The sequence below is a fragment of the Chenopodium album genome, chromosome 17 (genome assembly GCF_948465745.1).
Source record: "Chenopodium album chromosome 17, dcCheAlbu1.1, whole genome shotgun sequence".
Taxonomy (NCBI): domain Eukaryota; kingdom Viridiplantae; phylum Streptophyta; class Magnoliopsida; order Caryophyllales; family Amaranthaceae; genus Chenopodium; species Chenopodium album.
In genome coordinates, this window is record NC_137850.1 from 11,118,310 (window position 1) to 11,190,398 (window position 72,089).

General features: G+C 33.9%; 3 protein-coding genes and 1 long non-coding RNA gene across 9 annotated transcripts in view; 1 reads left to right on the plus strand and 3 right to left on the minus strand.

The window, feature by feature from the left end:
* Positions 1-25,716: 25,716 nt before the first annotated feature.
* LOC145587593 (uncharacterized) lies at positions 25,717-34,726 on the minus strand. Of its 5 annotated transcripts, none has more exons than XR_014101317.1 (5): positions 34,572-34,726; positions 31,226-31,266; positions 30,070-30,150; positions 29,275-29,324; positions 25,717-26,021 (listed from the first exon to the last, which is right to left on the minus strand). It is a non-coding gene; the product is annotated as an uncharacterized LOC145587593 (long non-coding RNA). The 5 variants fall into 5 exon arrangements; XR_014101315.1 differs by having other exon boundaries at positions 25,717-26,024; XR_014101318.1 differs by lacking the exon at positions 25,717-26,021 and adding an exon at positions 26,032-26,803.
* Positions 34,727-40,932: 6,206 nt separating this feature from the next.
* Positions 40,933-42,136, minus strand: LOC145588652 (uncharacterized). Its single transcript, XM_081645267.1, has 4 exons — positions 42,053-42,136; positions 41,804-41,935; positions 41,292-41,729; positions 40,933-41,190 (listed from the first exon to the last, which is right to left on the minus strand). The coding sequence occupies exons 1-4, from the start codon at positions 42,134-42,136 to the stop codon at positions 40,933-40,935; spliced, it is 912 nt and encodes a 303-aa protein (XP_081501393.1).
* Positions 42,137-42,994: 858 nt separating this feature from the next.
* LOC145589492 (uncharacterized) lies at positions 42,995-56,057 on the plus strand. Of its 2 annotated transcripts, none has more exons than XM_081646082.1 (6): positions 42,995-43,404; positions 44,280-45,501; positions 46,607-46,681; positions 52,210-52,424; positions 53,902-54,125; positions 55,081-56,057. In XM_081646082.1, the coding sequence occupies exons 2-6, from the start codon at positions 44,385-44,387 to the stop codon at positions 55,736-55,738; spliced, it is 2,289 nt and encodes a 762-aa protein (XP_081502208.1). In that variant the 5' UTR covers positions 42,995-43,404; positions 44,280-44,384; the 3' UTR covers positions 55,739-56,057. The 2 variants fall into 2 exon arrangements, with proteins under 2 accessions (XP_081502208.1, XP_081502209.1); XM_081646083.1 differs by having other exon boundaries at positions 44,323-45,501.
* Positions 56,058-71,898: 15,841 nt separating this feature from the next.
* Positions 71,899-72,089, minus strand: part of LOC145587594 (NDR1/HIN1-like protein 13) — a 2,845-nt gene continuing 2,654 nt past the window's right edge. Inside the window, exon 2 of the mRNA XM_081644324.1 lies at positions 71,899-72,089. This exon is cut by the window's right edge and continues 1,082 nt beyond it. The gene's annotated coding sequence lies outside the window, so the exon portion shown is untranslated.

The window sequence follows — 72,089 nt, forward strand, 5'->3', positions numbered from 1 at the left end:
GCTCTAAAGAACGGGGCCTAACTTGTGTTCATTTGAAAAAATTACATCTTTCAATATGAAGACTAATAAAATTTCAATCACAAGTTTGAACCTTTATGACTTTAATCAACTTGGAAAAATGATTAAATCAAGAAAGTTCAATAAACAGTCGTGGAATCTAGTAAGATAAAATTCCAACCAACTAAAATAACTAAAGGTTAGATCTTTAATACTTAAGGACTTCAAAAACACAAATTTTTCACACTTGAAGCAATTGATTTGCAATATTGTGAAAAATGAGCCAACCATTTAAGCACCTATTATAACTTTATAATCATGCTCAAAAAATCTTATAAGTGTAGTAGATTAATTATAATAACCATATACATAATCAACAATTAGTATGCCATTAAAAAATCAAGTTTTAAAGATTTAAAAATTTTCGACAAAACGAAAAATGCCTCGAAAATAGCATTTTCGAGCAGAATTTGGCTTCTGGACAATCCTAGAAAGTTCAAAACTGTTCCAGAATAATGATTCCACCCAAAATTCACTAGTCTTGGGTCGAAATCTAGGTTATGGAGCCAAACTTCGATTAAAATCGAGATTAAAAATAATGAAAACGAACTTCTAATCTAATTAGCAAGCATAACCAGAATTTTAAAGCCATTTAAATCACCTTGAAAAATATTTACAATAATTAAATAAGCACGGCTATGATACCGCTGTTGGGTTTTGTGATGTCCGATACCACGCGGAACTAAAACCCATCCCATGACCCGCACATAAATTAAAGCAACTAAAACATGCATATTAATTAACAACATAATCAATAACATAATTAATTAACAAGAAAAAGAAAGATGAAATTACCCTTGTTGCGTGCTTCGCTCACTAAGAGCTCTTACTTGAAAGCTAGTCGAGCTTCGCACTTGCGAGAGCCTCCGACGACTTACACCCTCAAGACCGACCCAAACGGCCCCTACCCCGGAGCTTAGTCTGGGCTAGTCCAATAAAACTTAGTGTATTAAGAGCGAAAGTGTTCACGCTTTTGGTGATCCTTTCAAGCTCACAACTCAAAGTGGATTTCCCAATTCCCAATACTTGGGTATTTATAAGGAAATCCCCTTGAACATTCCTCTCTCCCATCAATGTGGGAGAGTTGGTAAAATCCCCCCTTTTCAATTTAATTTAAATCAAAAATCAAATGAAAAAGGCAAAACAATCAACAAGTGTCACAACGTGACTAAGGGAGTAGGTGAGGACCACAAGAAGGACCACAAGGCCTCCTTGCTCCCCAAGCCTTCCCTCACAAAATTGGCTTCCAAAGGCATCTCCCATGGGCTGTCAGCTAACGCTCGGCCTTGAGCACCAAGGCATGCCTTGCTGGCAGCCCGGTGCTCGGCTGACGGGTGTGCGAGCAAGCCTAGCAAGTGTTGCTTGCTTTGCGAGCTGCTGGGCGTGTAGCGCTAGAAGTAGCTAGCAAGGCCTAGCGAGCTACTAGCTGCTGGCCTTACTGGCATTGCTAGCATGCGAGCTGCTAGCTGCTGGCCTTACTGGCACTGCTAGCATGCAATGCTAGCATGCGCACTACTAACAGCCTTGGCTTGGTGCGGTTGTTATGCCTAGCTGCAATGCCCCTAGCACTTAGTTTGCTCGGGGCTATCCGATGCTAGGGGTATTTGTGACTTTGTTGATTGCTTGATTTTTTCGTCTCGTCTATTCCTAAATTCGACTCGACTTGAGACGCTCGGTTTTGACACTCCTAGATCAATATCCGACGTCTTTGCTTATAATACTCTAACGACTCATTGATTCCTTCGGATTAATTTATCATCCTGGATCGGTTACTTGATTGGGTGTGACTCGAAGGGTTCAATCAAGATTAAGCTGTAACATTAATTATACATTAATATTACTGATCGGAAGTGGCCTTCAGCTATGCATTTCGATCACTTGACCTTACTGAATAATTAGCTTTCTAATAATTCCGAACCCTCTATCGGAATAATACACTTGTTCGAAAGACACCATTCCTATCAAAAAAAACCTTGATAGAATGCCCGAAAGCGGCAGTGAACAGCACTTGCCCGGACAGCCTCAAGGACTCCAACGATCAAGCCCTAAGAGCGAAGATCGACCCACAAAATACAAATTTATGTCAAAAATAAAACAACCAAAGAAAGACATGTGTTGTTAAAACCATACTCATCGATGCACGAGTCGCCGAAAGAATCCTCTGGCAGAAGTTGCCGGCTATAGTAGCTTGCTTCCTCTATATTACAGCCAAACGATGGCCAATAGGAAAGCGAGTCGGCTCAAGTGTCCTGGAGGCTAAGAAAGGCAGGTACGAGTACCCCTAGGCTTAATGAAAAAAGCCAGGGATAAAACGTGATCAAAAGAACCATAAAAGTAATATACATAATAAAGAAAAGAACAAGTACCTCAAGGATATGGCCATGCCATGAAATAGAGATCTGGGGCACCTTAGTAACTACCACGGGATCCATCACCCGGTTTGCCTTGCCCATATCAGTAAGCATACGGGCATACGACACCTCTTCCCAACTCAAGTTACTTACTTTCCCTAAATCGCTGAGGCAAATAAGTAACCCAATGGCGAAACTCTCTCCCCGATCACTAAAAATAGTGACGGAAAGAACATGAGCAATGTATATCCGAGCCATCTTCTCAGGAGTGCACTGCCGATCAATCTCATCAGCCGACAACTTATTGGCAAGAACCGAGTACGGACAATACTGCACATTCACATGGAAGGTCGCCGCAAGACGATCCCCCACGAGATCACGCAGTCTCTCGTCTGACCCCTTCACGTTCTCCATAACCACAAGCTCACCTCTAAAAGGAAAGCCCGTAATCATAGAGAGGTCATAAGGGGTAATCATCATCTCTCCCCATGGGAAGTGAAAAGTGTTAGTGGAATACCACTAAAACTCTAACAATCTGCGGAGGAAAGCCAACGACATAGACTGACTCGATAGATCCCGAAGGGCTGCCAACTGGGAACCGATCCCCGAAAGCTCTACCACTTCCTTCACCACCTCGAGCAAGCTCTCAAAACGACCTCTTAAATCACCCAAGCCATACAGGCGCATGCTAAGCTCACTCTAAAAAATAAAAGTTCGATTATGACAGTTTAGAAAAGAAACGCGAAGAAGCTCACTATGTCGCGCAACCTCAAGCCGAAACGTGGTGCTCTAGGTCCCATTTAAGGACCTGTGGATCCCAGTTGGGAGGATCCTCCCAAACCACCACTTCGTGATGTCATCACTCAGCACCGACGCGCCGTTCCCAACCTTCTTTGCGAGGATGTGTCACCCTCTTTCAAGGGAGGACCACCCCGTCTGGAACCAATCCTCTTAAGTCCTCCTCGGCATCAACAAATAGGGGGGATTCCATGCTATAATTGTTGGACTTAATGATTTTGATGATGACACAACCTCACTTACTTACAAACTAATAAGTGCTTGATTGTTTAAGTGTGTACTCAGTTGCAAAGACTAAGAGAATTAAGTGTCTTGTAAAGATACCATGAGGAACAAGAAGGCTTGGAGCAGAAGCTTCACCAGAGAAGAGAAGTTCCCCTTGAGGAACAGAAGCCTCGGAGTAGAAGCTTCATCAGAGGACATGAAGACTAAATATATTTTTATATTTTAGGATTTATGTAAGTATAAGAAATTAGTTACACTCGAAAAAGCTGTGTGGAAGTGGTCTAAGTTGATAAAATTGTGCATGCTAGTTTTTAGGAAAACTGTTATCTTCTAACGGTTATCTTTTTTTTCTAACTAAAAGATTTTATTTATTCTGATTTTTGAAAATATCTTTTGCAAATAAAATCTTCCACGTTTTCTAAAAACTTGCGGCCTACTCCTCCATGATCTTCTTCAAGTCATGGTCTTGCACATTGAGGAGTTCATGTTTCCTTAATTTTAGGAACATGATCTTCTTAGTGGGTAAGAGTAGTGGCGTAGTGGATTTGCTGCATAAAGAAGTTTTTCCTAAACAAATTTTAGTCTATAAATAGCTGTTGATTTCAGATGGAAAAACTCACCCTTGCTCACATAAGTTTTCTAACTTTTAATTCGAGTCAAGTGTCAATTCCACACAAGTTAATTACAGTGTTCTTAATGTTCATATACTAGAGTTTATTTTTCTTTCGAGTTGTAATTTGGGGAATGGGGAAGTTTGAGTGAATTTATGTATGTGAGAAAGAGAAGTGAGAAAGAGAAGAGAAAGAAAAGAGAAAAAGAAGAGAAAGAGAAAAGAAAAGGAAGAGAAGAGAGATAGAGAAGAGAAGAGTAACAAGTTGGGTGACTTGTTCCTCGGGGTTTCAAGTTTGTTGAGGAACTTGAAGTTTGAGTCTTTAGTTTGTAATAGGACCATTTGCCATATTCTAGTGAAGATTCTTTTCCCAAAATCCCAAGTGGTTGTGGTTTTTCTCCTTGTTAGGGCCAAGGAGTTTTCCATGTAAAAATCTCTCTTGCATCTTTTAGTTCCTTCAGTTTATCTTTCTGTTCCTTTAGCTTACTTAGTTTTAATTCCGCAAAAAGTTTGACTAAACTCTCACACTACAATTCAACCCCCCCTTCATGTAGTATTCATTGAAACAACAATTGGTATCAGAGCCTAACTTCTAGGAAAATCAGGAAACCCTGAAGAAGAAAGGTCTTGGAGAAAATGAATACTCATGAAAAACTCGAGGAAAGATACCCAACTCATAGGCCTCCTATGTTCAATGGCAAGTTCTATACCTACTAGAAGAATCGCATGGAAATATTTATCAAAGCAGAGAACTACCAAGTCTGGAGGGTCATCGAGGTTGGTGATTTCGATGTCACCAAAACAAATGCTCAAAATGAGGTAATCCCTAAGCCTATGTCTGAATTTGAGAAAGAGGATTTTGATAAAATGGAAATCAATGCTATGGCTGTGAAATTGCTCCATTGTGGACTTGGACCTCACGAACACAATCGTGTTATGGGGTGCAAGAACGCTAAGGAAATTTGGGATTTGCTGCAGATTACTCATGAAGGAACAAATGAGGTTAAACACTCAAAAATCGATCTGCTTATGTCAAAGTATGAAAGATTTGAGATGCAACCTAAGGAAACCATCCAAGAGATGCTAACCCGTTTTACTAACATCATAAATGAGTTGGTTTCCCTTGGTAGACAGATTCCTTCAGATGAGCAAGTTAGGAAGGTTCTTAGAAGTCTTCCGCAAGATGAGAAATAGAGAGCTAAGGTGACAGCCCTTCAGGAAACTAAGGACTTTACCAAGTTCAACATTGAACAACTAGCAGGTTCTCTCATGACTCATGAGCTGCACCTTGGAGTCAACAACGAATCCATGAGGAATAAGGGATTGGCTCTAAAGGCTGATGAGGAGGAAGACTCAGAAGTAAACGAGGATGAGGCTGCCCTAATTGTGCGAAGATTCAAGAAGATGTTCAAGAAAGGCCGCACCTCAAGGAACTTCGGGAAAAAGACCTCAAATCCAAAACCTGACTACAGCTGCCACAAGTGTGGATCCCCAGATCACTTTATTAGAGACTGTCCCCTCTGGGAAAATGATAAAGGAAAAGGAAAGGCTAAGGAACAAGGAAGAGAAAAATTCAGCAAAGCAAACTACCAAAAGTCAGACATGAGGAAGGCCATGATAGCAGCCTGGGGAGACTCAGACAGTGAAGAAGAAGAGGATGACCAACCAGAAGAGGAGACGGCTAATCTTTGTCTGATGGCTAAATCAGATGATGAAAAGGCCTACCTTGAGGAACTCCAGAAAGAGGTATTTCTTGATCCTAAACAGCTTAAGACTCTCTCTAAAGATGTCCTAATAGATATATGTCTAGAAGAAGAAGAATTCTTTAAAGATACTTGTGTGAAACTGAACAAATGTGAAAAAGCTCTTAAGGTTTGCAAAGAACATGGTGCTTGGTTGGAAACAGCCTATGCAAAGTCTCAAAGCAAATTAAGAGAGCTTGATTTTAAATATAAACACATAATAGAGATAGCTGATAGAATCAAGAATGAAAGTATTCTTCTGAATGTTGAATTAACTCAGTATAAGCCCATGAATTCTGATATCAGTTCTAGCAATTCCTCAAGCGATCAGTTGCTTAAATTCAATGTTGATTTTGAAAATTTGAAAAATGAACTTTCTACTTTAAAAACTCAAAAGGATCAACTTGAATCGGAACTGAATGCTAGAAAGGATAGAAGTATTGACCCAAAGGTCATACCTAAGTGGATAGCTGAAGCTCAAGGAAAACGAACTGAAGGCCATGGTTACATGACCAAGAGAAAAGGTAAGCAAAAGAAATATGTTGAGCTTCCTAGCATGAAGGTATGCACTTTTTGTGGTAAGACTAGACATCTCTATGATCAATGTAGAATAAGAGAAGAAGCTGATAAAAGAAATGTAAAACAAGTGTGGGTCAAGAAAACTGATATTGCATCCACGTCTAGGGAACCCAAGGAAACCTGGGTTCCTGATCCTAATGCTTAGTTTTCTTGCAGGTCCTAGTGAGGGGGAACAACTCGTGGTATCTCGACAGCGGGTGTTCAAAGCATATGACATGTGATAAATCAAAATTCCTCTCACTAGAAGACTACCCTAGAGGAACAGTAACCTTTGGGGATAATAAGAAGGGCGAGATCATTAGAAAATGCAAAATTGGAAGATCAAAATCTCATTCCATTGATAATGTGTTCCTGGTCGAGGGCTTAATGCACAATTTGCTTAGCATATCACAGTTTTGTGATAAAGGAAACTCTGTAAATTTTACTTCTGACTCTTGCAACATCATCAACAACAAGTCAGGAAAGGTTGTTCTAGAAGGAACAAGAAGAGGGAATACTTATACAGTTAACCTCAACTTAATCCCAAGGAACAACCTTACATGTCTGAGTGTTGTTGAATATGATCCCCTGCTATGGCATAAACGTTTTGGACATGCTAGCTTTTCATTACTGGACAAGCTAAGGTCAAGGAACCTGGTTGTGGGACTTCCTATAATCAAGTTCCTACAGAACAAAGTTTGTGATGCATGTGTGAAAGGAAAGCATGTTCATTCATCTTTTAAATTGAAGAAAATGGTGAGCACTACAAAGCCTCTGGAATTAATCCATATGGATTTGTGTGGTCCCATGAGGATTCAAAGCAGGAGTGGCAAGAAATATGTTTTGGTTATTGTTGATGATTATTCCAGATTCACTTGGGTTATTTTTCTTGCTAGTAAAGATAAAACTTTTAACGAGTTTGTTGTTTTTTTCAAGAAAATACAGAAAATCAGTGGTCACTCCATAGTCCATCTCAGATCAGATCACAGAACTGAATTTGAGAACTCAAGATTCGATGAGTTTTGCAGGGAAAATGGCATGAATCATAATTTCTCAGCTCCAAGGACTCCCCAACAAAATGGAGTTGTAGAAAGGAAGAATCGAACCCTTGAGGAAATGGCTAGAACAATGCTGATTGCAAGTGGATTGCCAAGGAACTTCTGGGCTGAAGCCGTGAATACAGCATGTTACATCCTTAACGGGGTAACAATCAGAAGTATCATCAACAAGACTCCCTATGAACTATTCAAGGGAAGGAAGCCAAGCATATCTCATCTTAGAGCCTTTGGTTGTAAGTGCTTTGTACATAACAATGTAAGAAAAACCTAGGGAAATTTGATGAAAGAAGTGAAGAGGTCATATTTCTTGGATATGCCTCTGATAGCAAAGCTTATAGAGTTTACAATAAAAGTTCAATGTGTGTTGAGGAAAGCATTCACATAATCTTTGATGAAGTTAACCAGTTTGTGAGTGTGCAGGAACAAGAAGATGATAATGATTTTGAAATTGGATTGATAAGAGACAGGGATGAAGAAGAGACTCAGAAGCAAACCAAAGAAAAGCAGCCTGCTCCAGAAGAGGATCATCAAGAGAATGAGGAAGTTCCTCAACCAGATGAACAGGCGAATGAGGAACTAGCAGAAGAAGCAGAAGGAACAGATCCAGAAGCTCCTCAAATTGGAGTTCCTGCTAGGGAATTTCAACCCAGGACATTCAAATATAAAAGTTCCCATCCAATTGATCTCATAATCAGTGACATAAGAAAAGGAACTCAAACAAGATCGCAGATGAGAAACTTCTGTGCGTTCCATGCATTTTTGTCCATCCTAGAGCCTCGAAATCATCAAGAAGCCTTGGGAGATGCTGACTGGATAGTGGCCATGCAAGAGGAACTAAATGAGTTTGAGAGGAACAAAGTTTGGCACCTTGAGCCAAAGCCTAAGGATAAGAAAGTCATTGGGCTCAAATGGGTGTTCAGGAACAAGCTTGATGAACATGGCACTATAGTAAGGAACAAGGCCAGATTGGTTGTGAAGGGCTACAACCAACAGGAAGGTATTGATTTCGATGAAACCTTTGCTCCTGTAGCTAGATTAGAAGCTATTAGAATCCTAGTAGCTTTTTCCTCTTTTATAGGTTTCAAACTCTATCGAATGGATGTAAAATGTGCTTTTCTTAATGGTTTCTTAAATGAGGAGGTATTTGTTGAACAACCTCCTGGTTTCGAAAATCCTAAATTTCCAAATCATGTTTTTAAGCTTGATAAAGCTCTTTATGGGATTAAACAAGCTCCAAGAGCCTGGTATGAAAGGCTTTCAAAGTTCCTACTGAAAAATGATTTTAAAAGAGGAAAAGTAGATAAAACTCTTTTTCTTAAATCTCGAGGAACTGATTTGTTAGTTGTACAGATCTATGTAGATGATATTATATTTGGTGCTACTAACAATGGTTTGTGCAAGTACTTTGCTGAGCTAATGGGTGGTGAGTTTGAAATGAGTATGATGGGTGAATTAAATTTCTTCCTTGGACTTCAAATAAAGCAAACAATAGAAGGAATTATGATTCACCAACAGAAGTACGTCAAAGAACTTCTGAAGAAATACAACATGGAGAATTCCAAGACAAATCACACACCTATGGGAACAGCAACAAGACTTGATGAGGATCCATAAGGAACAAGTGTGGATCAAACCACTTACAGAGGTATGATTGGTTCCTTGCTATATCTAACAGCCAGTAGGCCTGACATTTCTTTTAGTGTTGGATTGTGTGCTAGATTTCAGTCTAATCCTAAAGAATCACATCTAACGGCTGTTAAGAGAATTTTGAGATACCTCAAAGGAACAGATGTTCTGTGTCTGTTCTACCCTAGAAGTGATGACTTTATGCTTAGAGGATTTACAAATGTTGACTATGCTGGTGACTTAGTCAACAGGAAAAGTACCTCAGGTATGGTTCAGTTCCTTGGCTCTTGTCTAGTTTCTTGGGGTTCCAAGAAACAAAATACTATTGCATTGTCGACTGCAGAGGCTGAGTATGTAGCAGCAGCTGCTTGTTGCTCTCAAATCCTTTGGATCAAACAACAGTTGCGTGACTTTGGTATTAAACTTAATTACATTACTATCTATTGTGATAACACTAGTGCAATTTGCATATCTAAAGATCCAGTCCATCATTCAAGAGTCAAGCATATTCATATAAGGCATCATTTCCTTAAGGATAATGTTGATAAGGGTTTGATTAAATTAGATTTCTGCCAAACTGACAATCAAATTGCAGATATTTTAACAAAACCCTTGAATAGAGAAAGGCATGAGAAGATGAGAATGGAACTTGGGATGATTAAGTTATACTAAGAAAAATGCATCAAGTTCCCTCAGGTATGAAACTCAAACTGACGTGCTTAATCATGATATACTGTGCACAAGTGTTATATGTTTAATTACATAGTTAAGACAGGTTGTGAGCAGGAGTAATATTCACTAAGGGCATATAAATTTAAAAGACATAGAATGTGAAAGTCCAAAATTGGTTGCATGAGCCTTGTTGAATTGTTTTGTGTATCAAGTTGCATTTGTAAGTGATTTTTAACCGATTAAATTCAAGAGATAAAATCATTGTGTTTATCTATTTTTCAAAATTCCAAATTCTTTTTATCTAAACACAAAATTCGGATGAATGCATCAAATATTCATCATTATCTTTTGTTCAAAAGTAGCCCACTCACATTACTCTCTTAAAGCACGGTTTGCGTTTCCCTAAGCAATAAATATGAGTATCAAATCAACTTAATTCACTTCACCTTCCAAGCGACACCTCACTTCATCAATTTACCTCCACCATAAAAGAAATGCCAGCCTCACAAAAATTTACACCACACAAAAATTACCTTCTCTCTCATCACTCCGATCAAAATTACTCTCCAATGTCTACCTCTCCAAAACCCCAAGCTGAAACAGAAGCAAACCCTATCCCAGACATCACCATGGAAAATCTTCCGGAAAACTCAACCAAAGAGATCTCTGAACCTCCAAAGAATGAATCAACCACCGAATCTCAGTCCTCTCGCAAAAGGAAAGCCAATGACATGCAAGAGGAAGAGGAAAGTGTTCCGGAACTGGGTGTGAATTATCGAGACAAACCTGCCGCCATGAAAAAGCAAGAGAAGATGGGCAAACACTTTGTGACAGGTTTGGCACTCAATTTACCTGGTGTAGATCTGTAAAATTGTATGAATTGCTTGATTTGCTTGAGTTTCAAAATTGGGTAAACTTGCTGAGTGAATGTTTTAATCGGAGTATGTATGTTGATGCTATGAAAGATTTTTGCAAAAATTTTAAGTACTCTAAGGGTATTATTCGTAGCATGGTGTATGGGAAGGAAATTGAATTTGATGCTGTGTATTTGGCTGAGTTGTTTAATGTGCCGAATGCTGGGTATGATTTGTATTTCAAAACCAATGTCATTAGAAACCCTATTTCTGAAGCTAACATTGATGAAATTGTTGAGCATTTAGGAGGTGACCCTGAGGAACCCTACATAAACCATAATGACCTAACCCCTCTTGAAAAAATTCTGCTAAAATTTGTGTTCAATGACATAATCCCTCGTTCTCAAATGAGAGACAGTGCCAACAAGCTTGACTCTGTCCTAATCTACTGCCTAGCCAGAAAAATACCTATCAATTTTCCCTCAATCATGATCCAACACCTTACCCACTGTGTTCCAAAAGGATGGAAGGTTGGATATGGAAACTTACTCACCTTTGTCTTCGAAAGCTTTGGCATTTCCTTTGCCAAGAAAGAACCCCTGCCTCTCAAAAACATCGAATTCATACAGCCCATATTTCTTGAAAACCATAAGCTAAAGATTGTGAATGGATGTTTTAAAGTGGTGGTAGAAGAAAAAGATAAAAGGCCAAAGGAAGTGAGTGCAGTAGTTGAGGGGGAAGAAAAGAAAGCAGTAGGGGCTATTGAGAAGGTTGATGAAGATATTCAGAATGAGGGAGAGAAGGAGGAAGAGGAAAGAGAAGATGTAGGGGAGATACTGGAAACAGGGGGAAGGAAAAAGAGAAAAAGTTTGAGGTTGTTGAAAAAGAAGGGGAATCCATCTCCAGTGTGCATTGATCTTTCTGGTGCCCAGGAGGAATTGCAGAAGCTCCCTAGTAGTCCTACTTCTAATAGGCATGCATCTGCAGGTTTTGCAGCTGAAGAGAGCTTTAAAGAGGTGAAGGAACTACTCCAGAAAGTGCTCAAGGAACAGGAGAAGTTCCAAGTAGAGATGAAGGATTTGAAGAAGAGTGTGATCACTCTTAATGCTAATGTGAAGAAGCTGGTCACAAGCACTAATAAAGGGAGACAGTCCATTGTCAAGGACATTGTGTCTCAAATCAGCAAGAAACTGGAGGATCTTGCTGTTGATGATGACCAGAGCATTGCTTCTTAACCTATCTTTCCTTGTAGCCTCTTTATGTTGATAAAACTTATATTTTATCTGCTTTTGGGAACAATTTTATTTTGGTCTATAATATTTTGGGCACTTTTAATTTTCTTTTGGTGAACTTGCAAATTTGGTACATTTGACCGATGTTTTAAATCGGTTTTGGATGATTAATACCTATGTTTATTCTGCCTATATGCTTTGTGAATGTTTTCTCTCTATGCATGCTTCTTGTCTTAACACCAAACCACTTAGATGGTGCTGTGTTATGGTATACTATTGCTTGTGTGTTGGTTTTTTATAATGCCAAAAGGGGGAAGAGATGCAAACTATCAAGGAAACTTAATCATTCTATGGTCTCTGTTCGAAATCTTCACAAGCTGCCTACTCTCTAAACAGGTATAATGTATATACAAGTTTTTTTTTTCTTAGTTTTTCATTTCAGCATTGCTTTCATTTCTTAGTATTAGTTCCCTTTCTGCATTGTACTTTGTTTTTGCATTTTCTTTTCTTTAAGAATAAGTTGGATTATCTATGTTTCCTTGTAAGTAATTTTGGTTTGTTTGTCATCATCAAAAAGGGGGAATATTGTTGGACTCAATGATTTTAATGATGACACAACCTCACTTACTTACAAACTAATAATTTCTTAATTGTTTAAGTGTGTACTCAGTTGCAAAGACCAGGAGAATTAAGTGTCTTGTAAAGATACCATGAGGAATAAGAAGGCCAGGAGCAGAAGCTTCACCAGAGAAGAGAAGTTCCCCTTGAGGAACAGAAGCCTCGGAGTAGAAGCTTCATCAGAGGACATGAAGACTAATTATATTTTTATATTTTAGGATTTATGTAAGTATAAGAAATTAGTTACACTCGAAAAAGCTGTGTGGAATTGGTCTAAGTTGATAAAATTGTGCATGCTAGTTTTTAGGAAAATTGTTATCTTCTAACGGTTATCTTTTTTTTTCTAACTAAAAGATTTTATTTATTCTGATTTTTGAAAATATCTTTTGCAAATAAAATCTTCCACGTTTTCTAAAAACTTGCGGCCTATTCCTCCATGATCTTCTTCAAGTCATGGTCTTGCACATTGAGGAGTTCATGTTTCCTTAATTTTAGGAACATGATCTTCTTAGTGGGTTGGAGTAGTGGCGTAGTGGATTTGCTGCACAAAGAAGTTTTTCCTAAACGAATTTTAGTCTATAAATAGCTGTTGATTTCAGATGGAAAAACTCACCCTTGCTCACATAAGTTTTCTAACTTTTAATTCGAGTCAAGTGTCAATTCCACACAAGTTAATTAGAGTGTTCTTAATGTTCATATACTAGAGTTTATTTTTCTTTCAAGTTGTAATTTGGGGAATAGGGAAGTTTGAGTGAATTTATGTATGTGAGAAAGAGAAGTGAGAAAGAGAAGAGAAAGAAAAGAGAAAGAGAAGAGAAAGAGAAGAGAAGAGGAAGAGAAGAGAGATAGAGAAGAGTAACAAGTTGGGTGACTTGTTCCTCGGGGTTTCAAGTTCGTTGAGGAACTTGAAGTTTGAGTCTTTAGTTTGTAATAGGACCATTTGCCCTATTCTAGTGAAGATTCTTTTCCCAAAATCCCAAGTGGTCGTGGTTTTTCTCCTTGTTATGGCCAAGGAGTTTTCCACGTAAAAAATCTCTCTTGCATCTTTAAGTTCCTTCAGTTTATCTTTCTGTTCCTTTAGCTTACTTAGTTTTAATTCCGTAAAAAGTTTGACTGAACTCTCATACTACAATTCAACCCCCCTTCTTATAGTATTCATTGAAACAACAATAATCGATGGAATTTCAAAAAAATTACATGATTAAATACCTTTTCTAAGTCCTAAAAAGTATATATCTAAAGAAAATTCTTAAGCCCATTTCAGCAACATAACAGCTGTCAAAAGGGAAAAACACTAAGTTGAATGCAATCCATACTTGGGGGCTATGACACCTGCAATTGAACTCGGTACATGGGAGCTCAAATACCCACAAAGCTAACCGATACTAGTTCATCTAACTTTTCTAAAGATTATTTCCATAAATCTTGGGAAATCAATAATTCATAGATGAATAACAATCATACAAGTACAGTTATCGTCTACCAAACAATTTTGAAGTTTAAATATGGCAAAAATAAAAGAAAACATGAACTTCACGCCATTTCTCGAAATCAAAATTTTCTGAAACATGATTCATGAAATTAATTGTAGGCATAACACTATAATTTACTTCATAATCAACAAGTATAACCAAGTTAGCAAGCTAGAAACAACAAATTCGAACTAAAAATCGAAGAAAAGTACGAAGAACGAACTCGAACAAAAACATGCTCATACAAGGTTCAATAACCATTTTTCATGAAATTTGTTACAAATCACTCCTTAAACATGGCATACAAACATATTACAAACAATTTCAAGAATAATGTACCGAATCAAAAACCCCCAAATTCGAAATTTAGGGTTCTTTGGTTCGATTTTCCCCAAAATCAGCCAAGAAACAAGAAAAAACAACGAAAAAACTTACATTGGATTTTGGAAAATTTGAATAGGGGACGAGATCTCCTTACTTTAGCTTCGAAAAGTGGCAAAAACTGAGCTTTATGGAGAGAGAAAGAGTCAAAAATGGCGAAGGAAGAAGAAGAAAGGGCGAAATGAAAATTGCGCCCAACGATTCCTTTTTCGCTGACTTAAGTATCGCTCGGAACATAATCTGTTGCGTGTGACAGCCCAGAGCAACTCAAAACCTTGCGTGCATTTGGCCACCGCGACCCACTGAGTTGCACGCAAATACTGGCCACTTAAAAAGATCGGTTCTCAAGTTTTGATCCATTTTGAATTTTTTCTAACGGTTTTGTGCGTTGTTAGACTTAATAACGCGCGAATCATCAAAATCTTTTAATTGCTTTGTATTTTGTAGTTTATTTTCTTCTTTAATAGTTTTTTGCATTATCCCACATGCACACCGTGCTTTGTGCCTGCCCTAAGCATACGTTTTGAATGTTTTTCGTGAGAGCGTCTTAAAATATTTCGTAGTGGTGCTTTACGTAAAAGCTCCCAAAGGCAGCTTTGGCATTTTTTTGTACTGACCTTTATAAATGACACGTTTTTGTCTTTTTTGGCGTGCAGAACAAAAAATACGGCGTTATTGTATAGCGTAAAATTGTATGGCGTATGTGCTGCGTAAAATTACATTTAGCAACGTGATCTACCTCCTGTAACAAAAACGGTAGAAATTCTTTTACAAACTTTAGGCGTTAGTGAACGAGTCGACAGGCGTGCCAAACCATCGAGAGTAGATGCCTCCCAAGTGGAAATAATACGGTTAGCTAGTAAGCATTCTAGCTTGACCGGATAATTAGGGTGCCCGTCCACAACCTAGTATAAAGAGCGGCCCCAACTGAAGTCGCACCTATTTAGACACGTGCCCCCAATTTTGAGACACGTGTTTTCATCTTGTTGACAAAACTGCTGAGAGAGTTGCCAATTTTCTTCTCTCTCACTGGATTTCTATATGTGCCTCCAGTCGTGAGACATGTATTTCTATCTTGTGGACATCGAGTATTTGTTTTGGCAGCGTATGTTAATATTTTATTCAAGTACTAGGCTACGAATGCCGAAACACACCCCTTGTATCATCTTTTACCTTGTTAAAATCATGGACTAAAGTTTCAATGACGAATTGGGAGACTTTAGACCGCCGATGACATATTGAGAGGGTACCATCCTCTTTACTCTTTTTAAACCCGGTATCTTCTCATAACATGACATCACCCATGACAGCATTTACTTGTAAAAGAGTTCGATATTAGCAAAGGGTCAATCTAGATTCTTTAGTGCACTAAATCCAGAAAATACCTTTTCTGGCTTTAACAGCTACTTGTCTTGAACATTTAGCGAATTGATCGAGGATAGTTTCGACATTCTTGATACTACTTAAGGATTCCTTATCTTCAAGGAATTTCGCAAAACGAGTCTCGGATTTATTTCCTAGGCTACTTTGATCATCGTCTATCCTAGACTCGATCAAAGTGGGGGCTAACCGTAGACATCTACTTTTGGTCCCCTATCCCGACAGGTTGTGCTATAACGATAAATAAAACCATCTTTATGTTGGATCAACGTGAAGGATACTTATGGATTGCTGATTAAGACTTAAACACATAAAACAACTAGCTCGACCCAATACAAAATGAATCAAAGCCAACTAAAACTATGCCTGATCAGTAATTAGGCCTAATCTCGAGATTAAACCTAATTTTCACGGATTTAGAGGCGCCTAGGTCAAAATCTAAAGCTGCCGCAGGAAAATCCATGCGCAACTCAATGAGTCACCCTGGCCTGGCGCGTGAAACCTATAAGGTTGCGCGTGACATAAAGCGCAACCTCCAGTGGTGCGCTAGTGGAAGATTCAGTATTTTATAAGCCACGCGCAAGACCATAAGTTGCGCTGCCACTAGCAGCGCAACTCAATCACTTGCGCGCAGCAACCGTGCGTGACCTTTCGAGATACGCGCACCACCTGCTGCGGTAGAATGTTCAAAACCCTAAACTCACACATTCCCTATAAATAAAGGTTCAATACGAAGCTTTGAAGAGACAGATTTTTACCCGAAAGTCAGCAGAAACTTTGTGAACTTATGTTCTAATCATCCCTCTTGTCCTAAACACTCACCCCTTTTATTGATTGTTCTTACGGTGGAGGTTCCCAAACAAGGAGTCCATAAGTGTTCTAAGCGAAGATCTAGCAAGGAAAAATGGTAAATTTCTAAGCACTTAGATAAATCACCTTTTCTTTTCTTGTTTAAACAACTTAAAATTGACTAATTAGTGTTGTTTGATCACTTTAAACAAACTTTTAATTAAGTAATTCACACAGTATTATTTCATTAATCAAGACTAGAATTTAAATAATTAATTGATTGTTTGATCACCTAAGCCAAGATTAATCTTGTTTATTTTGTTCTTTCACGAATTTGAATAAATAAGAATAACGACATTTGCAATGTAATTCCTATGTGATTAACGCGTGTAAATAAAATCAACTAACTTAGTTTTAGGTATCACGTTGCATATATTGTTTGCTAATGAAATTGTGGAAAAGGAAAAGCTAGTAGAGGCCGCACTTGGGCTAGAATAGCGATTCCTCCCTAAAAGAAGCTTTATTTTAATACCCTCGCTCCCGAACTCATTTCTGGTACAAGTAGACCAATTTGGGCATGGGTAAACTTATTATTCATGCTAAATACCCCTTGAACTCTACTTGGGAGAAAGGCATGAGCGAGGTTTATGAGTTTTCCTAAAACTCATTGGCGACTTCTTATTAGTTTCTTACAAAAAAACGTAATGATAGGATCAACTCTAATTCAAGGTCCCCCAAACAGTCAGGAATTCAAATCTTAAAACACCTAAAAAGTGTAAAGTTTTAGGCTGTTAAAGGGCCATGGGCATAGAGGAGAAGGATCCACTACGATGAGCACACCTTCCTCACACTAGTTATTTCTTATTTGGAGATAAATGTAATACTTTATATATAACTTAATTAGCTAATAAAAAATGTAATAAAGGAAGAATCATTGGAAAATCTCAACATCAATATCATATAATCAATGATTCAATGTAATCTCACCAATCTCGCCATTGTCGCCATTAAATTAGAGTCTAGTTTTCCTAATATACTAAAATTTAGAGATCCACCCTTGGCTATAATTATATTATCACTGCTCGGCCTCTCCCAGACTCACACAATCCCACTCTCAATCTCAAATTCTCACTGCCATATTCTATCTTCAACAAGGAGTCAAGGAGTGAGTAATTGGTCCAATATTCAGGTTTGAATTTTACTCTCAAATTATGGATTTAAACATGTAATCTTCCTAATAATTGTTCAACATTGTTTATAGACAATTTATTAGTTTAATCTGTTAATTTTTACATTTTAATTACATGTCGGGTTAAATTCAGCCGGGTTAGGAACAGGTTGGGTTGAATTCAAGTCGGGTTAGTAACAGATCGGATTAAATTCGGGTTTTGACGGGTTAAAACGGGTTTAGGTCAATTTCGGTTTAGGTCGGGTTCGGTTCAGGTCAATAATTTACGGGTTACATTCGGGTCGGGTCATCTCTAGGTTGGTTCATGTTCGGGTTTGGGTCTCAAATACTCAGGTTAACTCAGGTCTAGGGTTGGTTTCAAGTCGGGTTATATCGGGTTCGGGTCACCAATTTTCCGAGTTCAGACGGGTCGGTTAATAATCGAGTTTGGTTCGATATCTTGGGTCGGGTCAGCTTTTGACAGCTCTAAATAAAACCACCAAATTATCCGAAAATTGGAATAAGCTCATCAGTTACCAATTTAATTAGGCACTATTCCTTGCTCCAATTCAAGATTGATAATTATTACAAAGAGTAAATGAAGCATAACAATTAAAAGGAAATAAAATTACTACTGTAAACGATAAAACAATTAAATTGATCAGAATTTGGAATAAGCCTATCAGTTACTAAATTAAATAGGAAAAATTGCCACTATTAATCCCAACTTTGCCTCGTCCGCCAATATTAATATCAACTTTCTTTTATTCCCTATCACTCCCAAATTTTTACCCTATTAATTTTTATCACCCCCATATGACCTGCAACCGAATAATCAGGTTAACATTTGTGAATTAGATTTTTTTTTTTGCACACATGTATATGTGTAATTGGTTGAAAAACAAAAGAGAAAAAAAATGTAAAAAGAAAAAATTAAATTTCCTAAAACTAATCCAGCAGCTGCCCCACCTCCACCACCACCACTGATGCACACCCTCCCCACACGCAGCCCAACGCAGCCAGCCACCACACGCACTCCCTTCCTAGCCCACCACTACTTGAAAACCCGTCACAACCCTACGGCCGTTTCCCCAACAAAAAAAACACCCCTCCCCAAAATCGACCACCAAAATTGGCCACAAATGCCCGAAATTGGCCGGTGTTGGGGCTGAATGGTTGATTTCAACCCTAAACCAGACGATTTCGGCCGTTTGGGGTCCATTTCATGGCTGATTGTCTCTGATTTTCGAAGGGGCTGAATGGTTAGGGGCTAAATAGTTAGGGGAAAGGGGCGAAATTCGACGGGGAAAGGAAGGTGTAGGCGAAATCGACAGGGAAGGGGCCGAAATCGGTGGGGAAGGGGGTGAAATCGGCGGGGAATGGGGTGAAATTGAGGGTCGAGGAAGGGAAAGGGGTGGGTTTTGAGGGCGGGGGAGGGGCTGGGCGCCGTATTCCGATGCGGCGGGAGGTGTTTACGGGGGTGGGGGCGAATTACCAGCGGGGATGGGGTGTTTTTCAGGGTGGGGGCTGCTAGTTTGGGGTAAGGGGTGGGGGCTGGGTTTGGTAGTTGGGCTTTTTTTTAATTTTGTTTTTTTTTAATTTTGTTTGGACCTATCATGTGTGGACACGTGTCTAGGGAACCTACTACATCAAGTTAGATGGCCGGTTGGAGGTGATAAAAATTAATAGGGTATAAAGTTGGGAGTGATAAGGAATAAACGAAAGTTCGAATTAATATTGACGGACGAGGCAAAGTTAAGATTAATGGTGGCAATTTTTCCAATTCAATAAGACATTAATTCATCTAATTTAATATTGATAATTATTATAATCAAGCAAAACAATTAAATGAAATAAGGCAGTGGGGCCATTTCATATTAAGGAAAAGATGGGACACATAATACACATGTATGTGGCGCCTAGTTATTTTGAGGGAAAGGTGAAACATGGCGTTTTTATGTTGTCCCTTTGAGTTTTAATAATATTATAGATTATAGATGTGCTTAATTTAAAAGTTAAGATCAATCTGCTCAGTGGTGGTCATCCCGAGGTACACTAAACTTCTTTATAGCTTTTTATTTGAAGCTTTTAAGTCATACTGACCTTTGTGTCAGACGTTTTTATAGGGAAGAGCAAGGTTGATTTTGATAAAATTTAAAAAAAAAAAACATTGTTATGTACAATAGCAATCATCATCAAATTCCGAATTATTTTACCTCCCATATGATTAAAAGTAAATTGTGGTATAGTTTTCATAATTTTTTTTGCCTCGAGGGTTCCTTAAGATACACCTGGAAAATAGAGGTTTATATTTAGCTCACTACTAGTAAAATCGTCTAGTTTTGAACTAATGATTTAAGGTTAGCAATTTGGTGGCTTACATGCAGTGTTGTGTAGTTAATTTTTGTGTTAGTGTGCATAGGTGAATGGATGCATATTGTTGTTAGTTTTTTTCTTTTTGATTGGTTGGTACTACATGGTTTTGAGGTGAGTTTTTATTAAATTGAAGTAAATAAATAAATGTAAAGAAATTTGCATCTGATTTGGTGTTTCAGATCTCTGAATCTTAGTTTGTGTCTGACAAATTGGTGGTGCCAAAGACAGAACAAGTTTTTATGGATTGATTCAGATTGATGGTGTAACACCCCAAATCTCCCTCTATGAAAATACTAATATAATACATATAATTATACCGTAGAGATTAACTTAGGAGTGTTACTGCTACGTGATTACGCAAGGCTACTCAAAATATTTAACTCAATAACAAAACTTACAGCGGAAACTCAACTTTCTTCTATTAATACTTATAAAAATTAAAACACTGTTTTGAGTACTCAAAATAAAAACGAGACCAACATTCCTAAACTAGGTGAAGCAAATCCCGGGACTCCCATATGCTCATTCATGACTCCACCTGAAAATAGTTAACACTGCTTACCATTACGGTAAACAGGGCGAACCAAAACAAATAGGAAATATGGATTAGCAAAATATGTTAAGTACGATAAGTGCAAGATAATGTAAACTCAATTTATTTGCAAACATGCTTTCAAAACCAATTCCAATAATTAATCCAATAATTCCAAACTCATTATTCCAAAATCAATTCCAATGATTCAATAATCAAAATAGTTAATAAAACCAATTCCTTTAATAATCCAATTCCTTTTAAATCCAATTCCTCACCCAAGTGTGCACACCCCTCAAGCTAGTCTCCAACTATTTCAAGGCTATTCTTGAGGAAAGACCAGGTCATACAAAGTCCAAGGTCTTATCAAACTAAATCCACATAGTGGGATTGCTGACATGCTTGTAAATCTTTAATTCAATAATAAATCAATAATTCCTCCTTAAATAAAATAAACCTTCATAAATTAGAACTCCTTTTTATCCAATTAAATTATGCTTTAAAAATCAACCTTTTAATAAATACTTGAGAATAAAATCTCATTTTAATAACTTCTCAAAATCAATAACTCTTCCTTTGAAAACCCTTTTATTTTATTCAGCAAACTTTTCAAATCAATTCCTTTATTTAAACATGATAAATAATTCAAACCATTCAAAACATGATATGAAAATCAATCCTTCAAAAATACATTTATTAAAACAAATATTAAAATCAATACCTCCAAACATAATTTATTTCATAAATCATAATTCAAATCAATTTAATTCAATCATCAATAAAATCATATAAAACATGTTATCAAACCAATCACTTTCAAAGGTATCTAGCCACCTAAACGTACTTTTTGATTCCGAATATCAATCAACACTTCGCACTTTCAAAGTTCAATCACGAATACACATTGCAAATAACATAACCATAAGGTTATCACAACATAAACTCCAATCTAATGTGCATGAACTATAAAACTCTTTTAAAATAATACTTTAATATAAAATTATAGCTTTGAAATAGGTATTTGTATTTTAGAAAAATAACCATGAAAAAGATAATATAATAGGATTAAAGAGAATTGAATTTCCGTTGAAAAGAATAGGCAGAACTTGCAGAGGCCATAACTCCTTCAATATAACTTCGAATTGGGTGATTCTTGAGCCTAACATCAAGAATTTTTCGAGAGGAACAATCTTCTATGAAACATTAATACCCCAAAAACTGACAAGAAGTGCCCAAAAACTGGCTTCAAAGGTATACGGGATAATATTTGTATGAAAAAGAGGAGAAGAAAAGTATGAAAAGGTTTAGGGAAAAGAAGAATAAGAGAGAAGAAGAAAATTGAGTTTTAGTGTGAAGAATATGAGAGGTATGATGGGGGTATTTATAGGCTCATGAATGAAGGAATTATGGTAGGAGAATATAGAAAAAATCGTGATAAAAAGAATTAAGAAAATTACTTGGAGAAGAGAGTTACAGAATTATGGAAAGTTTAATATTAAAGTGACTAAGAATAATTAATTTAAGGAAGGTGTGTTGTCATGAAATATAATATGGCAAAAGAGATTACTTAGAAAATAATCAAGGAAGATATAAAGTAGGAAAATAAGATGACCAAATCTTTGTGAGATGGAAAATAGGAATTAAGGAAATAAGGAATTTGAGGAAGATAATTAAAATACAAAACTAACAAAATAATTAACCCAAAATTAGCATATGGCGGCCGAAAATATTGAGCATATCTATGCTCATATTTTCAAACCTCCACTTATAGTTTTAGGGAAATATTTACTAGATTATAAGGATGAAAAATGATTGCGTAAATTATATATTTTGTATAAAATAATTAATTAGGAAAATACCAATTATTCACTATTTAACTTCACTAGAAAATCAGATTTTCTTTACCAAGAAAATCCGAAAATTCCTAGTTAATTATTTAGGAAATTCGGCTGTCTTAAAACATAATTTTGTTTAATTAAAATATCCGATATATATATATATAAACAATTCGGTTTTTAAATAAAATAAATGGATAATAAATCTTATCCAAAATCCAAGATAATAATTGAGTTTTAAAATATTTTTGGCGCCAAAATTCAAATATTATTTTGGCTCAAAAATTCAAATAGTAAAATAAATTACTAAAATACCCTTTTTAAGAGTATACTAATTAATTAATTAATTAAAAATACGTTTCAAAAATACGGGGTATTACAGATGGCCTAGTGTAACTTGGATTATTATTGTTGATGATGATGTAGCTGGTCTATTGGCTTGATGATTTGTAACACACTGGAGTATCAAGAGTGAGATCAAATTACCTGGTATCAAGAGGGAGTATACTTTTGTATTATAGAGATAATATTACAATATACTTTATAAACATTAATTATTTGGTTAGTAAGCAAAACATTATACCTATAATATTGGTACCGTAGATTTTCCACCAAATTGTGTTACTGAATACTTTAATTTGCAAAAAAAAGTTAAAATATGTATAATTTATCCCTGAAAATAAGATTTTTATCTTTTTCCTTTATTTAAAATGAATAATGTAATTTGGGGGGGGGGGGGGGGGGTCTGAAAACATATGAGTGATATTACCATGTTACAAGGTACGTGGTATGATTCGAAACGTGGTACGAAAACGAATACGCGGAACGCTGCCCATTAGTGATTCCAAGATGATTAATATGATATATAAAAATAAAAATACTACCTTGCCCTTGGATCAATCGTATCTGATACTTCCTCCTCTCCAATATTATTGCAAGGATTTTTTGAGTTTTACCACCAAAAAAATCAAAAAATTATTTTTACCGCCAAAACTTCTAAAATTTTAATTTACCACCAAAAAAATTCTAAAATTTGGTTTTTACCACTTACCATCAATAAAACCGTTAAATCTAACAGTTTAAAAAAATCTCCGATCTTTGTGCGCAAAACATGTTATTAATAGGTTTAGGGGGCATTTTGGCCATTTAGGTCCAATTTGAGGTCAGATTTGACACAAAATGATCGAAAATGCCTCATTTTGCGTGTTTCACGCAAATCAATGTATTTTTAAAACGCAAACCGAGGTATTTCTGATCACTTTTTGTCAATTATAACCACAATTTAGACCCAAAAGATCAAAATATCCCCCAAAACCCCTAAAAACAATGTGTTTTACATGAAAATCAAAGAATTTAAAAAATTATGTTATGTTTTTTACGATAGGTGGTAAAAAAAAACAATTTTTAATTTTTTTATTTGGTGATAAAATAAAAGTTTTAGAAGTTTTGGTGATAAAAAAAACAATTTTTTTATTTTTAATTTTTTTGGGTGGTAAAAGTCAAAAAATTCTTATTGCAACAATGGACTTTTAGCACTATTCATCACTTTTATTTGACCATATATTATGATTTATACGTTAAGCAAAACATAGTCATGTGCGATCTTGTTAGATTTGTCTCTCAAAATAGTTTCACAATATCAACTTTTTATAATTTTTACTCTTATACATTACAAATATTTAACATATAAAATGTATTTTGGGATGCGTAATTTCACCCTTGTTGCAATATTAATAGAACGAAGGATGTATCTTTTAAAAACCAAAAAGGGTAAGTAAAACTGTAGAAGGGTAGGAGTGTGGGGTCCAATTGTCTATATATAATGTAAGCCATTACTTTTCTCTCCTAATTTCACTTAATTTATTAATAAAAAAAAAATTGACCGCAACAACACCAACTATTACAAAGGCACGTGTAGCAACACAACCTTTCGAGGGTGCGTTCTACACCAAAAACTATGCAATGGGGTGCAAATAACAACATAAATGATAGCAAAATACAGAGATTTTGCTGAAAAACTGATAATATAATATGTTTTTTTTTCCATTATTCTCATGTGATTGATTTATTACTCTTATCACTTCATTTAATTTTCTCCCTATATATTATATCACTCTCAACCTCCATCATTACTGTGATTCCTTTTCAATGTTTACAGAAGGCTTCTTTAATAATTGTGGGTTTAAGGAAGATGAATGGTAATCCCTCACCGAATTTTAGGATACAAAAGTTACTTTGTGATACCAAAAGTTTCACAAACATAATGTTCCTTTCCTGTTTAATTATTCTTCAAACTTCTATTTTCACTCTTCGATTTAAGTTTAAGGATTTGTTTTGCCATATTAGATTTCTATTTCACCTTCTAATACTTCCTTATCAGAGACCAAACCATTCATCAACTCAATTGCACGTGTATTCTTCTGTACCCATCCAATTAAAATATTTACAATTATCAACCTAAAAAATAAAAATTTCCTTCTCAATTACCCGTAATAAATCAAACTCAATTACATTAATTTTAGGGAATGAGAATTGCGTACCTTAACATGTCTTCTACTCCCAATGGAGTTTTTCCTCGATGTTGACGAAGAGAGTGATAGGAATACATAGGAAGAAAATTAGATGGAGAGGTAGAGGAGTGTAATAAACATTCACGTGAGAATAAAAAAAAATCTAAAAAATATTAAAAATTCCAGTTTTTTTTGGCAAAATTTAGTTTTGTGGTAAAATCTTAATCTTCCTAGTATCATGGATTTTATTATGTGCACCCAAGTTCATAGTTTGTGATGCAGAACGCACCCTCGAAAGGTTTGTGCTGCTACACGCACCTATGTAATAGTTGGTGCTGTTGCGGCCTATTTTTCCTTAAAAAAACAAAGAGTAGTATCCAATGTTCTGATTTCTCTCTCCTCTCTCCTATGTCTATCTTCAGCCTCTATTCTCCACACTTTTGAAGCTTCAACACTCGAGCTTTGAAACATCAACAACCTTTAACCCTAAAAAGGCAAAATCATAGCCTCACTCTTTAAAATCGGGTCGTCAATTTCATGATCTGGATCGCGACCACAAGCGACATGAGTCTTGTTTGTACCGAGTTCCGATACGAACGAACCAGGTTGCAATTCGGGCCTCCGTACTGCAAACCTTGTAACACTAGGTATGACACAATCAAGTTTAATCATGAAACCTCCCCTTCCCCTTCCCCTCCAAAAACCATCTAGAGGTGGTATGCTGCCAATCAAGGACGGATCCAAAAATATTTTATCGACCAAGCCAATATTAATAGAATACAAAACTCAACTAACACTAGCAACACAAATCATATCTATTAAAACTTTAATAAAATTATAATTATAATTATAACTATAAAATATATGGTTACTTGTCTTAAAAATAAATGTCAAATACAAAATATCTTTATCATTTATTTAAATTGAATTCTCCTTGGTTTCATAGAATTAAAGTCTTCTATGATTGATCCAATTGTAAACTTCTCAGCAATTTCTTTTTCTATATACACAATCAAGTAATCTGAGAGGAATTTGTCTTCCATCTTGTTTCGCAAACTAGTCTTCACAATTTTCATTGCTGAAAATGCTCTCTCGATTGTTGATGTACTTACCGAAAGAGTCAAAACAAGTCGAATCAATCTATCGACTAGAGGATGTATATTCGACTTCCCACTCTCTGCTAAACATTGACATAAATCCCTTATGTTACTTAAATTCTTCAAATGTGCATGATTAGAAACATCACGGTAAAATAGTTGAAGTTGGTACTGCAAATGAAATTTATCATGCTCTGAAAAGTCTTCGGGGTAAAACTTCTCTGCAAGCTCACAAATGTTTTCCACATTAAAGTGTTTATATCCATCATTAGGATTCAAAGATGTACTTAAAATAGGTAACTTTGTTGCTTTGTCATTTAATTGGTTGTTTAGTTCTTACAACTGTTGATCCATAGTAGTTGTAAACACATTAATCCTATAATGATGTTCCAATGTAATGATATCATTGTTACGTCGAGAGCGAATTATATCAGAATAGAAAGCAGCCATATTAGGGATAGAAATGTCACGATTAGTGCAGAATTCTTGTACTTTTCATAACAAATTATCCCAACCATTGTCTTGAAAATTTTGAATTGAGTCTTTTCTGCTAGCAACTAAATCCATGGCATTTAAAATGTCTTGTGATTTAAATTGCAAAGCATGACAAAGTACATCTGTGAAACCCATAAGTTCCTACATCATATGTATGATCAATATAAAATCAAAGGCTAACAACCTTTTTAGAGCATACTTAGCATCCCCACGTTGAGAATATGAGGCTCGACAGTCAATGACAATTTTTTCTAGAACCGTCCGAGTGGCATTAAACATCCTTAGTAAACAAATGTGAACTCCACCTTGTATCCCCTAGGCGTTGCATGGTGCCTATTTGATTCAACCCTTTTCCGATTTCAATAGCCTTAATTTCAATTAAATGTTCCAATTCAGATATTTGTCTATCTTGTATATCATCATGACACATAGAAGAGGAACGAACAATATTCACAATAAAAACTAAGTCTTTATAAAAAAATCATGAAACTCAGATACTTCTCTTAGCTTGCAGCAGCAATAAGAGGCAGTTGTAATTGATGCGCTAAACAATGCACATGACATGATATGCATAAGGACAATCATTCATAAACAAAACTTGTAAGTCATTCCATTCCCCATGCATATTCCTAGATCCAACATATCCTTGTCCTCTAATATTTTGATAACCAATTCATGATTAGATAAAACCCTACAAATTTCTTCTTTAAGAATTTTGGAGGTTGTAACTTTGACATGTACTAACTCCAAAAAACGTTCTCAACTCGTAGAATTCCATTCCTATCAACAAATGTTATAACAATAGTCATTTTTTCCCTTTTAGATATGTCACGAGATTCATCAACAATAATGCAAAAAATTTGAATCACCAATCTCTTCACGAATTTCTTTTTATACATTTTGAGCAAAGATTTGCAAAATTTGTTTGTGAATGGTTAGAGCTGTGTAAATGGCATTCTGTGGGGCATTACCTAGCACAACCTTTTGTACCTCTTCATTGTATAAAGCAATAAGTTTTAGCATCTTTAAAAAGTTTCCCTGATTTCTTGAATCTACTCCCTCATCACGTCCTCTAAAAGCACATTTTTGAAAGGTAAGCCATCGTACAACTTTTATTGAAGCAATAAGCCTTAAACGATTATCAGCAATCTGTTTTGGAGTAAGTTTTTCAAAAAGTGTGTCAACATGACCCTTTGGGTTTTTATGATTCTCCCACATTACTACAAAATATCCATGAGCTAAATTAGTGTATTTTCTCATATGAGTCGTAAATGCACAATCTTTACCACCAACTCTCTTCCAGGTTTTTAAGCCATTTACCGTAAAAGCATGTGAACCACCCTTTCCAAATGGTTTCTTTTCAAAGAGGAAGCATGGGAAACAATAAGCAGCATCAGTATTTGGTGAATACTTCAACCAATTAAAAGTCTTAAACCATTTTGATTAAAATCTTCTTGGATGATCTGATGGGCCAGACATTTAAAATTTATAAGGTCCGTAGTTTACGAAAGTTGCTATAATATCTTTTTTCTCCTCCGAAGTGTTATAACTACTAATTGGCTTACGCAAAGCCGGGTCATGTACTAATATAGTACCACATGTATTGATTGTAAGGTTATCTGATTGTTCATCTGTAGTTTAATTAGATGACTCTGGAACCACATTATATAGTTCAATAGCACTGGTTGGACCATCAGGGTGCATGTTATCAACATTTATTTCAAGGGTAGATTTTTCTTTTGTAAAATGTGAGTCAATTGTTTTCATCTTCATCAGTCAACCTAATAATAATATCGGGAAAAAAAAAAAAGTAATTACCACTAACTACACTCAATAAATATATATATATATATATATATATATATATATATATATATATATATATATATATATATATATATATATATAATTTTACAAATTTAATGTTAATTGCTAAGGTATTCATATTGGATTAGTAATAAACTAGTAATCTAGTAAAAGTCTAAAAGAACATAACAATTTCAACATATGAAATACAATTATACAAAATTAAATTATATTATGCAATTTAGATGACTTAAAAAACGAACATACCTTATAAAATAAAGTAATGAATGATGAATTGAGCTTTTTCACTATTGATGTATAGAATATCATGGAGCAGCACAAATTTTGAGAAAAATTTAATTTTTTTTTTTCTTTTTATTTTGATTGATTTGGCAATGTGATGATAACCTGACAAAGTTGCAGTTATAGGTGATTTAGACTTTGTAGGTATTAGAATAAAATAGTGGAGCTACGGAAGGCGGGAACACAGATATTGAAGCCCAATTAATTTATTATCCGGGTTTTGCTATTTGGGCTAACTGTGTAATTTTTTTAATCATGGGGGGGCCACGGCCCAAGAAGGCCCCCCTAAGTCCGTCTTTGCTGCCAATATCATTACTAAAAGATACGAAGAAAAGACTAAACCTAAGGGGGCGTTTGGTTCAAACAATGGTATGAGTTTGGAATGAGGAATGAAACCTGGGTGGTATGGGGTTGGAACTTGATACTTGATTTCATGTGTTTGGTTTTTATCTAGGAATGATGGTTTTCCTTTTAATTTTAAACCTAAAGGTATGGGTATGAGCCATACCCACCTCCTCCCTTGGGTTTCAAAAACCCATACCTTGGGGGTTTGAGGTATGGGTTTGAAAAATGAAATTTCAAGAAACAAACACAAGGTATGGGTTTTGGTCATTCCAAACCCATACCTTATACCTAATATGCTTGAACCAAACACCCCCTAAATGATTAAGTGAAACAGAGCAAGAGTAGAATCCTACAACAAGATAGATTTAAGATAATATTTACTACCTTTTAATCTTTAAAGACATGTAGCGTGCATTTTTGAACCACTTGTTCACCTGTCCATAGAAAAGAAAAGGCATCAGTGTCTTATTATGATCATACAGAGTGGTTATAGCACATTTAGAAAAAAAAAAAAAAAAAAAAAAAAAAAAGGATCTATGATCAAAACTTTGAGGCAAACTGGTATCAAAATACTAATTAAATCTAAGGCAACTTGTATAATGGTAAGACCTCATCTCAAGGGCCTTATATATTATGTATTCTTTTTCAGAAGTCTAGTTCTAGTGTAAAAAAAGTTCAACTTAGAATATCATATTAAAACAAACTACAAATCTACTTACAACCTGTTCAGTAACTCTTTAGGGAGTACATTGAAGAACAAGGTTAGAGAGGTGCATTGCTCTCACCAAGGACTGAGGATTAGGGTGCGATAAACCTAACTGAGTACAACATATTGTACAAGAAGAATGCAGATAAGCTACTAAACAGAAAGAAAAGAATTTTTTCAAGGTAGCCAGCACTAAACAAATCTGTAGCATCCTCAAAATAAATTCATTCAACAAAGAAAGAAGGGAGACTCTATGTGGAGTGGTTGATCCAATATTAGTTTTGACCAAACTAGTATCTGAAACTAAGTTTTATAGAAGTTGGACAAAAATTTGTAAACATGAAAAAATTTACAAGTTGTAGCTGATAACAGTTTTCGGGTCATAAAATGCAAAAACGAGCATGGGCTATATAATTGACCAGGAGAAGTGCGAGTAATGTTGAAATTTTTTTCACAAGTTTCGATATTCTTACTGATAGCTTCTCCGACCTAGAGAGACAGCAATGGCAATGGCTTTCTTCAAGCATCGATTGTAATATATGTATACCGCACAACTGTTCAATGAACAAAATAAACCCAATTTTTTTAAAGAGGAAACATACAAGGTGTATAGGAGAATGAAAACTGGTAGAATTTGGATTTTAGCTTGAACTTTAATGGACTGTGGCTACATTCCCTTCATCGAAAATTGACAATCCCAAAAGCAAAACAAAACAAAACGAAACTTAGATGACCAAATTCGAACCTAGAAAAGAGAAAATCAAGTGTGAACAGCGGTCCAATCCAATCTAAAATTGATTGAAAAAAAGTTAAAAATTGGGCATTTGGGGTTGATTAAACATTATATAAAATGATTGAAATCTATCAAGAATGTGTCTTTTTTGACCCAATGTTAAAACTATAAAAATTAAACGAAAAACCAGGGGAAAAAATTAAAAACATATAAAGCAAACGATCCTGGCTAGTAGCTTAAACAACAAGGCCCTTCGTAATTTCTCTACAGTTTACCATGATTACAAAATGAGACAAAAGCTAACTAACAAAGTCAACATTCAAAATTAATGGCGGCTAAATCCCCTTGACATTTGTAAACTCCACCTGAGGTTGTTGATTTCCCATTGTATCCATTTTGCCAGAGGCTTCACCACCCTAAGCAGACCCTTTTGTATCGCCCTATCAAAATTCACAAAGATACCTTCTTTTCCTCCTCTCTTAAATCACTATTTGATCCTAATCAAGTAATCAAAAGCAAACTGAAAAGAAATGAATTAACTCCATTTTTATATATAAATTGTATGTCCTATTAGTACACCTCATCCACTCTAATCTCCTTTGAACATCCAAAGTATCCACGTATAAAGAAGATCTATATGTGAATGCAAGAATAGTAAAAAATAAATAAAAATAATTAAAAATAAATAAAAAAAAAATTAAAATGTCATGCTCTAACTTAAAAAGAGAACAGGATAAATAAAATTCTACTTTATTAAATTTAAGCCTATAGTCAGCATGTTTATTAAGTGGAATTTAGCCAAATTTAATTGTCAAATATCATGCTATTGCGTAATTTTCTATTCACATCCATTGATAATCTCAATAAAAAAAAAAACAATGAAAAAACTAATGTACCTTGATCTCTACACAGTCACAACACCCTTGCTCCAAAAAACCTATGCAGATTGAGACACTATATGAAATTTGTACTTAATCAAACAACCAATAGAGGAATAAAATAAGAATATAACAAAATCATAGCTTATGCAAAAAGATTTAAGCTTGGTTTAATACTTTTTATTGTTTCCATCTCTATTTGATAATAAACCTAAACAGAATCATTTAGCAAAATACTTTATAAACTGGAAAAAGATAACATTGTTTGCCCTCTCCACCTGCTAGTGGCTACTACCCTAGCAACTATCAAGACATGATGTCCTCTCATACCACCCAAAAATTGAAGAAATCAAAATAAAATAAAAAAATGATTAAAAAAAAAAAACAAAGATAAAAAAAAATATAGAAATTTGATTAAAAAAACCCGAAAACTAAGCCCAGAAAATTTGAAGTGAAGACAAAAAAAGTATAAATTGAACAATACCGAACTTGAAGAAAAATTGAAGAACTAATAAAACCAGAAAAACTGAAAAAAAATATAACAAAAATTGAAGGGAAAAAAAAAACCAGAAAGTTTGAAGAAATCAAACCTAAAGTTCGAACCTAGAAAATTAAAAAGAACTACAAGAAAGCCCGTGCGATGCACGGTTTTCCATATATTAATCTCAAGAAAAGATATTTTCGTATTTAATTTTTTTTTTTTTCCTATTTAATAATTTCAGACAAAAAAAAAACATAATAATTTAATTAAAGTGTTATTGCCTATTACAAAAGTATTATTTTTTTTAATGTAATTTATAATGCGACTTTATTTATTGTTGTTATGTATTTTATTTGTGGTTGTTAGTTATATGACAATTGAATTTAAAAATATAAATAAATTGTAAATATGATATCTTTCAAAAAAAAATTTGTAAATATGATAATTTATCGGTTATATAAGGATAAAATCTTTAATGTGAAAAGATTTTTTTTATTTTTTACATATTTAAATCCTAAATCGTTATTCGTTGATTTTTTAAAAATAGAAATATTAAAAAATAATAAAAACATGTATACTATTTATCTTCTATTTCTTCATCTAATAAAACTGGATAAATAAAACATGTTAGCAAAAATAAAATTTATATAAAATTAATCTTTATAGTCTTATAAAATAAATTAATAAAATTTTTGTAAAATTGATCTAAAAATTGTAATTGTACAAAATCAAATATACGCATTGGAATTTTTTAATCGTCCCCAATCGCCGCTTCTTATTTGTAACGATTGAAAAGTAACTAATGGAGTAAACTTTTCATTTTAGACGAAACTGTACAAAGTTGGCTTTAATTGAGGCATGAACGTTAATTTGTTGTAGGATGTGTCAATTCATAGTGGTAGGCATCAAAATTTTTAATTTAATTATTATTAAGGAATAATTTTTATTTCTTATCATAAACACTATCAAGATTATCTTAGATATATAAATCCTATATCTAAAGATAATTGTTTTCTTAAAAGATAATTTTTAGTTTTTTAAATAAATTAAATTCTTATAAATCACTATTCGTTATTCTTAACAACGTGGCAAAATTCTTAAATTTTATTCGTCACTTTTGTTTAGGTGGCAAGTGAATTTTTTAATTCTAAAATAAAATAGAAATCTAATTTTTAATTGGTCAAAAATATACCTTTGCTTATGTAGCGCGTCGAATGCTCTCCAAAAATGCCTACTTTATTTATATATATTAGATTTCCAAAAAATGTGGGGATCGAAGGGCCTATTTGCTATGGCTGAAAATAGCTGAACTGAACTAAATTGAGCTAAAATGAATTGTTTATGAAAGAAGAAAATTAGCCTAAAATGTGGGGATCTAAGGGCCCGTTTGCTTTGGCTGAAAACAGCCGAACTGAATTGAATTGAACTGAGCTGAAATGAATTGTTTATGAGAGAATGAAATTAGCCTAAAATGTAGGGATTTAAGGGCCCGTTAGCTCTAGCTGAAATCATCTGAATTGAATTAAACCGAACCGAACTGAATTGAACCGAACTGAAAATGAACTGAAATGAAATTAATTGAATTGAATAGAAAATAAGCTGGGGAGAACAGGCCCTGAGAAATACTATTAGAGAAATACTATTAAAAAATAGAAAGTTTTAAAATTTACAATAGAAAACATAAAATGTAAAAATTTTATTAAGAGAAAAAGAAAAGGAAAGAAAAGGAGATTAAGCCTAAAAACGAAAAAGAAAAAAAAAGGTTTAGGGAGAATTCAAACAAACAATCAAACTTCCATCAAAATAGAAAGAAAAAAAAAACAAACAAATGCTCAAACAAAATTCAAACTACCTTCAAAAACAAACCCTACGTTGTTCTAATTAATTACAGTAATTGATTTTAAAACAAACCCTACGGTTTCCTCTATTTCGCTTTCCTCTTCACAAAAACCGCCTTCCTCTTCAGCGATTAATAGAATTTATTTGTTGAAATCAAATTACTTATATTTTGCTTTCCTCTATTTCGCTTTTCTCTTCAACGATTTCAATAGTTATTTCTTGAATTTAAAGGTACTTTCTCATTTTTTTTTTATCATCTTTTTTGCTTTCTCTTTTTTGTATGTTTCTTTTGTTAATTTCGGTCACAACAAGTTATTGAGTGCTGAAAATTTCAAGTAAATGTTGAAGTAATTTCAGTCACAACAAGTTAATTGTTTGTGTATGAATAAAGTTGTTGTTCTGCAAGTTTTGGTGGTGATCATAGTTAAGTTTATAATTGGTGGTGATCATAGTTGAGTTTATAATTGGTGAAATTAGGGCGGACCCGTGCTAAAGCACAGAATATATTAATCGTATGCATTATTAATTTTTTTATTACTATGATATTATTAATTTATTTTTGTAACTATAATAGTGGAAGTTATTGAATTTGCTTAGTGGAAGTTATAAAATAGGAAGTTATGATGGATTTTTTTTTTTTTTTTAAAGTAAAGTTAACAGAATTTGAGGATTGATAGTTTGGAGTGATGTGGTTTAAAGTTGGGAAAATGACTCTTAAATTATAATATAGATTCATGATACCTAATTTAAATTGAAGAATTCAAAACCCAAAATACCCATATTAACGAATTCAAAATACACAAATCGAAAAATCTAAATTAAAGAAGTATCTAAACTGGAGAATTCGAACAAAAATACCCAATTAAACAGTTATGACTGAACTTAGCACAGAGATACACACCTCAATCTGCAATAGATACCAATAATTCAAAGACAACCCAAGCCAAAATACATAAATAAACAATAAAGTAGATATACAATGGTGAAAACCCTAGAAACAAGGGGAAAAAAAAAAAAGGAGTGAAGAAGAAGAGAAGAAATTACCTTTGGCGATCTGGGTGGGAGGAGTAACAGTGAAGGGATTATGAGAGGTGGGGGAAGCCATTGATAATCGAAAATGGAGTAAACAAAGAGGAGAGAGATAATTGAGAGTGAGTGAAGAATAAAAGGGAAAGTGAAAACTGAGCAATTCGGACACATAAAACCAGTGGTGGGCATGGGCCGTGCCGGGCCTACCGTGGGCCGTGCCTAGGCGGGCCATGAACAGTGTCGTGCCGGGCCGTGCCGGCCCACGGTGGAGGCGGGCCGTGCCGTGCCGTGCCGCCTTCAAGCTTCCCCTGTCCACGGCACGGCACGGCCCACCGTGCCGGTCGTGCCGTGCCGGGCCGCCCGTCGTGCCGGCCACCGTGCCGGCCCACGGCTTACCCTTTTTTCTTTTTCTTTTTTAAAAAAAACAATTAAAAAAAACTTTAAAAAAACTTGAATTTTTTTTATGAAAGAAAAAATTGAATTGAATAATTATACAATTTAATATTTGAATTTAATAATTATTAAATTTTTTATGGAGTTAAGTTATATTAAATATTGTTTAAATTATATTAATATTTATTGTTCATTCATAATTTACTATATATCATATTATTCATATAACTATATAAGTATTAGACAAAAATTAAATAACAATATAACATATTCCACGGGTCGTGCTGGCGGGCCGTGCCTCGGGCCGTGCCGGCGGGCCATTTCACGGGCTCGTGCCGGGCCGTGCCAGTTTTTTTTTTTGAACGCAGCCCGCACGAGGCACGAGCCGTGCCCGGGCCGCCCGCGTGCTGACCCGGCCCATGCCCAGCTCTACATAAAACCACAAAAGTAGCATCTTTTCTAAGATGAAGCACAAAAGGCCATGTACCAGGTGTATTTGTTGAAGGGAAAAATAGTCTCATCACAGTAGATAAGCAAAGATAAGACAAAACTCAGGGGTGAAATAGGCACAACACTGTAGATAAGCAAAGCAGAGATTAGAGGCAATTCTTATTTGGTTCTTGGTGCTTTTATAGGATAGGGATTTCTAGTATCATGTTTAGGATATTTTTATGATTTCTAGTATATATCATGTTTAGGATAATGATTTGATTTTGATTACTACTGACATGCTAGGATTTGTTATTAATCCGCTTAGTATCATGTTTAGGATCTTACTAACGATGTTTTGATGTTGTTCTTATGATGATAATTGTTGTATTGATAATATGTTGCTTGATTATTCATAATTTATTGTTATTGCTTGATCCCGACCCTTCTTTCAGATTTAAAGGAAATTTGTACTTGAAATCACGCCTAATAAGATAATTAATAATTTGATTTAGGCTAATATGATTTTTATTCAAGTGATCTCCAATAATAGATTTGATTGTGCATTAATAATCAACCAACGTAGATTAAACATGTTTAGGATTAATTTGATGTATGTATGTTATCGAAAAGCGCACATGAATATCATAAGAATTAAGTAGAGGCCTATTTAGGGCGAGTTCAATCTCTTTTAGGTTGGATTCGTATCATTATCCCCGAACATCCAGTCACGGTTTCGGAGCACTATGGAGTTAGCGATCTCAGTGATCGTGAATGATTGGGGTGTAACTTTCACACCCGTGAACAGTTTACAAGTTCTTAAAACTTATTGACGACTCTTTAGTCACTAGTTTCTTTTCCTTGGAACGTCGCCATGCCTAAAAGCATGAACCACAGTAGGGCTCAAAAAGTTGAAAAATTCCATACATACAATAGTAATATTATATTAGCTGTATTTGGTGGGATTATAAACTTAATTTTGATGCCCATATGCTCGTTAATGGCAGTAATCTAATGGTACCAACTAATATGGTTCGTAAATTATAAAAACTTTAAAGCTCCTATAGAGTTTTATAGAACAAATAGCACTATTTGGCATAACATGTTATTATTCTCGGCGTATTTTAAACACCGAATGTTTCTCTTAAAATATACTTCCTCTATTTTTTTTTAGTTGACACCTTTCTATTATCACGCTTGCCAATACATGTTTTTAACGATTAATATCTCTAATTATTAACATTGTAAAATTATAAAAAGTGGATATTAATAAAAAAAAATATATTTAAACGATTCAAACAAGATCCCACATGAATATATTTTTTCGTATCTATAAACCACAAAAGCGGGTCAAAGCGTGTTGTGTGAATAGTGTAAAAGTCAAACGGTGACAACTAAAAAAAATGGAGGAAGTATTAACTTATAAAAGATATATTTATATGACAATTTTGCAATAACTACAAATACAATGTGAATCTTGTGTAATAATCTTTAGATCATCTCCATTGGTGAGGCTCAACTTTGAGTATTGAAATACAAAATGTGTTTTTTTTTTTACCTTCAATGGTGATACCCAACCCACTTCTCAAATTAGCAACTCATGTGAAGTCTAATTTTCCAATGATGAGACTCTCTAAAGTATACTACTATCACTTTTAATTTATTACCCACCAAATCCATATTGTAAGTTTTTTTTTTAAAAAAAAATTAAAATAAAACTCAAATAAATTACAAAATATATTATAATATTGATAAAGGCCCATACTTTTAGTCATATGGGACTCAAAGTTGAGTATATAACTTAGCAACTTTCTTTTGGAGTTGCTAAGTTTAGATACCAACTTATTGATATCCTTTGCAAAAAATACTCTCTTTTATCTCCTAAGAAAACTTCCTCGAGTCTCACCATTAAAGATGGTCTTATAGTCAGTACAATGTTTAAATCATAATTTATTTATTTTTTGTTTAATTTTAAAGATGATAAATTTGTTATTAGGAAATTCTCAATGGTAACCCCCAACTTGTATAACACTGGGCTAACCCTTTTTTTATTATACAAAATAATCTTAATTGAGAATTTATTCCCACAAATAATCTTATCTTTTATCTAATTAAAGAGTCAGTTAACCACAGCCCTCCAAAAGCCCAATTCTAAAATCTTAGCATTTTATTTTATTTTATTTTTTGGCTATAATCTCTAATTAAATAACTTCTACCACTTATCCTTTAAAAAAAAAAAAATAATAACAAAAAAAAAACCTTCCCCATTTCATATTGTTTTTTTTAAAAAAAAAAATAAACTTACGACGTATCTAATCATGCGTTAGCAAGGATACATTCTACTTTTAATAAATGATTAGTCAAAATTAACTATGGTTAGGGGTTTTTTTTTTTAAATACTAAATTAAAACATAAAAAGAAATAAAAACACCATCACCGCCAACTAACCCAACCAACAACCTCCACAACTTCCACCCTCACCTTTACTCAGCCACCACCAGACCCGACCCTAATCCAAACCCCGATCACCGCGCATAAAACCCTTCGACCTTGACCACTGCGCATCTAGAACCCTCCGACCTCGACCACCGCGCGCCCAAAACCACTTGACCTCGATTACCGCGTGCCTAGATACCTACGACCCTAACCACCGTGACTCCACCCTCCATCTCTTTCTCCTCTACCCTCTCCTCTACCTTGATTCGAACCCTAAACCCAGAGCTCTCCTTCTCAAAACTTTCCTTCTCCGACCACCCCACCTCAGCGAAAACCCTAACATGGGTCGTAAGTCAAAGGAGAGAGAGGGAAGGTTATGGGTTTGGTGGGGTTATCGGGTTGGGGTGAGGGATTGGTGGCGGCAACTGGGTGATGGTGAGGTGGTGGCAGCGGCTTGGATAGGGTGATGGTGAGGGTGGCTGGTGAAGGTGGCTGGGTAGTTTTTTTTTTTTAATTAGTTTTGTTTTTTTTAAAAAAAAAATCTAACCATGGTTTAATTTTTTAACCAAATAAGACTCATTAAAGTAGTCATAACTAGGATAAATTTCTTATTAGGGTCATTTTGTATAATATAAAAAAAGGAGGGTTACCATTTCAGTGTTATACAAGTTGGGGTTACCATTGAGAATTTGATGTAAAATGGAACTTAATAGTTTGGTAAATCAAAACTTTCCAACTCATATCACAATTTGTAAAATATTCTAAATATGATGAGTGACATTTACCACTCTTGGGCTAGGTTTTATGTTTAGTTTTTCTTATTTTCATAAGCTTTAAGTTCAATAATACTCTTGTGGCACGCTTGTTTGTTTGATGAAGAATATGCATGTTTACACTCATTTCTTAATGGTTTTTGATGCATTCTTTCATCATTTCCTCTCTTGTTAGTTTTGTTGCCTTTTGTAGGTTTCATGGCATTCCCCAACTTACAGAGGTTTTCCTTGGCCAAGCTTGGAAGTATAGGAGAAAAAATAAAGCTCAAGGGAGGAGGAGAAGAATAGAAGAAGGGGCCTTAAGCAAGAGGTTTGCCTCAACTGTCAGGATGTTCGCTTGAACCAAGAGGTTCGACTGAACCCTTTAGAAGTTCGGTCAAATTTTCCCATAGGTTGCTTTGAAGATTTTTCATTTTTTGAGGTTCGACCAAACACCCAAGAGGTTTGCCCAAACCTAGGACAGGGAGGTTCGCCCGAACCTACCCACAGTTAGAGCGAACCATTTCCCGATTCCAACCTCTTTTTGTACAGGCTATATAAGCCTTTAGTTAAGGCGTTTTTAATACAATTTAGACTAGCTTAATTCTAGGGTTCTTAGCTTAATTTAAGAGAGAGAAACACTTAGTTTGATGCTTTTAGATGATTTGTAATCAACTTTCATTTCTTAAATATTTATGAAGCTCCATTCGTAAATTCTATCTCTTCTCTCCATCTTTATTTGATTTACGTCTTTATTTTTGCTTATTAATCATGTTAGTCCTTGTTGATGGAATGATTGACTTGATTTAAGTATGATTAGCGAGTGATTTCTTAACTAAGGGATGTTAATGGTATAGTTTGATCTTGATCATGTTTTAGGTTTAGGATTTGGGTTCACTTGTGATTAAATTCTTTGCTTCATGTTCTACCATTTACTCATAAGAGACCTATTATTTGTAATTTGTGGGGTGAGGGAAGCTAGTTTTACGATAGCTAGTGGACCTAGTATATCTCATTTAATCGACTGGTGTTTGTTGTGACCTCTAGATATATGGGTTTGATGCGATAGCATGAATGCTATGATTTTTTATTTTTTTATTTTTTTTTACAACAGCAACTAAAAGAACACTACAAGGAAAAGCTTATATTAAATTATTTCTACATAAACCCGCAATGTTATGAGCCGGTGTTAATTGGGTCCTGTGCACTTTCCAAAGCATGCATATGTCTAGCTTCGCACCTTCATTCAATAATTCCCCAATAGTCCAAAGTAGTCTTACTTCCCGCTGTTTGGGGCGCTGAAGTTGATTAAGTAAAGCTAAAGAATCCGTATAAACTGTAAAACGATGAAAGCCTTTCATTCTTGCCCATTGTACTACCTTTAAGCAAGCAAGTAGTTGAGCATGGAGTGCTAACAGAGTCTTACCAAAATCACCTCTCCTATCTGTAAAGTGTATAGCATCCAAAGAGTAAGCCCATCTAAAACTTGCATTTCCAGACTCTTTTTTCCAAGAGCCATCCACCATAATAATTACCTCTACACCCCTATCTAAAGGAGCACTAGGGAGGTCTGTGCTTTTACTAAGGTTGAACCTTGAAAAACCTGGTGGTGCATCTTCATGACAACCCCCCTCGCACAGTGTGCTGACACCTCTTTCCTCTGGTTTTAGGAAAATTGCAAGATTACTCATTGTAGAGTCATAGTGCCAGAAGTAGTCTGCCAAATAACCTCCTTCATTCCCAAACACTCATCTATTCCTAGTTAACCATAATCTCCACAACACTCCCAAGAAGATTTGTAGTCTTCCACTTTGTTTCCCATCCTCGCTATCAAAAAGTAGAATATATTGCTGAATCCATTGTCGCAAAGGAGTAGATTCATTAATTTTCGAGCTAATATGCAAAGGGCAATTTTTCCATACATATCTATTAAACGAGCAAAAACTAAAAAGGTGTTGCACATTCTCTTCCATCATCCCGCAGGAATCACACACTCCTTCTAGTTCCACCCTTCGTTTTAAGAGGTTGGATTTAACAGCCAAACCATTCATAACCAGTTTCCATAAGAACAAACACCTTTTGGGGGGAATATTCAACCTCCAAATTAATTAAAGAAAGAGTAGTATTGGGTCTTCACCTTTTCCAAAGAAAAGTCACACATAGAATAGCATATCCTGTCTTAACCGTATGATTCCCAGACGGATGATTGTTCCAATATAACACATTCTTCTCATCAGTTGATGACAATTCCATTTCCATGATTTTTTTAGATGTGCTCCAACCAAAGTGATCCCTTACTATTGCAGCATTCCATTGTCTTGGATTAATCAAGATGAGATCTTTAACTCTTCCAAACCCCACACCACTCAGGAAAGTGGTAGGCTCGAACTCGGGAACGATATCTTAACCCATTTCATGTTAGCAATTTTAACACTCTCCCCATTGCCTATCTTCCAAGCATACCCCTTAACTAGCTTATCACCCACACTTTGTAGACCTCTTCTCCCCCAAGAAACACTACCACTAAAACCAGACATTGGTCCTCTAATGCAAATTGAGCAAGTATGGGTTGGCTCTAAAGCGCGAGCCACTAATAACTGAGGATTACAATGCATTTTAATAACCTGTTTAAACAATAAGGCATAGTTTAAGCAGGACATCGACCTAATACCAAGACCCCCCCCCATCCCCTTTAATTTGGGAGATCTAAGGTATCTCTCTTCACCCAATGCAAGCCTTTGTCCCCATTGTTCGCCCAGAAGAAACGGGCGATCAGAGAATCAATCATATTAGTAATAGAACAGGCAACTTGAAACACTTCATAACATGAGAAGATACTAATCAACACTGTGTTGATCAAAATCAATTTTGCCGATTGAGATAAATTTATAGCACTCCAAGAAGCAATCCTCCTTGACACTTTGTCAACCAAAAACTGGAAGGAACCTTTCTTCCCTGCAGAGAAATCAATTAGTGCTCCTAAGTGCCTCTCCAAAAGAGTTACCTGTTCAATTTTAAGGATATTTTTATAATCCTCAATATCATCTTCTGAAGCGAGCTTGCTAAACTTAACAAAGGACTTGTTCAGGTTCAAACGTTGTCCCGAGATATCCCCAAACCTATTCAAAATATTAACCACATTTGAACATGACTCCTTCGTAGCCTGAAAAAAATATCATAGTATCATCAGCAAAAAATAGGTGAGAGATCGGAGGTGATCTCCTTGTCACACGTAACCCTTTGATTTGTTTGACATTTCTCCGCCATAGTGAGCATGCGAGACAAAATGTCCATACAAAATAGAAATAAATGTAGGGAAAGAGGATCACTCTGACGCAAACCACAAGTAGGTTTAAAGACCTCAGAAATCTGAACATTGATTAGTGTCTTATAAGAAACTGTAGACATACACTGTGAGATCCACTGATTCCATCTCGAAGGAAAGCCATACACCTGCAGAATCCTTTAGAAGGAACCCTAGTTCACCCGATCATAAGCTTTGGACATATCCAACTTGATTACTGCTTTGGTGGAGACTCCATTACTAGTAGCCTTAGAATCAATAATCATGCTACTTTAGTTTGCTCCCGAACCCATTTCCAATATCCTATGCATGCCTAAGTGAAAGACTACCCTTGAACCATTTCCCTTAGTGTTTTACTTGATATATAGATTTTACCCCCAATTTCTAGTCTTTAGCATTTATTAATGTTAGTTTTCAAAAATATTTATCCCGGATAAGCTTAGTAGTTGGTAACAATTTGTGATGTTTAGACGTTCCATGTGGTTCGATCCCTCTACTTACTACTTCTATTAAGTTTGTTGAGTGTTATAAATATTGTTTGATTTTTGGGTGCTCTATATATATAACGACGTGCATCAAAATACAATGTGAATCTTGTGTAAAAATCTTTATATATTAAGTGACAATTTTTTTTTCTTAAAAAAAAGACAATAGAAAAATTCGGAGAGAAAAAACAACATCAGGAAATGACATGTGTCATTCCCGGTGTTTGTTTTAGTATTAAGTTATAGATAGATAGATAGATAGCTTGATTATTAATTGATTGATATTAAGTTATTAATGATTGATTGATAATTAAGATACTTTTGGCCAAATTTACTCATTGACAAATATACCAGTTAAACTAGACATTTAGTCATTTACTTTGAAACAAAGACAATATTATAAAATGAAGAGTGTAATGTTATTCTCATTGATTCATACACTTTTATTTACACTTTTGCCATCAATTAAGCACTCCATAAATTGAGTTGCCCTTAAAAAAGGCCCAATTTTGAAAAATTATGCGATTGAAAAAATTCGAAAAAATCCATTATTTGTACACTTAATAAAGGCCAATTACATTACTAGATCTATGATCAACAAGAGTACAATTACCCTTTAGAATTATACACCTTTTTTCAAGCCAAAGTGCGGCGTGACTAAGCAAGTTTTGCTAGAAGGCGTCAGAGCCCCACAAGCTCATACACCTTTCCAAATGTGCTTACTTCTTTTTGCATGCTTACTTCTCTGTCCAGATTCCTTCTTACCCTCGCACTTTCTAGGATTAGTAACACTAATTTAATCCCCTTCACTTTGTAAGATTCTTCTTCTCTGATTTCCATGTTGATGCTACTACTTCTTTAATCTAATCTCTCCATTTTCAACTATATGTACAGTACACTTCATTGCTTCACATCACTCAGATTCTGAGATTTACTACTGTTTCAGAAATTCTGATTTTTCTTTTCAATTACCCAATTTGATTTTGTTCTTGGTTTATTGGAATTCAACTGAATTTTGATCCGGGTATTTCAATTTTGGTCCTTTTGAGGTAAATTTTAATTATTTTTTGTGGGGTTATCCCCAATTTTGTGATTATGCAAATTGATTTTTTTTTTTTTTGAAACAATGTAACTTGAATATTGTTATTTGTTATTTGCTCTGGTTTTGTTATGTGGTAAAAAAAATGATGTTTTTTGGATGGAATTTGATGTGGGGATTCATATAGAAATACATTTCTACTAACAAAGGGTTAAATATAACCATAATAATCATAATAGGAAATTGTAGGTTATTCAGATATTTGTTTTGTGTCGGTTGTTATGGTTTGTATTAAATTGGATGTGAGCTTAATTTATTATTATGGCCTCGATATGTGTATAAATGAATATTCAACGAGATATGTGCTTCTTTTTTCTAAGTGGGTTTCCCTCTTTTAAGGGTCAAATTAATGTTTGCAGCTTTTTTGGGATCTCAATGTTCTTGGTTATGTTTTTGAACATGTTGCCTTTTTGTATTGTGTTTGAAATTTGTGATAAGTTTGTGTATTTGAAATTTGTGATAAGTTTGTGTATTTGAAAGTTGTGAATGTGTGTCATCATAATTTCAAATCTGTCTGTTGGTTTAAATTTAGAAAGCTTTCAACTTTGAAGTGTTCGAATTTCGGTTGTTGATGATGGAACTGCAATGGTTTTGTGATTATATAATGAATTCAGTGTAATTGTATTGGTTACTGGGCTTGTGCTTGATTTTATCCTTCAATTTTGCACTTTGGCAGCAGAGTAGTTTGGTGTTGTTCTTTGATGAGTTTGCTTAGTTTATAACCTAATCTTGACACGAAGATGATTCAATAGTTTACTATTCGAGAATTTTTTTTCCCCATTGTATGTCACATCGAATGATTTGTTGGTTTCTTGTGATTGATAGGGATAACTGATTTCCTGGTTTTTGTGGATTGCTGAACTTATAGGGAGAAGTCTCTATCTTGGTTTCTTTTTATGAGTGGATTGTCTAAAGTAGAGGTCTGGGGATATGGGGGCGGCGAGCTCTAAAATAGAGGATGATAAATCCTTGAAATTATGCCGTGAAAGGAAGAAATTAATTCGACTAGCTCTTGATGGGAGGTGTGCCCTAGCTGCTGCTCATTATGCTTACATCCATTCTTTGAAGGCTACTGGAACGGCAGTAAGAAAATTTGTGCAACCAGATGGTCCAGTAGAGTCTTCCCTGTATACTTCCACCAGTGCCACTCCAGAACCACTTGCTTTGACAGAGAGGTCATATTCTCGTTTTTCATATCCTTCACCATCAGTGTCACAACGTGTGGAGACTAATGAACGTCTGGGTCCATCTCCTTCACCTCCAACTGCAGGCCGGTATCAGGCGCACCGTATGAATTTCAGGGGAAGCTTAATTAGAAAAGTTGAAGAAAAGCCTCCAGTAGTTGTCACTGGGACTGTTACTTCATTGAGCACACCACAAAATTCCACTCCTCGGTCCATCGATAGAACCGAACACTCTCCATCAGAAACTCCAACTCACCAGCCAGGAACTCCGTCCCATCTACCTGAAAATTCACCTTGGGATTATTTTGGGCTTTTCCATCCAATTGACAATCACTTGTCACCCGGTGAGCAAAGAGATTTAGACCATGATTTTGGAAACAATGATAAGCTTAAACACATTAAACATGATGAGGAAGTTCCCGAACTGGAAGATGGTGAGGAGAAAATCTTTTCTAGTGGAAGCGAAGAATCTGATTCCGATGAGTTTGATGATCCCTCTTCTGATACACTAGTTCGAAGGTTTAAAAATCTGAACCGGGAAGAAAGTAATGGTGGAACAAGTACCTCTCCTACAGCGCATAGTGCTGAATCAGAGAATGAAATGTTTGATGAAGAGAAAGTCAGCTCTCCTAAGTTGTCACCCTTGAAAACAAAAGCTTCAGAAGCTACAATTACTCCTGCAACTAAGGTAACATCAGAGAAAGATGACGATATTGAGCATAAGATTGCCCCTAAAGACTTTCTCTCTAGTATGAGAGAAGTTGAAAGTCTTTTTGCTAGAGCTTCTGAATCTGGGAAAGAAGTACCGAGAATGTTAGAAGCAACCAGAATACATTTTCGTCCCTTATTGCCTGGGAAAGAGTGTAAGAACCTTTCTCATTTCTTCTTTTCATATTATCTGGAGAGAAAGAAGAATCCAATTCTTCCTTCATCTTTATTACTTTATATTTCTTTTCATGTGTCATTAAAAATTTTAAGTTTCTGTAAAGACTTGAGCTTCAGTTCAATTATTTTGGATTTTTATCTCATTTTGAGGCTTTTATGATAATGGCTCACTGGTAGTCTTTATATCAAATTGGCATGCATCTATTTTTTTGTTCTTCAATCTTAAGACTTGTATAATTATAGATTACTGTTTGGTATGCATCTTCATATGCCCATATGGTATGTGGGGTTAACATAAAGTGCTTTGTGTAGATTATGAGACTCATTCTAGAACATGGGATGTGATTTTAGCATGTAATTTGGGAAGTAAAGAGTTAGAAATGTTCCATTGATATTGTATAGCTGCCGCTTCGTAAATATTGCTTAGACATGGGAATTACATTACCATTCATGGGTCCACACAAAATCGCAGTTGAGAATTTGAGATGGAACGAATGATGGAACTTATCTCACCTTTACTGTAGTTTAAGTGTAAAACCCATTTGGAAATATATTTTCTCTCACCCTTCTCTTTTCATCAGGTAGGTAAGAGTCTTTTAATCCTACGTAGTGTTCTCATTGTCTAAAGTCACTGGTCTATGCACGCCTACCTTGTCCAGAGCCTAGGAAATTTCCTTTACAATTTGTATTATATGCTGTTACTTGGTCATAAGTAGCTGCATAGACCAAATTTTCAAAGCACATACATTTATGACATTCCATAGGGGCTATGCATACTTACATTTTCCCGATTCAGGAGACTGCCTGGCCGCGTCCCATTAATGCTGCTAGATCCCAAAGTAACTTCATATTGTAACTTTTTAAAGTGCATCTATATTCAACATTCCTGTAACTTTCTGGTTGGGAATAATTTGGGGATTATATGAGGTGGATTTTTACTTCTGTGCTGGGAAGGGGGCCTATTTAAAGTGATTTACTAGTTAAAGTAATCTGTGAAAGGATAAGGGTGTAATCTTTCTATGCTATTCTTCTGTATGGCAACTTTTGCTAAATTTTCTCAAACATGCAACTTCTCTTTTGCAGCTGGTGTGTCAACAACAGCTACTCTACTCAAGGCTTGTTTTTCCTGTGGAGAAGATCCAAGCCATGTTCAAGAAGGTGACTTTCATTAATTTAAACCTACAGTTGTGTATGCCTTGACTCTGATGTCTTTGTGTTCGTATTATTGGACTTGCCTTGTGTTTGCCCACTATGTCTCTGTATACATCTATCATCTTTCTTCTCAATACATAGCTGTTGTGAAATAGAGGTGTCATTCTTGCACTACCTGCTGAGCCGAAAATGGCTTAACGGAGTGCTAGCTACTATATCCTTCTATCTTTTTTCTTCTCAGCATATTGCAGTTGAGAAATGGAGGTGTCATTCTAGCACAACCTGCTGTGCGGAAAATCGGAAATGGCTTAATGGAGTACTAGCTATTGTGACCATTGCTCATACTCTAGTTTGACTAATCTGGAACCCCCAAAAAAAAAAAGAATAAGAAAAATTCAAGCCTTAGCAAGTGTTTACACTTTACAGTGAAAAAAGGAGAATAGAAATTTAGCTACCAGGCCAAGAAGAGGAGAGAGACAAGCATTTGAGGCTTTGAGCCACTGTCACAAAGGTAATGAAAGCAAAACTTCGGACAAGACGACCGGAGTGCTGGTCATCACAATTTACTTGCCTCTCCTCATTTTACAAAGGCCTGGTGTCTCACTTGCTTTTGATAGTGAATTTCATCATGTGTTGACAAATCGATGGATTTTTCCTCAAACCCTAAAAACCTTAAGCTTCTATGTATTGATTGAAGTCTAGAAAACTAATAGAACAAAATTACAAATTATTAACTAGACCTTCTTATCTCTCTTTGATTTCTAGTTTGCATTGCATCTGTGTTTGTGTGCAAATTGTCATATATGACCCGTAATTCATTCTCAAATAAGTGTTGGTTTGTATCAACATTGTTGCTTGGGTAACATAATTGAATGGTAAACAAGAAGGAATGAATTCTTAGGTAGATATGTAGGGAAATGTTGTAGTCATTTTGTTTCAAATCGTGTTGAACTATACAAGTAGTGCCAAGGAGTGATGAAAATTCATCACTATGTGATTTATATTCTTCCCAAGTTATGCCATAGGGACACCTTTGTGGTTATAATGATAAGGATGGTCGTTTGGGTTGGATTCAAGAAATTGAATTGTTATTCCCTTAGTAAGAGAAATACTCTTAGCCTTTTCGGTGAGTGAATGACATCCCTATTGAAGAGCCTGGTGTGAAAGAAAGCTAAAACTCGTAATGCGCACACAAAGAGAGTTATTCAATTAAGAAAATCGAAGAGCTAAAGATGAGATTGCTTCATTTTACATGTGGCCTCATAAGACGGAGATGAGGTAAGAATGTATAGAATGAGTGGGGAATGAGTGAGAGAAGATGAGGTATGCTCATAGATGTGACCTTCATAAATGATATGATGTGGTTCATGAGATGAGGAAGCATTTTAATGCTTCCATAAGTTGATACAATTTTGTCGTCTCATAAGATCACAAAAGGAGATGAGGTAAAGTTAAGATGGTCGAGATTTGACTCATTTAAGAAGATGGAGGGTGTTAGGAGAAAAAGGGGGTCCGTTTTCCATAGTTTTAATAACATTGGTTGGACTAAGAAAAAGTAGGCAAGAGATTATATTATATATAAGAACCACAATTTTATGTTTACATAACTCTTGCTATACTACTAGGTCACCACATAGCTCATGCTCCCTCCTTCCATTAAAGATTACTTCATATGACTTTCTGGTCTCCACGATATGACTCTATTTACCCCTGTCCCTTCTTTCCTTTCCTTATCTTACTTCTTGAATTCCAAAATTAAGAATCAGGTTGATTAAGGCATAACTTAAAATTCTAGTTGACCTATGTATATTTTGTATATCAGGTGTCTCTTATTAGTTTTAACGTCTAATTAAATTAATGCCCCATTATTATTATTTTAATATATCTGTCTTTCCAAATCCTATAAAGTGTGGGCCCACATTCTATTGCATTCATTAAAAGGATACTCTATTACCTTGGTAGTTAAATAAAAAACCAGGTTATTTGAAGGTGGTAAAAGTAAAAATTTCCTAAATTTTATTTATTTTAGGAAGCTTAGTTGGTTCTTATTTTTTAGGAATCTTTGTTGTTTCTTATTTTTTAGGAATCTTATTGGTTTTCTTATTTTGTAGTTTGTAATGCCTATTATTGAAGGCCACACATATCTTCAATAGAATGATTGAGAAAGAGATTTGAGCTATTGAAATTAGATGAACTTTTGCTATCCTGGGTTATGTTTCTTTTCTCTCTAATTCGCCTCCCTAAAGTCCTAAAATAATTCACACGATCTCATTATAAGTTTTTAAGCAAATTTGGAAAAAAAAAAAAACCACGATTCACTAACCCTAGAAGTTTGCTGGACCAAGTTGAGTGATAATTTGAGGCTGATTTTGGGTTGGGGATGAAGTGGAATACTTTTTTGATGGACACAGTGCTTGATTTTTAGTCTAAACACTGAAATTATTAAGCTACTAATGGAAATGATGGTCCACAAATATGTCTAGGCAGAATTAAGCATATGACTTTTGGCATTCAAGTACTCAAGCACAGTAGCAGATCCAGGAAGTTTGGGGTGTGGGTTTGGAAGCTTCAAACATACAATGAAAATATCTTGGTCAAAATTTTAAATTACAGCCAATGTAAATTAAAAAAAAAAAAAAAAAAAAAACTCCAATCTACTAATGGATTTTATCCTTTGGATATTATTTATTTGTTACTTCATGTTTGAGGAGGAAGGGTTTTGGGTTAAGGATTTAATTCCTTATGCTGTGTTAAAAAAGGAAGGATTTGGGTTAAGAATTTAAAAGGTAGTAAGAGTTTTTGTTATGTTGGTTTGAAATGAGAGAGGGAAACAAAAGCAGGGGAATAGTATTAAAGGGGATTAGGGGAAAGATAAGGGAAACATAGATACCATGGTGGTTCCACCACTACTCAGGCATTAAGGTAATTGGTGAAGATAGTGATTAATTTGTAGTTCAGTCTTAAACAATATGAAGTTCATTGAAATAATTCTTGTCTAATTGTTAGAATGTGCTATACGAGAGCTCTTCATGGAAGTCATTTCTTGCTTAACCAAACAAAGCCTTGCTTATGGATGTGTGCAAGAACATGAAATATTTTTCTTAGCCTTAAACTTTCGGAGTTAGATGAATTTGGAGTGTATTGTTAGCACTGAATGTGATGAAGAAGACATGAAATTTTCTAAAGCTTATATAGATGTGATAGGGGACTAAAAGAAAAGGAAAGGAAACAAAATAGGGTTTGTTATTTTCTCAAGTCTCTTTGGTGCCATTGGAATTGGGTAGACTGTATCTTAAATAAATGTCCCCTATATCTCATAATATCTGCATAGTTACACATTAAAATAAAGTAGTAAACGATCAAATTGAAATATCACTCTTTATTTTATATAAATTAAACCGGCATTACATTTTCCTCATTAATTTATTTACTCTTTGCACTATTTTCTTTATAAAGTCGTCCCACATTACTTGCAACACTTATATAGATGGAAATGACCTAATATATACATATATTAAGTAAAATCATTGAAACAACTCACTCATTCCTAAAAATATGACCTACTTTCCACTAACAACAGGGGGAAAAAAAAGGATCTTTTATCAACTAAACACAATAAAGTTATAAAGTCAATTATTTTGCATAAAAAACCTAATGTGGTGAATAGGAGTGACCAATTTGTGATGGAGGGAGTACTTACAATGAAAAAGGGCTGATAGAGAGTAAAAATAATTAATGGCATGAGTGAAGAAATTATTCGAACATTTGGGTGATTGTATATGTGACGGAACTTCATTGCCATTCAGAGGGATACCTTGCAAAAGGCTAGGAAAAAGGGCATAATAAGCATGTATCATGTGACTGTACGTAATGTTTGTTGTTAGTGTTTCTGAAGAAGGACTTTTAGGATATGTTCTCTTTAATTGAAATAAGGTGGTTTGGTGTGGTCTGAATTTATGTAGTCTGGTTTGCTCTGAATACTTTTAGTTTGTGCTGGTGTAATCAAGCTTTAATTATATTTGTTCACTAATACAAAAGAAAAATCAATATCTAGTGGGTCTTGTTTGATTTGTCTTTATTTATATTTCCAAATTTATAATTTCTACAATGTTTAAGATATAGCAATAAGTATTAAAAAGTAAGGCCTTGTTCTCTTCACCTTAAAAAAAATAATATTCCGTAAAAATAATAAAGATAATTCCAATTCAGTGAAAATAATTTCAGTTTAGTAAAAATAATTAAGTTGAGTAAAAAATAATCAATTAGTTTAAACTAGAGATATACTAGATTATCAGTAAAAATAGCCCTAGTTATATGTGTTGAAACCTTTTTAGAGTATTTACTACCTCTGTTTCTCAATACATACATAATTTCTGTTTGCATGCAAATCTATTGTGTGAAGAAAGGGATGAACTTTGACAACATTTTGTTTCTCATGTGATTAGAAGAGAGAATGTGTACTACAAAGTTTTAAAAGTGGATTAGTCCCTACTTATATACTAGGTAGCACGAAAACTGTTACAGGATAAAAACTGGAAGAGTATGGGGACTGAAAAACAGTAAAATCATAATTTCAAGAAATGAGTATGGCAAGAATACAACCAAAAAAAAAAAAAGAAAAAAATTAATTGCATATTTGAAAAAAAATACAAAGAAGGAATTCAAAGATTGAATAATTAATAGTTAGGTCAGTCACAAGACTCACAACTTACAATGACATAACCACACAAATTAATTAACAAATAATTAAGAATATAGAATTTACAAAAGGCATCATATAAATGATTGAAGAAAACATAACATCCATATGACCCCAATTCAAGAAATTTATGGAAAGAATGAAGGTAAAAGAAAAAGAAAAATGAATCCCCCTTTTAGTTGAGATAGAATGTGTACCGATGAATTTTGCCAAAAACATCCTTGAATAGCCCCAATCAAGTATTGACTGTACCCAAAATCATTGACCATATCCATTATTTGGAAACATATCGGGGACATATTCATGGAGTACCCATATCATCCAGGTACCTGCTAAGTACCCATTACTGATTTGTCAATTTGTAGAAGCAACTGTGCACAGCTTATATAATGTGCAGTGAAGTGAATTCACCCCCCAAAAAAAAACTTTTCATTGAAAGGAAATGATGCATGTTTAGTAAAACATCCCTAAAGGAAATATGTTGCATGTATCAGAAACGGCAGTAGTTACTTTTTCCTGACAATTTATGTACTCCCATCTATTAATTTGAATAGCATGTTTTTGACAATGCATAATGATCAGAACAGTTAGAGAAGTAAGTGTATAGACTGTATACCACAACTTTGATATTTTGATTTTGGGATATCATGAACTTAAATGTTTATAGATTTGCGTTTTGCTAGTCTGATGTTGATGCAGTTGCCAAAGCTTGCTTATTCATAGTTGGAAGAGCTTGCAGCGTTTGTTCTTTGTCGCTGACCTAAATGGATTTCATTTTGTATGATGAATTTTAGGAGTTATTAGCTATTGATATAATTTTTTTGTCCTTCTTTAGAGCCTACTCAGTCCTCAATGAAATACTTGACGTGGCATCGGACTACATCGTTCCGCTCATCATCATCCAGGAACTTTCTTGATTCACATGCAAGAGAAGATGTTGGAGACTTTACAAGTGATCTATTTGATAATATCTACATGAATTCTGGTAGTCATGCTTCTACTTTAGATAGACTTTTTGCCTGGGAGAGAAAGCTATATGATGAAGTTAAGGTACTTAATCTTCCCTTAATTGTTTTTTCTGGACCTTTCTCAACTTTACTTTCATATACGCTGACGTCCTTATAGTTTGGGATCGATTCAGCTATCCATGTACTGGTATGCCATTAGTTGAAGATTTGTTGCAGTTTTCAAAATCACTGTATACTGTTCTATTAGTTGTTACTAGAGTGTATCTGTTCTAACGCAGGGTATATACGTAGCATGTATATTTAGAAAGAAAAACAATAGGAGATGTGGAAGTTGTAAAAAAAATGGAGAAGTGGAAATTATTTAATTGGAGGTTATAGGAAAAAAATAAAAAAAATCAAAAATAAAAAAAATCAAAATGCATGAGATTTGAGAATTGGACTTTTGGAGGGCTGTGGTTAAATGACTCTGCAACTATATAAAAGACGTGGTTTATACGATTGTTTTAATTTGGATCCAAATTATTTTGTGGCTTGGAATTACACACGCAGCAGTTTTGAGTAAGCATATTAAACTATCCTGGATCTGGGAAATAACTTGGGTAGACTGTTGCTGCTAGAGTAAAATGCTAGATCCTTCCTCGTAACTTTTGGTATTTGGTTAATCAATGGGTCAATCCTTGCTGATTTCCCATCTTTTTAGCAATAGGTGATATTTAATATAACAAACTAACAATGTTCTTCAATTATCTGTCAATCAAGTCACAATCATATTGAGACATATAAAAGATGAAACAGACCTTTTAGGATGTTAAGTCAGAATATTTTGAAGGCAAGTTTCCCTGGTTCCATTCAGACAGATAAAAGTTGTTATGTTTGTGCTTTGTTATGATATTTCTGATTATTAATGGTTATTTCTAGAAATTATATAGTCTAAACTTTGGTGTGTTTTTCCGCTCATCCTAACTCCAAAATTTACCTTTCTTCAGGGTCAATAGTATTGGGCTTTAGGTTTGTCACTGTTGTCCAAATCACTAGGTTATTTTTAAATGCGTGATATGGCAACTTTTCCATTTCTAATTTCATGTCATAAAGGTCAAATGCTTGAACATGAACTCATAGCTTGTCTTTCATGATATTTGAGAATCTGGGAGACATGGTCTTGGCATGGTAGTTACTAAATAGGTTCTACCATGTTTTATGCGCAGATACTCCTTGCTACATAGCTGACTAATTGTTGGGTTGTTCAACAGAAATAGTTTCTGTAATTAGATGTGGTTCTGGTGCCACGATTTTCTTACGATGGGTATATATAATTTATTAAGTAGGCAAAGACTCCCGGGTAAAGGGTAGAAGGTACCTTTCCGCTATTGGAGTAAAAAAAATGTTTCATCCAGAAAGTTACTGTTTGAATGCTACTTTACATATAATGTGTGGCAAAAATGATTTTATTTTGAAGGCAATCTACTAATGCTTGTGATATTTACATGACCTTAACGATAGTTTATGTACCGTCCTCATATTTGTATTGTTCTATCTGTAAAAACTTGCTTTGATTACAGGCTAGTCAGCTTGTCAGAAGGGAGTATGACATGAAATGTAAGATTTTGAGAGAACAAGAATCTACGAGTGAAAGTCATCAGAAGATTGACAAGACTCGTGCTGTTGTCAAGGATTTGCATTCTAGGATTCGAGTTGCAATCCACAGAATCGATTCAATATCAAGAAGAATCGAAGAATTGCGGGACAAAGAGCTGCAGCCACAACTTGAGGAATTAATTGAAGGGTATGTCCTTCCAGATTTCTTAGTTCAACAATAAAAATAAAAAATAAAAAAATTACTCTTTTGTAAAGCTCAATTTCTAAATAAAAGGGGATTTTTTTTTTTTTTTTTTTTTTTTTTTTGAAATGGACTATTACTACTACTACTAGGAATTATAGGTAAAATTCTATGACAATATTTTTGTAAAATTTTATCTTCAGGCTTATCTGCTGCAGTTCAGGCTCCTTATGGACATTATGAAAGCCACTTGATTCTGGATGATGGCCTATAATAATGGATTACATAGAAACTGTTAACTTCCCAAATTTGGTATGTTTGGTGTTGTAGTTGCGCAGGTGAGGTTAGGTTGTGGGGGTTTTTTTTTTTTTGTTTGGGCGGTTGGTGTTGGACTTGGGGTTAGGATGGTCTTTAGGGTGGTGGTAAAGAATGGTCGAAGCTTTCATGGTGTAGAAGAGTTTGGGGTTATTGTACGAGGTGGGATTAATGATAGAGGAAAAGTATCTCATTTTATTATTATTATTATTATTTTTTTTTTTACAAAAAACTGAACGCACAAAAACTGCAAGTAGTCTCTACTGATTAGTAAGGTCCACTGCATTTTTACATGCCAAAGGCCTATCACACTAATAATCTAGCAGTGTTTAAAACTGGTCTCAAGTAAGGAAAGGGCCTGCAGTCCCATCCTTGTAAGCGTTACTTCAATCATAAGGTTGGAGGAGATGAGATTCAGACCCTGACTTATGTTTGTTGGATGGGAGATCTACCATTTAGTTTTTCTTATTTCTCATTATAATAATGTCTTGCTCATCATGTGGCTGAAATTTTATAATCTACTAGTTGCTGAGCTCACCATCTCATTGCATTTTTTGAGGCAATTTAGACGGCCTTGTGATCATTGTGGTCTCAACTGTTTTTCCTTGATTTGAATGCTTTTCTCACAAGGTTCATTTCATGACAGATTACGAAGAATGTGGGGAGTGATGTTTGAATGCCACAAGCTACAGGTGCATATAGTTACTATTGCATTCATAAATGGCAACGTGAAACTATCCTTACAATCAGAATCACGTCGTTATATCACTCTCCAACTTGAAGACGAATTGCACAAACTGTCCTTGAGTTTCACCAAATGGATCAATGCTCTGAAGTCTTACATCCAGGCAATTAATGAATGGTTAAATAAATGTGTCATTGTTCAGGAGGCATCTTCAAAGAAGCGAAGGTGGGGGCCTCCACCAGAGCGGAGATTGAGGTCTGCAGGCCCTCCAATATACACCATCTGTGGTGCTTGGCATGACTCACTCAAAGATTTGCAAGTGACGGAAGTGGCAGATAAAATCAACGGATTAGCAACCGAGATATCACACTTCATTCCTCACCAAGAGAAAGTCCACGGGAAAAGGACCTTCAAAGAAACACAATCTATGGTTGAAATGCGTACTCATGAAGGCTTTGAGGAGTGGAATACAGGCTATGATCGATTCCAACTAAGTTTTGTCCATTTTCTCAACGAGCTTTGTAAATTTTCAGATCATTCTCTGAATATGTATACGGAGCTACAGACTAAAATTGAAGAAGCTAAGAGACTCTATGAGCACAAGATGTCTCAACCGTAATTATAGCTGTTTGACAGATGACGGGGGCCATATGGTATACAGATACAGGTATATATATTAAACTTTCTTCAATGGAAATGGGGTAAAATATTATTTGTTTTGGCATATGTACAGGGATGAAGAATAAAGATATACTCCTGTCTCGAAGGATCGTAACTCTTTCCGAGTTTAATAAAAGGAGTTAATTTGATTATATCTTCCCTACAAAGTCATGTAGTCTAAGCTTTCTATCAGCAGATTCAATTGTTGTTGTAAGAAAAATAGCAGAATGATGTATTTGGTTAAATTTTATACATGAAATGCAAAAGTTATTACAGTAGTAGGTTTAGTATAAGCAAAATGGTCAGTATATAGATCTGTCATTGGATTCATCTCTTACTATGAATTTTTGGGTTGTTTTGGCCGCCCAGTGGCTGAAAATTAAGTGCAATGCCCATATATTGCTCTAAATCCCAGATGTTGTAGATCTTCTCTTATAATTTAGAAAATGTTAAAAATCTGAGAATTGTAAATAAGCAACTATTTACCAAACAATTAATTACTAACTCTTTTTTTGTTTTTTTCTTTATTTTTTTTTTGGTGGTGGGGGGGGGGGGGGGGGGGGGGGGGGTAGCCCCTCGTGAGCAGCAAAAGAAAATTTTTACTTTTTTTTTTCAATTAAAACACTTTTAAAACGGTGCGACACTTCCGTTTAATCGTAATGACAATTTGAAGTTAGAGTGGAGGAAGTTTTTGTGTTTGGATATAGAAGATGAATCGGAAAAAAGAAATGACTCTGAAACTAACAAGAAAAAGAAGAGGAAAACTGGTGATGAATCTGAAAAAGGTTTTCAAAGAGCAGTTCAAAGTAAGAAGAAGAAGACATATGTCAATTTTCTTACTTATCAAACATTGTTTGAGAAATATAGAGAGGGAGGTTATGAATTCAAGAGACTCTTTGTTATGTTTGCTGTATCTACTTTTTTGGCTCCAATTGGTGATAAGTCCCCAAATTTTAACATCATCAAGTCTTTGGAAGATGTACGTTTCATAAAGACTTACAATTGGGCTGGTTATGTGATGGATTGGTTATGAGATTCAATAGCAGACTTTCAGGCTTTTGTTTTGAAGAAGAAGGCAGGAGAGGTATTGAAAACTAAATCAAAACAAGTAAATGGCTGTCTGGTTGCATTTGTAATTGTTTTTTTGCAAAAGTTTGAGTTTGGGACCACTTTAGATAGGAAGCCATTTGTAATGAATTGGTCTTGTGAAAGTCTGAATGAGAGAATTAAAGCCGTTGCTGAAAATATCGATTACGGTACTGTGAAATTGTATCCTCAGACATTACCATTACAGTATGCTGGGAAAAGTGACCAAGAGCTTCTAAAATCTTTTCAGTTGGATAGCATTGAGTTTAAACTTGAAGATACTGGTGATGAAGATTCTAGTGAAAATAAGGAAGGTTAGGTTGTACAATCTGCTACCATTGATTTGAAAAGTTGAAGATGACAAAGCTAGATATGTAATGTACAGGATTCCTAAAGAGTACCCCACTGATGATGAGATTGATAAAATGGATATTGATGTAAGTTTAAAATCTCATCTTTTTATTAATTTTGTAAAGTTTTTTCTTCAAGAATTCATACTGAATAAGTTGTTGTTATGTACTAACTCTTTTTGTCAAGAATTAAGTGATTAATATAAAATAGAATATAATATGAATGAGGATTAATTGCAGTCAGATATTAGTTTAGTTTTATCAGGAGTAAGAAATTTAATATCAGGAAATAAATTATCTCAATCAGCATTAATATTGTCACTCAGAAATTAGATTACTTATATTAGGAATATAATAATTATGGTCAGGAATGAAATTATTTTAATCAGGAAATAAGTTATATCTCAATTAGGAACAACATTATTTCTGTCAGAAATTAGATTACTTTTATCAGGAATAACACAATGGTAGTCAGGAATATGATAATTTTAGTCAAGAATGAATTCTTTTAGTCAGGAAATAAATTATTTCATTCAGGAATAATATTGTTTTAGTCAGAAATTATATTACTTTTATCAGGAATTAGAATGTTGTAATTCCCTTGTAGGTAGGATATTTTATTAAATTTTACTCATTCACTCTTTATTCTTTTTTTTATCAGGCTGTGAAGAAGAAAATGATGAAATTTGGTCGTGACTTGAAGATCGTATCAGAGAACCAAATTCACTTTGCTATTGATTTGAAGGATGAAGCAATAAAAACTTCACAAGAATCTCAATCTCAAGGAGAAGATGATGTATATTATAATCCTCAATTCTTAACAAAAATTGATGAAATAGTGTTAGCTGCTATGCAGAGCAAAAGTTGGCCACTGATTTGGATAATTTTGATTTTAAGCTTAAGCCTGATGAAATTGTAAGTTTAATTACCATTATCATCATTTTATATATGAAATTAATTTAAGATTTGTGTTTGACATTAATATTGATTTTACATAGGTGAATAATGTTATTGCTGATCTTGATTTGGAGAAAGACCAAAGTCAAGATATACCTGAAAGAGATAATTTAGAGGATGCTAATAAAGTAAAAGAATTCAATGTAGAAGAAGAAACTGATATACCTGAAAGTGGTATGCCTGAATATATACCAGAGAAAAATACAGATGAAGGCAACATCTTGACTGGTGTAGAAGCTGGTGCTGTATATTCTGAACCTGGCACAGCACCATCAGAAAATATGGTTAGCTTAGTTGGTGGGGAGGGTGTTCTTGGTTCTACAACCATGGTTGGTCATGAGCTGGTTACAGGATCATTAGAAACCTCAACATCACCTCCTTAAACACCAAGGAAAGCCAGGGGACTCAATGAATTTTATTCTGCTGGTTTGAATGATAATCAGGCTAGGGTTGTGCAAGAAGGTAAGAGTTTTTCCACAGGAGTTGATTCTATGCCAAAGTTTCAATTAATTACTCCTACTCCTCCTTCTCCTCAATCTTCTTTACTACCATACCAAGAACAAAATGCCGAAGTTACTGAAGAAGAAGAAGTTCCAGTAACTAATGAAAAAGAAAGAAAAAATGACAAGAATGATGACAGCACATCTAAGGTCTAATATCTGTATTTTATTTAAATAATTTATTAAAATAATTATTGTATTTAAATTTGATATTTTATATAAATAAATGTATATATTTTTTTATTTTTGTTATACATATGTTTTTAGGTTTTTACTAAATCTGATGATGTAATACATAGTAAAGTTACAGAAGAACATCATTTACCTATTGATGAGGTGCATCATGTAATTTTTTATGTTATTTTTTTCATGAATTAAAGTATTTTGGTCAGAAATTAGATTTATTTTGTCATGAATTAAATTCATTTTATCATAAATTTGTTTGTTTGTTATTGTCAGGATTTAGATTTTTTTTTTTCATTTATTATATAAGTTTTGTCAGCAATTTAAATATTTTTGTCATGAATTAAAATATGCCTGAAAGCAATAGAGTTAGAAATTAGATTAAATATATCAGGTTTAAGAATATTTTAGGCAGGTATTAGATCAGTTTGGGCAGGAATTAAATTATTTTTATTAGGAACTAAATTATTTCAATCAGGAATAAAGTTGTTCTTGTCAGATATTAGATTTTTTTTTCTCTGTAATAAGAATACTTTAGTCAGGAATTATAACTTTTTTATCAGAAATTAACTTATTTTTAAAAGTAATTATAATTCCTGATTAAAGTATTCTTATTACAATACGTTTTTTATCAGGAAAAAGATGTATTCATTCAGCTATTAGATTACCTTTATCTGTAATAAGAATTTTTAATTCACGATTCATATTATATTTATATAGGTTATTATTGTTTGGATTTAGATTACTTTTGTTTGATTTTAATACATTTTATTTTTCTTGCAGAAAACTCAGCCTAGAGATACAATTACAGTTTTAGATTAATGAGAAGTAAATATGTTGCAAAGGAGTCTGTTGCAAAGGAATATGTTCCAAATGCAGTTTTAGAATCTCCTACTGCTCGTAATGCTGACCTAATTTTAATAGATAAAACTCTTACTCCTCCTATTGCTGCTGATTTGTCTCAAGATGAGCTTATGGAATAGGAATTCAACCTCCTAAAACACACATTCAGTTAATTGATGTAGACAAAATTTCTACTGGTGCAAATGATCCACCTGAAACTACCTTTATTGCTGCTAATACATATGCTGAAAAAAGGGTTGAGAGATGGCAATATTTAAGAGATAAACAACAGTTGGAATTTCAGGCTAATTTGGAAGAAGCTGGTGATTCAGATTGGGTATATCCGCCTATTGATAAGATTCCGATTCAAAATCGAGAAATTCTTGTCTCTAGGAGTTTGCAGGAAAATAAGCCTCTGTATTTGAAAAATTTAGGTGAGCATGAAAGATATATGTGTGACTTCCTCTTTTTTAGGAAATATGACGAGGAGAAAGAGTTAGATCCTACAGGAGAAGATGAGGGAGTTAAGTCGCGTAACAACAGCCGGTATGTGGAAGATACTGGTACTGTTATCTGTCAATTTGCCACTGAAGATATTTCCCAAAGCGATATTATTTTGGTAAAAGAGGAGTTCTGTTCACTGCGTCCCTCTATCTGGGTTAATAGTGCTATTCATGATGCTTGGGCTTCTGTGCTGAATATTGAAGAGAGCAAAATAACTGACAGAGATATTTTTCAGTACAAAAGATTTGTTTTTCATACTGGAGTTGCTGTAAGTTTTTTCTTTTTCTTTACTTATTATCATTTGAATTTTTATGTATATAACATAATATATTTTTTAATTTTTTTGTATTGTAGGAGACTATACAGAGATATATAACAAAGAGAGAAAAATATAAAAAAGAAGTGAAGTACATCAAAGAACAGGAAAAAAATTTGAATTCTTTGAAAAATGATCCAGAAGAATATGCAAAGTTTAGGGATCAATTGATAAAAAAAGGAGCTTGATTTAGAATTGAAAAAACATGATTCTCATGATGTTTATGTTTCCATTGATAAGTGGGTTAAACGATTTCCAACGCTCAACATAGCTGAAGTAGAGTTGGTAAGTTTTTAACTTTATTTCTTGTTTTACTCAGGTAATATATTTTTATTTTCAGCTACTAGCTTTTGTAGTCAGGTATTAATTTATTTTTGTCATGTATAACAATATTTTCTTCAGGAATTAAACAGTCTTAGTGTTAGAGTTTTGGATTTAACATTTTTAATTTTAACATAATATAGGTCAGGAATCAAACATTACAATATTTAGTCAGGAATTCGATTATTATGATCAGGAATAAGATATTATTAGTCAGGTTTTACTATGCTTTAGTCAGACATTAGAGAAAACATCTCAGGTATTGTTGTATTTTTTCACGCATATCAATTTAAGTCAGAAATATGATTATTATAATCAGGAATTAAATTATATTGATCAGGAATTAGAAAGTTTTAGTAAGGGATTATAACATCTAACTCAGATATAAACATTTTATAGTCAGATATTAGATAACTTATGTCAGGTATTAATCTATTTTTGTCAGGCATAACAATATTTTCTTCAGGAATTAAACAGTCTTACAGTTAGAGTTTTGGATTTAAGATTTTGAAGTTTAACATAATATACGGCAGGAATCAAACATTACAATATTTATTCAGGAATTAGATTATTAAAATCAGGAATTAGATATTATTCTTCAGGAATTATCATGCTTTAGTCAGGTATTAGATAATTCATCTCCTGTAACGTTGTATTTAGTCAGGAATAACAATATAAAAGTCAGAAATTGGGAAGTTTTAGTCAGATATTAGATGAATTATATCATGTATTGGTATATAAGATATAATAGTTTAACTTATTTTGTTTTTTTGTTTTGCAGATAACCTTTCCCATTTGGCACAATAATCATTATACTCTGATGGTTTTCAATTTTATTCCTGGTATAACTCCACGTATAGATTGGATAAATAGCAGGATTGATATTGGTCGAAGTCATTTGAATGGAATAGATAAATATTTGGTAAGGTTTAGTAAACGAACTATCTCATTCTGTTTATTGAAAATTACACTTTTAGATGCTTATATATATATATATATATATATATATATATATATATATATATATATATATATATATATATATATATATATATATATATATATATATATATACAGATTAGAGTTGTTTTCATTTATTTGCAAAAGAATGAACATCCATTAGCGGAAAAGGTTACTAATTTTCCATGGAATACTCCATCTTTTTCTTGGAAGACGAGCACCGAAAATTGATTGTGGGCTTTTTGCATTAATGTGTATGCAAAAGTACACTGGACTAGTGATGTGTTCATTTTATATATATATTTACCCCCGTCCCTTGGTCGTAATTAGTAGTGTTTTTGGCTCCTTCGAGCCACTTTTATTACTAATTTGTGTTTTTCAGTGTTTTTGTAGTTTTGCTTGAGTTTTGTAGGAATTTGCGTACTTGGAGCATTTTCCCGGATTTTTGAGGAGCAACTACGAGCGTTAGAAGGCCGCGACCACTTTCGATAGCCGAAGACCGATTGGAGGTAGCAAATCGGTGATTAAGGGCTCAGTTTTGGAAATACAAGGCAATTGGGCCAAGTTCGGAGGCCCAAGGAGATAGCCGTGAAGCCTAAGAGCTCCGCCCGAAGGCGCGCCCGGCCGGGCGGGGCGAAGCAACACTTGAGATATCATTGATTTAGCAAGCTTTGTCCAACGTTTCAGAACGTATCTCTCTGGTATAGCATGTATGTTGTACATTTGCATTATCTTAAGCATGTGAAAGCACAGCAATCCGGTTTCTGTGAAGCACATACAAGAACACAGAAACTCATTGTTTTGACAGTGATATATGACTTGATAGGTGTGCTTATAATCTTCTTCAAGAGAAACATCAAAGAATTTGACATAATGCATTGAAGTTGGCTTTTCTCTTGCATATGCTCCTAGACTTGTGTCAAATTCCAACTTAAAATCCTTGTATAAGTTTAGAGTATAAATTTCAGCAGCATGTTTTATTATTTTTGTTGTTGTTTTTGGTTTCTCAGTAGTGCATCTGAAGTTGTCACTCTTTTCAGTGCTTCTCCATCTTCCTATAGTAGCTTCAAATATGTGAAAGAACTCCAAAAGTTTAGTGGTTCTGTTTACCTTAAATGAAATTGCTCTGTTTGTTACTTCTACTCTTTGAGATGAAAGAATTCCAACAGAGAAAATATCCTTGCTCAATGTTGTGCACCATTTTTCTCGTAGCCCGAATAACCTATCAAACCATTCTTTTTTTTTCTAATCCATGCTTTTGAACCATCTTGTTCCAGCAATCTTCAAATTCAGATTTTGAATCACAGCCACTTAAGCACTTGTGAAACATATTCTTGAATTCAGGATTGTTTGTTAGAGTTCCAAAGTGTGATACAAAATTCTTTTGCAAATGCCATAGACACAGTCTATGTCTTGAATTTGGATACACCTGCAACAATAATAGAACAATTTGATTATTTTCTTCACTTTTTAACATTTTTAAATCAGAAATATGATTATTATGATTAGGAATTAAATTACATTGATCAGGAATTAGCAATTTTTAGTCATGAATTAGAGAATCTAAGTCAGGTATTGTATTTTTGAAAGGGATTTTAACATCTAAGTTAGATATTAGCATTTTATAGTCAGATATTAGATAATTCATGTTAGGTATTAATCTATTTTTGTCAGTCATAACAATATTTTAGTCAGGAATTAAATATTCTCGGACTTAGAGTTTTGGATTTAACATTTTTAAGTTTAACATAATGTAGGTCAGGAATTAAACATTACAATATTTAGTCAGGTTTAAATAGTTTTTTTAATCAGGTTTAACATAATATAGGTTAGGAATAAGATAATATTAGTTGGTACAATTAAAAAACTTATATCATCTAAAAAAACTTAGACCCCTAAAAAAATTTAAACCCCTAAAAGCATTTTCTGACTGATTTAATTGGCGACCTTCCAGAAAGAGACACGTGTGCGAGGAAAATTGGAAAGCCAGAAGCATTTTTTTATAGGGGTAAGTGAGAGGTCGTCTCCCGCCTTTTCATTTCATACTCTGTTCTTCTATTAAACCCTCATTCTCTCTCGAATTTTTTGTGCGGTCTAGGTTGATCAAGGAAATAATTCTAACTTGATTCTTCAACAAAATTAAGGCAACTTTCTTTATCTTAAATTGTGGTTGTTTTTGAACTAGTAGCAATTAAATTTTAGGGTTTAAACTTTTCTTTTAGAATTACTATTTGATTGTTTGAATTTGGGTGTTAAATAAGTTTGTTTGTGTCTGGATTATGTTTATTTGTTTGGTAATTGATTCATTAACGTGTATTTGTTTGAAATATGTATGTTTGGTGATTGTAGGAGATAATGGACGGTCTAGAGGATGCACACCCTTTGTTATCGTTGGAGGATATCCTTGTTGTCCATGTTTTTCCTAGACTTAATCCAGCAGGAAGATATTCAGTAGCGAATGTTTGTAGGAGGTGGAGGAGAGTGATTCGGTTCGGGTTAGAGGAAACCAACCCTATTCTGGGCATGGAGCATATAATGGTTCTCCATGTTTTCTCTAAACTAAACTTTTTTGAGCAAAAAATTGCCTTTTTGGTCTGTCAAGATTGGAGGAGGATGATAGTTGATTGTGCATTTATCCCTTGGCGCCATTACAACCAAACCAATAGCTACCACACATGGGTTATTGATGATCTTGTCAACAATGAAGGGAAGGATTTCTGGGCTTATATCAATGAGGATTGGTCACCTTATTGTGATGGTTTCCCTCTGTTGTTTGGGGAGAACTAGGTTGTAAGTTGGGGTTGGACAGGGTAGTTTTTGGTGGTTGTTAAGCTTTAGGGTAGTACTTATATTTTGGGTTGATTTGGATGTACATAGTGATGACATTGTGGAGTGTATCAGTTTTTGCTTTGAGCTAGGAAGTAATGTTGTTGTCAAAGGATGGTGTGACATTGTGAGGTTGTTTTTTGTAACACTTTGTCACATCCTTGACAACTATTTTGGAAATTAATTGAAATGTTGATAAATGTCAATGAAATTGTCTTGATTACTTATTTGTTTTTTACTTTCCTTCATATTCTTAACTATACTGTACATTATTGTGAATGTTGTTCTTGTTTTGCTCTTTGTTAGGTATGGATATGGATGTTTCACTATGCATAATGCTATACCATGATGTGAATACTTAGAGTTTTGCATTTAACATTTTTAAGTCAGAAATAAGATTATTATAATCAGGAATTAGATATTATTAGCCAGGAATTAGCATGCTATAGTCAGATATTAGATAATTCATCTAATGTATTGGTGTATTTTAGTCAGGCATAACATTCTAAAAGTCAGAAATTAGCAAGTTTTACTCAGATATTAGATAACTTATATCAGATATTATTAGATGTTAAATAGTCAATTCATGATGTGAATAGTTGCAGTTTTGCATTTAATATATTAAGCCAGAAATAAGATTATTATAATCAAGAATTAGATATTATTAGCCAGGAATTAGCATGCTATAGTCAGATATTAGAAAACTCATCTAAGGTATTGGTGTATTTTAGTCAGGCATAACATTCTAAAAGTCAGAAATTAGCAAGTTTTACTCAGATATTAGATAACTTATATCAGATAAAGAGGGCGCAGGAAAAATTCTAGGAAGCACAAAACAAAAAAAGAAAGAGGAAGATCAACAAAAGAAGGAATAGAAAGAAGAAAAAGAAGATCAAAAGAAAAAACAAGTTTAAAATCTCAAGAAGAAGATTAAGATTCTAGGGTTCTTTTTTTTTTTTCCTCTCTCTCTCTCTTAAGTTCTAAGCTCAATCAATATCATTAAAATATATGAAAAAAATGATATGTAATAATTAAAATTTCCAATATATTATATTTTATGATATAATTCTTCATTTCGCTGAATTGATTATCAAATATATGAAATATGTAGCCTATACATTACTTAGTATTTATTTAGTATCATACTTTAATTTTATTTTGTTTTGTTAGTGTATATTTTTTTGAGTTTAAATTGGAATGTTTGATTTATGAATTACATTATTTTAGTCATGTATTGGTTTTTTTTTTTTTTTTTTCAGGTACTAAATTATGATAGTCAGGCTTAAATAGTTTTTGGTGAAAAATTAGTATATTTTAGTCGGGAATTAGATTTAAATTCTCATGTAATGGTTTATTTTTGTCAGAAATTAAATTAGACTAAATTCCTTATATTAAAATATTTTATATTAGGGCTAAATATAATACGTGGACAAATTAACAGTTAGGAAATGATGAATTGATTGATTGAGAATAAAATTACTTGGGGAAGCGCGCAAAAATGATTGATTTAAGTTAATTGAGTATTATAAAAATCATTTTTTCCAAAAAATCTATCCACCCTTTCATATTTCTCTTCTGTACTTTAAAAAAACCATCCATCTCCAGAGCTTCAACAAAGGCGATTTAGTATTTTCTTATTCAATTTCTATTCAAATTCAACAAAATTGCAAGGTACATTGTTTTCTCTATTATTTTTATTGTTTTATTATTGAAATTAAGTTGAAAATATTATTGGTATTGTAGGGTTTAGAGTGCTATGTTGATCATCAGTTTTTTTCTATAGTCATACAAAAACTGTTATAATGTGTGGAATATATGTATTTGGTTAGTTCTGATCGAATTTTCGGCTTTGTTACTCAAGTAATTTGATGCTTAGAATTGGTTGATGTTCATTGTTAGTATTTTTTAAAACAGAGTATTTTTTGGTTTGAATTATTTTAAATTGTGGTTGTGTTAACACCATGATTATTGGGTGTTTTGTTAGGGTGAATGGACCCAGTAGACGACCCTCACTACATGGCTGCTCTAGAGGATGCCCCACATGCTTTATCTGTTCCTGAAATCTTATGTATGTATATCTTTCCTAAGTGCACCCCTCGAGCCCAAGCGATGTGCAATTGCGTGTGTAAGCATTGGAATGATCTGTGGTTTTGGAAAGCCTGGATTCCTGATGTTGTTAGAGCTAGACAGGCCAGTGAAAGGTGGTGGATTGCAACTGATATTATGAGGCATAATGGGTATGGCTTTCATAATTCAATGGTTCAGGATTGGGCTGAGTAATTCAATGGTTCAGGATTGGGCTATTTAGGGATGAGGAAGACATGTGGAGTAAGAAAAGGAAGAGGGAGGAAGCTATTCAACCTGGTGGGCAACAGAAGAAGATTAGGCTAGAGTAGTGATGTAGATAGTGCTAGGTTAATTACCCTGTTAGTTGGTTTTTGCTTAACTAGAGGGTAGTCTTTTGTATAGTAACTGACTCTAAGTAATTAATGCATGGAATTTTTTGCTCTTGTCATAGTTTAGTGTGACATTGTTCTTTTGCTTTTGTAAGGCAATGTCACCAGTATGACAAAGTGTTAATGTACTTATTTGACAATCATTAATGTAATGAAGAAATTAAAGTACTGATTTTGACTTAATTTTGGTTTTGGTTTATATTCTGTGTCTTTTTATTGTTTATTCTTTTTTGTTGCATAATGCTGGTGAATGGAAAAACACCCCTCAATTAGACTATGTTATATTATTTTACTCAGGAAATAAATTACCTCAACTAGGAATAAAATTCTTTCAATAAGAAATTATATGAATATAATGAGGAATAAGTACATTTTAGTCAGGAATTATACTAATTTAACTAGAAATTAACTTATTTTTGTAACTATATATATATATATATATATATATATATATATATATATATATATATATATATATATATATATATATATATATATATATATATATATATATATATATATATATATATTTTGTAATACCCCTCATGATTGCTTCAAAGGAGTTTGATATACTACTCATATCAACAAGATGTATCTTCCTTTTAGGAAGCTCATATTCTAAGAATACTCCATAGTTAAGCGTGCTTGGTTGGGAGTAGTCTTGGGATGGGTGACCTCCTGGGAAGTTTTCCCGGGGTGCGCATGAGTGAGGACAAAATGCGCCGGAAGGACTTGTGTTGGTCTGTGGGGATAGTTGTTGGCCCTCGATGCGCATTTCGTGACAATAGGCCCCTCCCTAATTTGTTTGGGGTCGGGGTGTTACATTTTTAATCAGGAATAATATTATTTATTTCAGGATTATTATCCTTTTAGTCAGGTGTTAGATTATTTAGGGCAGGAGTTATATTATATTTGTCAGAATTTATTTTTGTTGTAGTTTTGTTAAAGATTATAATATTCAAGTCAGATATTAGTATTTTATAGTCAGATATTAGATAATTCTTGTCAGGCATTAATCTATTTTTGTCAGCTATAACTATATTTTAGTCAGTAATTAAATAGTTTTAGAGTTTATTTAGATTGGTTGTGAATAATTAGAGTTTTGGATTTAACATTTTTAAATAAGAATTAGACATTATTAGTCAGATATAGTTTCTTTTATGTTAGGCATTAGTCGATTTTAGTTTGTAAGTAAATACATTTTAAATTGATAATAAGATAGTTTCATTCAGGTATTAGATTACTTTTGTCAGGATATAAAACTTTATTATCAGGAATAAGATTGCCTTCATCATGATTAAAAAGTTTGAAGTCAGGAATTAATAAATTTAAATCTATCATTAATATCTTAGTCAGTTATTGCATTATTTTTCACAGGAATTATATTATTTTTGTCAGGAATTAACCTACATTAAATTATAGAATACAAATCACATATTAAATTATACAACACAAATATTATGAAGCTAAAACTGCTTACCTCTGGTATGGCGTTGCTCATTGCAAGATCTTGATCAGTGAAAATTGATTTTGGTTCAATTCCACACATTGACCTTTTGAAAATTGAAAGCAACCAAACAAATGTTTCAGTCTTTTCATCAGTTATGAATGCACATCCAAACATTGTTGTTCTCCAGTGATTGTTTATACCAACAAATGGAGCACATATCAACCCATATTTATTTGTTCTGTATGTTGTATCGAAGATTAAAACATCACCATAAGCTTTGAAATCTTCAAGCATTTGAGAGTCACGCCAAAAATAGCTCACAACATTATTTTCTTCTCCAAATTTCAGTCTATAAAAGAATGAAGGATCTTGATCTGCTCTTTCTTGAAGGGTGTCTAATACATTCTGCATGTCTCCACCTTCAACCATACTCATTTTCACCCTTGATACATAGTTAAGGTGATCTCTCTTAGTATGACCTACACATTCTTCTCCTCCAGCTTCATTGCTTATATAATTATAAGCATCCATTGGTTGAATACCACTCTCAATTAGCTCATCCATTGGAGCTGATATTTGCCTTTTTAATCTTAGACGATGTCGTTGAACTGTTATTACCAATTCATGATTATGTTCCAACTCATGTGTAAGAACAGCAAATCTACCTTCTGCATTTTTCTTGAAACGAATATGAGCTTTGCATTCAGTTCTTGTCTCATTTACTTCGCTTTCTTTTCTCTTTCTTTCATCAGTTTTACCCAATATGGGTATTTCTACTGAATTTTGTTCACCTGCAATCTTCATTTTACCCTTCGACTGTCCTTCCTTAGAACATCTAAAATAAAACTCATATAGTATTATTATTATCTCTTCTCTTTGTTGATTTTCTAACGTTGAAACCAACAGATCTTGAATGAGCTTTGTATAAAAAATATCCATCATTATAGTCTGATACTATATAACCTGCTAAACATCTACTTATGTTTTCATCCTTGTCATATTTGTAATAATCTGCAGCAAAAGTAAATATAAATTATACAAAAGTCAAGAATTAAAATATTTTTGGTGTAAGAAATTATAAAATGTCAGTCAGGAATTAGAATATTTAACTCAAGAAATATATCACTTCAGATAGTTTGTAAGGAATTAAAGATATACAGTTAGAAATTAGATTTTACATATCAGGAATTATAGTTATACTGTCAGGAATTTATTTTCAGCAATAACATCATTATAATTACAGAGCATTTAATTATTAGTTGGTTGAGTAGGTAAAATATTTAATATAGTTGGTTGAGAGTCATTTATTCTTACCCTAAACGCATTGTTCTTCATTTATCTTTTAGTCAGGAATTACATTATATATGTCAGGTATTACTCTGTTTTTGTAAGCATTAAAATATTTTTCTCAGGAATTAAACTGTTTTTTGAAAGTCAAAGTCTCAGGAATTTGCATGTTTTAATGAGGAATTAGACAATTTATGTTAGGTATTACTCAGGAATCTAATTATTTTTAATCAGGTTTAAGCTAATATTGCTCATCAATTGGTATGCTTTACTCAGGACTTAGATTATTTTAACACTGCATAAATCTTCTAATATTTATAATTTTCAAACAAACATACCTATTATATTTGCAGCATCTTCATCTCTTTCTTCATCATCTCTTTCTTGATTGGTGTTCTCTTCTATAATTACATTATATGCTGCATTCATTCATTATAAGTCGAAATTAACAACAATCTGAAAAGAAATTAGCCTTGGTTGCAAATTATAAGTCGAAATTAACTCGAAATTAAATACAATCTAAAATTAAATTAACATTGCATGCAAATTATAAGTCGAAATTGATTGTATGCAAATTTAAATTGCATCCAAAATTGAATTAATTCTTTGCGAAAATTTATAAACTCGAAGTTGATTATGAACTAAATATGATCTGAAATTAAGTATAATCTGAAATTAAATACAATCTGAAATTAAGTACGATATGAAATTAAGTATAATCTGAAATTAAATACAATCTGAAATTAAGTACGATCTGAAATTATGAAATTAAATTGAAATAAATTGTACCTTTTTCAGCAGTAATTGAGCACGAAATTGATTCTATAGGTGAATCAGATTCTTCTTCAATTATCATTCTGTTGTTTGATTTCTCCATTTTTGTGATTTGAATTTTCTGAAATTTGAAGATTTGAATGCTCTGAAATTTGAGTAAATGAAGGAGTTCTTAGTTTCGCGAAATTAATGCGTTCGCAATTTTGATAGAAAATGACGGCGCTCGAAATTTGAGGAAAATGATAAATGATAAAAAATTCACACATTTTATAAAATTGGGCGCGGGCTTTGGTCGGGTATCTCAGGCGCGCGCCCTTTTGATTAAGAGCCCAGTCTCACACAAAACGCTTTCTTTTTTTTTTTTTTTTTTTTTTTCTAATTTCAACTTCAAAATTTGATCCTTAAAGATCATAATGACCTCCAAAACTTTAACTAGACATTTGTTTTTTGCGCGAAACAAATCAAATTATGCAGATTAAGTCATTTTTCTTGCACATAAACCAAGACATTTTAAAGTTTTTTTTTGCTAGTTTCGACCTCAAATTTAGAATTTAACGATTTAAGCATCCCTTAAAACCTTAACCGAGCAATTTTTGTGGCACCAACATCGAAGAATAAAAACAAATTTGATAGAAAGTTAATGTAGAGAATAAATTAAAAGTATAAAGGTACCATGTGGAATCCAAAATGAAATTGGATATCAATTTAAAAAAACCCAAAGTACAATGGTACCAAATGGAAAATCTCCCCCCCAAAATTATAGTTAAATACTTCGTCTGTTTTTTTTTAATGGATACATTTTTATTATCACGCTTGCCAACGCATGTTTTTAATGATTAATATCTCTAATTATCAACATTGTAAAATTATAAAAAAAAGTGGATATTAATAAAATATACATTGAAACGATTCAAACAAGATCCCACATGAATATGTTTTATCGTATCTATAAACTTCAAAACCGAGTCAAAGCGTGTTATGTGAATAGTGTAAAAACCAAACAGTGTCAACTGAGAAAAAAAGGAGGAAGTATCAAACACCTTACCTTACTAATTTAGCTTGTTGAAGTCGAAATCCTATTAGACAGAATAGAAGGATGAATCCGCACAAACTGCTCGAATTAGCTAGGTTTTAGGCGACATAATGCTTATTTGAATGTATTTTATTTAAAGTATTTTCCGAGGGATTGAAGGAAGGCTTCAATAAAAGTGTAACTGATAATTCTTTTTCTATTTTTATACAGTTGTATGAAATGCTAGGTGGAATGAGAAATGTAAACAACAAAAACGGAATCAAATCTTCATAATTCATGACAAACATTGTCATTTATTGCATAAATTATACTACATATGTCCTCAAATTTTGTATAACTCTACTACTTCGCCTTTCTTGTTTTCCATCTTCACTTGAGAAAACACCCCCCCTCAATTTTTGTAATGCATAAATTCATTAGTATAAACATCAAATATTTAACAACAAAGTTTTCCCAAAAAATGT

Excerpts from the sequence above, each read along its gene's own strand:
- LOC145588652 (XM_081645267.1), bottom strand. The coding sequence starts at position 42,136 with ATGATTATTGATTCTAAGGCTACTAGTAATGGAGTCTCCACCAAAGCA. Across the intron at positions 41,936-42,052 it reads TGTCCAAAGCTTATGATCGG|ATTTCTGAGGTCTTTAAACC; the intron begins GTGAACTAGGGT and ends ATCAATGTTCAG. Across the intron at positions 41,191-41,291 it reads GGGACAAAGGCTTGCATTGG|GTTATTAAAATGCATTGTAA; the intron begins GTGAAGAGAGAT and ends TTGTTTAAACAG.
- LOC145589492 (XM_081646082.1), top strand. The coding sequence starts at position 44,385 with ATGGGGGCGGCGAGCTCTAAAATAGAGGATGATAAATCCTTGAAATTA. Across the intron at positions 45,502-46,606 it reads CTTATTGCCTGGGAAAGAGT|CTGGTGTGTCAACAACAGCT; the intron begins GTAAGAACCTTT and ends TCTCTTTTGCAG. Across the intron at positions 54,126-55,080 it reads CTTGAGGAATTAATTGAAGG|ATTACGAAGAATGTGGGGAG; the intron begins GTATGTCCTTCC and ends ATTTCATGACAG.